This window comes from Colius striatus, chromosome 9 (genome assembly GCF_028858725.1).
Source record: "Colius striatus isolate bColStr4 chromosome 9, bColStr4.1.hap1, whole genome shotgun sequence".
Lineage (NCBI taxonomy): Eukaryota > Metazoa > Chordata > Aves > Coliiformes > Coliidae > Colius > Colius striatus.
The window spans coordinates 34362480-34423427 of record NC_084767.1 but is presented as its reverse complement, the minus strand read 5'-3'; the positions used below and the strand labels follow the sequence as shown (position 1 = coordinate 34423427).

At 39.4% G+C, this 60948-nt stretch overlaps 4 protein-coding genes across 7 annotated transcripts in view; 3 read left to right on the top strand and 1 right to left on the bottom strand.

Annotated features, from left to right (window-relative positions):
- The first annotated feature begins 1937 nt into the window (after positions 1-1937).
- Positions 1938-22409, top strand: MPP4 (MAGUK p55 scaffold protein 4). Its single transcript, XM_010199137.2, has 21 exons — positions 1938-1992; positions 4040-4161; positions 5097-5174; positions 5882-5962; positions 6468-6599; positions 7268-7349; positions 8207-8292; positions 8726-8797; positions 9534-9730; positions 10797-10861; positions 11652-11669; positions 12508-12546; positions 12677-12697; positions 13909-13923; positions 15378-15419; positions 16106-16276; positions 17158-17238; positions 18184-18277; positions 19084-19192; positions 20877-21011; positions 21991-22409. The coding sequence occupies exons 1-21, from the start codon at positions 1959-1961 to the stop codon at positions 22180-22182; spliced, it is 1866 nt and encodes a 621-aa protein (XP_010197439.1). The 5' UTR covers positions 1938-1958; the 3' UTR covers positions 22183-22409.
- Positions 22410-27077: 4668 nt separating this feature from the next.
- Positions 27078-42000, top strand: TMEM237 (transmembrane protein 237; the record flags this gene model as incomplete). The annotated part of the gene is made up of 11 exons (XM_062001962.1): positions 27078-27093; positions 29446-29502; positions 31144-31257; positions 31627-31735; positions 32424-32584; positions 33222-33345; positions 34267-34458; positions 35162-35235; positions 35728-35821; positions 37026-37147; positions 38919-42000. Coding segments are annotated over 11 exons (1131 nt in total), but the record flags the coding sequence as incomplete, so codon positions are not given.
- Positions 42001-49675: 7675 nt separating this feature from the next.
- Positions 49676-59316, bottom strand: STRADB (STE20 related adaptor beta). 3 transcript variants are annotated; one of them, XM_062003150.1, is made up of 13 exons: positions 59080-59316; positions 58110-58209; positions 56899-56955; positions 56491-56571; positions 55977-56076; positions 55267-55388; positions 54690-54768; positions 54045-54168; positions 53298-53469; positions 52782-52886; positions 52329-52558; positions 51764-51806; positions 49676-51298 (listed from the first exon to the last, which is right to left on the bottom strand). In XM_062003150.1, the coding sequence occupies exons 3-13, from the start codon at positions 56908-56910 to the stop codon at positions 51146-51148; spliced, it is 1221 nt and encodes a 406-aa protein (XP_061859134.1). In that variant the 5' UTR covers positions 56911-56955; positions 58110-58209; positions 59080-59316; the 3' UTR covers positions 49676-51145. The 3 variants fall into 3 exon arrangements, with proteins under 3 accessions (XP_061859134.1, XP_061859132.1, XP_061859133.1); XM_062003148.1 differs by having other exon boundaries at positions 54690-54798; positions 59080-59314; XM_062003149.1 differs by lacking the exon at positions 59080-59316 and adding an exon at positions 58738-58842 and having other exon boundaries at positions 54690-54798.
- TRAK2 (trafficking kinesin protein 2) overlaps positions 59004-60948 on the top strand; it is a 29750-nt gene continuing 27805 nt past the window's right edge. For both annotated transcript variants that reach the window (XM_062003147.1, XM_062003146.1), the window contains exon 1: positions 59004-59424. The gene's annotated coding sequence lies outside the window, so the exon portion shown is untranslated. The remainder of the gene's footprint in view (positions 59425-60948) is intronic.

Sequence of the window (60948 nt, the reverse complement as noted above, 5' to 3'; positions counted from 1 at the left end):
AAACTCTTAAAGGAAACAAACTCAAACTACTGGATAAAATGAAATCATTACAGCTCAAAACTTAGTTGCATTGGTAATTGGGGGAGGATGAATCTATATTTTTTATAGTCTTTGAAAGAAGAAATCGTAACTTAAAAATCAGTCTTTGGATTAGGATTTCAATAAAATGCGTCACTGAGTATCCTGTAGAGGTAACTTGAAATGGCTTACCAGTACTTGGCAATAAAATGTTCTAATCATGATCTCATAACTTCTGATTATTTTTTCTCCTTCAGTTTCCTCTTCCTTTTGAAAGCTATTTTATGATTGAACAGGAGAGAGGAAGCATGTTCCGAAAATAAATATCAAGTGCAGTAAAAGTGACAGTAATGCCTTCTGCTTTTGTAAGCAGATCAAGATAATACTTCTCCTGCTTCTACCTTTGATGTTTTCTGTCCACAGAACCATCTAGGAGGAAATGGCTGCCTTTCTGCTTTACTAATCCAGGAGATAAACTACTGTATATTTAATGCAATTTGTGTCACACGGTGATTCACTGTTGGGTGACGTGCTCGGATATTGGATGTTACAAGTTTTTTTTAACGTGTATTCTGAATCACCTCTTGAGTGACCAGTTTAAATATATAACTTTTCAAAGTAGTCTTACAAGGCTGTCAGTCATGACAATATCTTAAAACTTATTTCAAATGTGATTTGCAGTTAGATCAATGAGGATGTGATGAAGATTCTGAATTACTGCACAGTTCCAATGTGTAGATTTCTGATGAATTGAGGTATAATTGCACCATACAGTACTCTCTAAGGAATTTCCACACTTGTTCGCAAAGAAGAGTTCTGAAAATTCTGTGAATCAGTCTTGTACTGCATTATTTCCTGTTAGCAATAGATTTGAGACCTTCTTCCATTTTTACTCTAAGGAAAGATTACGATTACAGGTTAGTGATAGATCGTCACAGAATTTTAAGAGAGGGAAGGAATTTGAAAGAAAATTTTAAGACTTTTTTTATATGCAAAAAATTCAGTAGGACTTGGATACGGATTAATTAGTGTAAGTATTGGCTTCCTGCTTTACTTTAAAATTCTTATTTTGAAACTAAAAAAAAAAAGGAAGTATGTGCTGGTTTTTATAATATAGGAGAGGGATTTTGTGTTGGAAAATAATTTCTTCAACTCGGTCTCTAGATTATAAATTGCCTGACAGAAATGATGATGATACCAGTGAGGTAAGGTGTGTGTAGAGAGGATGTTTATTTGAGTTTGGGTGGTTTTTTTGTGTTTTAATTCACTATGAGGAAATAGAGGAAAATCATTTAATCTTTGTGGAACAAATCATTTAAAGACTTAAATTGTAAAAGTGATAGAAAAAGGGATGCCTTTTTTGCAAAATAATGGGTTTTTTCAATGAAAATTCAGTAGAAACTCCAGAGTAATTCCATTTTAATAGTGTCAATAACAAGAGGAATGAAATGTGATATATTGTTGAATATTATTGTTTTCCCAAATGATATTGATGTAAAACAAGCTTTAAAAGTCTTGGAGGTGGAAAAAAATATAACTTTGCACAGCAATGCACTTAAATAGCCAGTGAAGAGAATAGGTACCAAGAAGCTTGCTATTTTAGATGGCTTAATGAAGCAAGCTAATGACAATTTTATGAAGGAAATAAAATGTCATGTTGCATTTGAGATCCATCTATCTGTATTTTAGATGTTGATGAATAACTGAGTGTACAGATGGGACTTGTGCATTTAATTTATGCTTACAACATGTTGTGCACGTGAAATATGAATGGTTGTCCTCATTCTTATATATTCTGCTTGTTTATCAATCTATATGACCTGACTGTATTCTGACATGAATGTAATCTTCCCTAGTTCAGCATCTAGCTTTGTGAAACCCACTTGATGTGAATGCAGTACTCCAAGAAGTGAGTGGAATCTCCTTGAACAAAGGAAAAGATGGAGGTGCCAACCGTTTGCAGTCAAGAAAACGGTACTCTTCATTTCTGCATCTCTCTCAAAGAGAAAAAAAATTGAGAAAAAATTTTATTCTGTGGTCTTTGCAACTCTTCTATGGACTCTTGAGAGAGATCAACATGTCTAGAAGTATTGCTATTTAATAACAGAAATTATTCTTTATTTTTAGTGTTGGTATGGAATTGATTTAGAGAGCGTCAAAATAGCTGGCATTTGTTTCTGGCTTATAAAGTCAAGGGTCTCAGCAGCTCTATCAAGAATGACTAATAACTAAGAGGTTTGGTTGGGGTTTTTTGCTTAAAGAAATTATTTTCTCTAATTTGGAGATTTCTGCGACATCTGGAGTATTTGAGCCCAGTTTGACGTAGGGATAGCATTCTAGAAAATAAGTAGTACAGGTCCTCTCAAAAAGAGGCAACCAGTAATGAGGAAAAGATCTGCAAAAGCATCTCCACTCAAAATAATGTTCTGAAGTCCCTGTGGCATAGAATCCTTTTAAGAAAACTGTATTTTGGGAGATATTTTCCTCTGTGGCTTCCAGTCAAGGTTCACTGAGTTTATTGTTCTTGTAACATGATTCTTCTGATAATGAGGTATGTTTCCAGTATTTCCCAGTTCTGTTACTCAATAATTCTGCCTGACGATTGAGTCAAAAGTTCCATCTGCAAAATTTAGCAGACAAGTACCTGTATAAATTCATGAGTAAGGAAAATACCTCATTGAACCTGAAGTTGAAGATAGATCTCATTTAAGTGTTGGTAACATCAAGGTCTAGAGCTGATACAGTTAACAATTAACTGTCTATGGCTATAAAAATTGTTCTCAAGACATAAGTAAGTAAAGAAGAGTTTCCATGTTTAACTGCGCTGACTGGGTGATAGCTACTGATGATATTGTCTGCAGCAGAGTATGTGACTATTCTGGGTATGCTGGATGAGCTTTAGTTTTAAGAAATTATTATTTTGACATAACTTCAGAAACTCTGCCATCTTGTTTTTATTTCAACATTGGTCTTGTATTACTGTATTACTCATTTAAACTTGCCAAGTTTAATGTGGTAAACAAATATAAAGGAACATCTCCAACTACAACCATATTGTGTGATTACTTTGGTGCTAAAAAGCAGACAGCTTGCACTTACCGAAATACACAAGAGTTGAGAACTTACTTTCTTTTGACTTGCAGTGGGAGTCAGACATCCAACTCTTACAGTCTCTTTAAGAACTCTTATAGCTTTAAATCAAATTCCTGCATTTGGTATGGTATTGCTGCTGATATAAGCATTGTGTTTCTTGGAAAGAGCTTCACATATCAGAAGTGATCTTTTGTCATTTCTGAGGTAAAATTCAATGCCATGCACTCAAAAAAAATCCAGTTTGTACCTAAGCCTGACATTGTGTAATATCTATTTGTTACCTCCTAGCTTCTGCCTCCTCGAGATTTTAGTAAGACAATGGATTTTTCAGTTTTCCACTGTATTAGAATTCTATTACTAACAGATTAAGTGCTGCTTGTATTAGTAAGATTGTTTCTCCCTCCTTCCTGGGATGTGTTGTAGGAGTCTGTGACAGTGGTATTTATTTGGCAGGAATTTGCATTTTCATGAGGGATATTCTCCAAAATGTTTATGTGTCTCGAATGGAGAAAAAGAAATGATCCCTGGCCCAGAGAATGAGTCATCCAAAAAAAAAAGGCTGTAAATGAATAAAGCAATATTTTTTAATGTTTACCTCTTCTTAGTAGGAGATGCAAACTTGAACTTAGACTGATACATGTGAGATTCCCCGTGTGTTTTTCTCATAGGTTAGTTGAAAATTTCTGGTATTGACCAAACTCTGCTGGTTAATAACATAAAATAAAACAAAACCCTTAGGCAACAGAGTTGACTGCAGGAAATAAGCAAAGCAGCCAGGAAATGAGTACATTTCTTGGAAGTATATATTGAGGGAAGGCCTCAATTTTAAAGGCCTCGGTCAATTTTAAAGGCCTCAATCACAGTTTGGCTTTGCTTGGTCTTCTATTTGTCCTGAAGTATCTTGCGCTTTTCTGTTTCTTGGACTCAGGTGTATCTCATGTTCTGACTCTAGTGCTACAAGAACTGAGTTTGCTTTGTAAAAGAGATGTCAATGGCGTTGGCATGTTATATGACCTGCTCAGATCTCGCTGGCTGCAAGCACTTTTAAAGGTAAAGTAATATTCATCTGTGAAGGCAAAAGTTTCCTGGAGAGCAATCTCTTAGGGGAGAGCTACTTTATCTTGCCATATCAGGACAATAAATGCTGATTTACACTCTGCTGATAATCCTAATGTCAGTCCTGACATCAGCAATCAAGGTGAACAAAACCACTTTTGCTTTAAAGAAAAAAAAAATCTCTTTCATAATATCCTAGACATAAAAGCTCTTCTATTTTACATGTCTGTATTAAAGCTGAAAGGATGGAGACAGGCTGAACACCGCACTGTCTTTTGTATTCTTAAATCTCTGTCTTGCCATGTGTCCTGCTTTTTTGGTGTGAATGCTTCTGAAATCTCATTTTTTGGTTTTGCCCACACTGATCTGATGTATAGTAAAAAGGTTTTATGTTGTTATAGAACAGAATTTGGGCTGTTGTTTCTCTTGAGCAGAATTGGATCAGAGACAAATTCTGCACAAATTCTGCTTTTCCTCTAACAAGGGTTTTTAAAATATTCAGACTTATGAAAGAAGAACTTAAGGTGGATGAGAATGTCTGTAAGAGAATTTTAAATACAACAGTTTATTTTGTTTTAAGTTTAATTTACTTGGTTATAATTATACCTGCAATAGAGGAAGGAAACAAGTTACAAGTCAGAGAATTGACGTTATCAGGCTACTGATCTGTGTAATCAACTTCTCTTGCTGGAAAACTCAAAGCTACTGCATAACTGGCTAGCTGGATAATAATATGGAAAGATGAGGAGTTATAGACTCAATTACAGATGCATTAGACATTAAGGAATGAGCTTGCAAGCTCTTTGGCTTTAGCTGGATGGAGAAATTCCTAGAAACATAATATTATCCATTGTACATTGTGTATGTATCTGGATAATTGTGTGAAGAAGTCATGTCATCATTGCATTGTCTGTCATGGCATGCAACAGATTTATGAATGCCTCCAACACTACCTTGGGAGAAGACCAGTTCCTGTCACACTGCAGGCACGTGCATTGAATCGTGAGGTAAGACTGTGCCTACATGCTGGATAGCATTCTTTACTCATACCAAATTAGTCAACTTCTGTGTAAATAAGAATGCTGATATTTGTTTTGTGTCTCAGATCTGAGTATGCTACATAAACTTGAAAGATTCTCTCCTTGCACATCTGTCAAACTACCAGATAACTCTTCCTGTGTTAACAGAGGAGGGATGAGAAAAGCCTACAGCTGTGGTCACTAGACAATGTGATCCTTGGCCACTGCTATGAACACATACATGATCTGGATTAACCATTGGCCATGTATTTATCTTTCCATGTAACTGCATGGTTTAGTGCTATGGCTACAGTCATGCAGTCTGACATGAGGATTTTTAAAAGGGTTTTTTTTTGATTTTCTAATCAGCTGATGAATTCTTCAATTTCTGAATTAGTGAAAGAGTTAATGACTAAGTGGCAAAAATCACACTAGTGATCAAGTCAGTTGTGGCATAGGAAAAAAGATAATTCAGTGCACATGGCACTGTGCCTCAACTAAATTAAACCTGGGTGAGTGTTGTACAGATGTGGTCATAGTGTCCCATTCTAGAGCAAACTGTATGGATATGCTCCAAGTTATGTGGGGAGGGCTTAATAGTCTCACCATACCATATTTCTCTAAATTCAAATCAGAGTTTTCTAAATTAATTGTCCTGCGTAACCAGTCTGTGCTTTCTCACTTATATTTATCAGGTGATAGAGTTATTGCGTGAAGCCCCTCCATCTGGACAGATCAAAGAGCTAAGACGACTACTGCGTGCACCACACTTAAAGGCAAGTCCTGCATAAGGAGAAAAAATGGTTTGCTTGTGGAACTCTCTGCAGTGGAAATGGCCAGCTGTTCACAAGAACCAGAAGAGACAGAGTTTCCTAATTGTAAACTAACATAGTTGTGAAATCAGATGTGGACTGTGTATCTGAAGTACCAGCAGTGGGCTGCATTTATTTAAAGGCTATGTTTGAGAGACATTTCTTACAGGGTTAAATTCTGAGTAGTTGATGCAGACGTATAAAACCAAATTTTCCTTGTAAATGCAGAACCTGCATTCTTTACCTAGTTTTTCAGAAGAAGCAGAGAGAGGAACTGTTCTTAAAACTTCATGTCACAGTTTGAATTTCCAGGTGAAAAGAACAAAATATTAATGTGTGAAAGTGATATATGTTAGCATAGGAATTTACTCACTGATGTCTGTTTTCTGACTAGTCACTGTTTAAAGCTGTTGTGCTATATGGCCTTTGCTGATGTGCTGCTTGATATGCTTGGTTTTGTTTGTAACAGGCCTTGCTATCTGCTCATGATACTGTGGCCCTGAAAGATTTTGAACCAATTCTCCCACCACTGCCAGACAACATACCTGAAAATGAGGAAGCTATGAGGATTGTCTGCCTAGTGAAAAACAACCAGCCTCTGGTGAGGGAGCTTTCTAATGTCTGTCAAATTACTTAAACTTACATCAGTATTAATATCATGCATCAAATGCGTATTGGTTTATTTTCAGGAGTGTCACAAATGATGTACATTCTTGTCCAGTTTTTAGAGAATAACAAGAGTTGTTGAGGTTGAAAAGGCTTTGGGCAATCATCTGGCCCTGCTCTCTATGGGTACAACCAGAGCAGGTTATTCCAGGGCCTTGTCTGCCCAGGATCTGAACATGTGGCAGATGTTTTTTATCTCATATAATGAAAGTTCAGATTGGATTGAGAACTATTTCCTTGGCCAAAATGCTGAGGAAGGAAGGAAAGACTCTGAAAGGTTCTCCAGAAATCATTTGTGCTTGTAAGCAGAAAGCATGGTATAGCTTCATCTGCTTTAAGAAAAGATGGCTGTAATGTTTTTTATAGATATGATTTCTTACAGTCAGACAATGAGGTTTTTTTTTTGGTATGATGGAAGGTGGAAGGCATTGAAGGACTTGGAGCCAATAATGCTATGTTATGGCTAGATCTGTGTGGTGTTTAAAAGGCTGTACCTTTCACTGCCTTTTTGTCACTGCAAAGATAAGATTTGTGATGTGAAAGGAAACTTACTGGGGTTTTTCAGTGAATAGTGTGGTTTTTTTCTTTGTTTTTATTTGCCAGGGTGCTACAATTAAGCGCCATGAAATAACAGGTGACATAACAGTTGCCCGTGTGATCCATGGTGGGCTTGCAGACCGAAGTGGTATGTGTCATTTGAAATAAAGCAATACCAAAAATTGAATTCAAAATAAGATATTTCAAGTAAGATAATAGCTTAACTTCTACAATTATTCTTTCAATATAGAGCAAGCAGATGTACGCTAGCCTACTGAACACTTTGGTAGCATTACTTGCAAAGCAATCTTCCAAGGAGTTTCCTTGGAAATGTTACTACTTTGTCATCCTAGAATTGAATGTATTCCACATACCTTAGAAAATGCAACTAAAACATGAGAAGTAAAATTGAACTGTAATCTTTATCAAGTAGTTCCTTTTAGTATTTTCTGGCCTTTGTATAGACAAGAAAAGCCAAACTATAGAAAATAGCTGTTTCTGCTCCTAGTTTAACTTTTTAATTAAGCTGAAGGAAAATGTAAAAGTAAACAATACTGTGAAGACTTGGACAAGGAGGAGTTCCAAGACCTCTCACTGCACCTGGAATTTTTAAGGGTCTGATTCCAAGTCTCATGGTCCATTAAAAGACTGGGTTTAGCTAGACTAGGTTCAGAAATTACTTTGGGAAATGGATCTGTATTTAAATATTTCTGCTACTTCGCAGGCAGATCATCAATAAATTGTAAACATGTTGTATGGGGGAGATGTGAGGAAACAAGCAAATTGAAGCATGTGAGCTTCTTGTAGCCCATAGAAGTCTGCAGTCCTGTCCAGGGGCAATACAGCCTAAATCCAAAATGCCTTCCTGTACACTTGGGGTGTGGGAACTTTTAATGCTGACTTTCAAACCTCTGGTGTATCTATGTGTCCCTGCCTCACCTGCCCAAGACAATCCACACTGTGATAGAACTCCTGCTGCTGATTTTATCCTTGTTTTTGGTATAGGGTTGCTGTATGCTGGAGACAAACTGGTGGAAGTAAATGGAGTTCCTGTTGAGGGTCTGGAGCCTGAGCAAGTTATTACTATTCTGGTATTGGGTTTTTTTAAATATATTTTTTCCACTTTATACCTTAAGAGGAACTGTATACTGGTTTTTTGAATGATGTTAAAGCTATTTATATTTTTGTATTTAGATAGTTCCCTTCTCTCTTTATGTCACTTCTTTAACCACACCCTGCTGCTGGTGTAAGTTAGATTTCAGTAAAAAGTTTGGTATGAATTAATGTTGAAATTTTATAGATTTATAATGAAACATAGATTTCATGGAATTAAAAATACTTGGCAAGACACTGAAGTTTCATTCTTGAGTTTCCTTTTGAAAAAAAACACAATATGCTCACACTGACTCTGTCTAAATTCTATTTGTAATGGAGTCATTACGGTAACCTTAAAGCCATGCTGTGTTAAGCTCGTATTTGTGTTGAATACCAGTCATATTATAATCTTTTTCTGATCATTTTCAGGCCCTGTCTCAGGGAACAATTATGTTCAAATTAATTCCAGTTTCTGATCGACCTGTCAGCAACCAAACAACAGTAAGAGACATTCTATTTTTCTAGATTGTTACTGCAAAGTTACACCAACAATGTCTAATGCTGTGATACAAAGAAATAGTGTTGCTCGGAGGTTTCTTGCAATCCTTCAAGTGTCACTTACCTTTATGGCTGCCTCTCAGCTAACATAAGGGTAGGGGTTGGAAGGGACTTCTAGAGATCATCCGGTCCAACCCCCCCTCTAAAGCAGGTTCCTCTCAATCAGATCGCACAGGAACACATCCAGGCAGGTTTTGAAAACCTCCAGAGAAGGAGACTCCACACCTTCCCTGGGCAGCCTGTGCCAGGGCTCCCTCACATTAAAGCTTTTGCTCATGTTCAAGTGTACCTTCCTGTGCTCCAGCTTGTGTCTGTTACACCTTGTCCTGTGACTGGGCACTGCTGAAAACAGACTCGCCCCATCCTCCCAACACCTGCCAGCATCAATATGCTGTTGCTGAAGCAGAAAAGATAGTAAGCTGAAATGTAGCTGTGTTAAAGGTAATAAAGACTGTTTCAGAGTGATCTACAGGTTGAAGGTAAATTCTTCTCAAAATTTACAAGATGATTTTTTTTTCCTCCTGCAAGGAGCAGATAGGGTTTAAACTTGGTCTGGTTTTCAAATCTTGGCCTCATCATGAATAGACTTAAATAGTAGCAGTAATCTGGCCCTGTGATTATAAAGCTCATGTTTTATCTGTTCTAAACATGGCTTCCTCTTGTACATTTTCTTTACCAGCTGTATGTGCGAGCAATGGCAGATTACTGTCCCTTGCAAGATCCTGCCATACCATGCGCTGATGCAGGTTTGCCTTTTAAGAAGGGTGAAATACTCCAGATTGTGGACCAGAATGATGCTTTCTGGTGGCAGGCCAGGAAAGTTTCAGATCTCAGTGCCTGTGCTGGACTTATACCCTCAAATCATCTTCTTAAAAGGTAAAGAAGGTGTAAACTTTCTGATTTCAGGTTAAAAAAATAGCCAGTTAATTTTAATAAGTTCTATAGCAGTGTGATTCAGTGACATCTGAGAAACATATCTTCCTTATGTTCTTTCTGTTCTCCAGCTTCTTAATCTCTTTCCTGTAACAGTACCTATATAAGAACAAGTTTGTGAAAGCATCTCTAGCATCTTAATTTGATGTCTAAGAAGTTTGCAGCAGTTGCCTAATCTCTAGGTAGACCTCCGATGGACTGTAGCAGCTGAAAGATAGGTGGAAATTAATGTCTTCAGTTGTTTTGAACCATCATCTATAATGTAAAATAAGTGGGGGAAAAGAGTGTGATACTAACTGCATAGTATAAGGGCATAGCTGTATCAGGAGAAAGTGGAGGTTTTTTTTAAAGAATGTCATATGAGGTTTGTATGACCCCTTCACTTTTGGTCACAAATCAGTATGCCAGATTAAAAGAAAGGAGAAAAAAAGAAAACAACCTCAAAGGAAAAAAAACCACCCAAAAATCCCTCAAAAACTCAAGGAAGAACAAGAATCCCTTGCCTATTGTTTTCTGCATATGTTGCCCATCATTTTTACAAACCATGCTTTCAGAACCAGAGTACAGGAAAGTGAGACCATGCAATTGCAGATCATAAACTTCAGTTTGTACTCTATGTAAACTTATCTGTGGTCAGTATAATGAAAGTTGCGACTGAGGCTGCAAGCAAGAAGCTCTATGTAGTAACTGAGGCAGTAGTACTCCTACCTGTAGCAGTAGCATATTCTTCTACTTCCAGGAGTCTCGACCACAGTAGGGCTTATCTTCCTGTCCTTATATATAAACCTAAAATACTGCAAACACTTCTGGGCTGCTGATTTGAAAATTGTCTTTAAATAATGCTGATAGCACGTTGGCTTGCTTTCTGGGCTTTGCAGATGGTTTGCACTCTTGGTGTCTTCTGTCAGTTCAGCGCTGATTGACCTCGTGTAAGTAGTGAATCTGACTGGCACATAATGTGTTTGTGGACTGTTTGTTTCTTTAACTATATAAATTTATTTCTATGTAGGAAACAACGAGAATTCTGGTGGTCTCAGCCTCTCCAACCTCACCTCTGTCTCAAATCATCAATGTGTGAGTGAAAAGTTACTTGAATGGTAGAGCACGAAAGAAAGGTCTTATCTCTTTTTACAGGGATACTGAAATAGAAGCTCATACAATTCAGTTTCATTCAACGGCATTGTTTCTGGAGCCATACTATAACCTTAGAAATGTGTTAACTATCCCCAGGAAAACAAATACTTAATGGCAGTGATACCTGGAGTGCTGACAGTGGTGGTTGGATGTTGTACTTAGGGTCTGAATGTGAGCAAAGCTGTGAATTCAGCTTCTGAAGCCTGTAAGATCTAGGAGCTCTCTAGGAGAGCTGGTTCTCTCTAGGAGAATTGGGTGTGAAGAAGTCTTGAGGTGACATTTGTACTGGCCTGGCTTTCCAGGGACACAGGTAACAGTTCTGCACTAGAAGATGCCCTGTGATATCTCTAGAATGTGTCTATGTCTTCTAAACTATTGAGGGAAAGATAGAACTTATTTTCCTTGAGGCATTAGGATAATATACTCCTGTGCTGCCCAGGAGTGTATTTGTGATGCCAATCCAGAAACATTATCCTCTGCCAACTTTTCAGTAAACATACAATTACTCCCAGACAAAGAACGTTCTTCCTGCTTTCTCTCTCCCCATTTTCTTTTATGATTGTTTATACTAGTATAAAATTATTTTTTTCTCTTGTGATAGCTCCCAGATTAATTGTGTTTCACTACCTAGGATTCTTCTTGCACTAATTGTTGTGTTTGTTAGTTGAGGCTTTTCTTTCACCATCATTTTATTGCATTTTAACCGCTTCAATGGATATGCCATGGGCAGTAAGCACTGTGGAAGAAGGTAGGAGATATAGTACCTTGCAACGTTGTGTTCCTGTACTTGGAATCAATATAGCACATGGTTTTACAAGCTTTTAAAAAAGTTGTCAGAAATAAGGCAGTTTGGTAAATATATGCAAAAGAAACAAAGTTCTTGGCATTCTGTGTGCTTAGCATAATTGAAATCAAGTGTTTTTTTCACTTGAAATAGTAGAAGCTTACCTTAATGCGTAGCTTAAACTTTTACTTTGTCTGGTAGGGAACCAACAGTTTGGGTAGGTTGCTTTGAGGAAGGAAAAATTACATTTTCTCTTTTCCACTCCCTCTTTCTCTGCCATTTGAGGGGGATGTGAAATTGGTATGGTCAGGCCATGGAGAGAGAACTGAAAAAATCTCTCTTTTTTCCCTTTTCCCTGGTAAAAATAAAATTAAAATCAACCAAACAAAACACTGTCCTTGAGAGAGGCACGTTGGAATGATCCACGCTTTTAAAAAACAAAAGAAAGAAGAGAGAGAGTGGAAAATTATATTGTTATAATAATAAATGGGCAATGAACAGTGCGATAGTCACGTTCAACCTTTTATTATTTTAAAAGGAGAATACAAGTTAGATGTGTTTGCCTCTGCCACAAGCCCTTAAGAGCACAAGTTTAAGAGGAGCCTTTTGCTCACTAAAGACAGGGAATGTCAGTAAGTTGGAGTTAACGGTTAAAATCTTTAAAGATATCTAAGCTTCAAGTATTTTCTTTCTGATGTCTGAGTTCAGTCTTGTAAGATGTGTAAGACTTCTTGCTCTCCAGTGTTTTTCTGAGTTTAGTTTTTGTTTGTTTTTGGTTTTTTCCCTTTATGTTTATCTGTAGAGGATGACATGCAGATCGATGAGAAGTGTGTCGAAACAGGTAATTGAATTCACTTGAGATTATTCTATTTCCTTCAAGGTAGTAGCTGGTTAAAGCCTAGTTTTGTTTCCTGGATAAATTAAATTGTGAAATTATTTTGGTATCTTTGCTACCTGGATTACTAACCAAGATGAAGAAACATTTGAGTCTGGTAAGTTCCTCGGTCCTGACTTCAAATCCCTTGCTATTGTTCTGCTTCATGAAGGATGTAGAGAGACAATCAAGTGCCTTAGAAACAAGCACGTGTCAATACCCAAAATGCTATTTTAGCTTTAGAAGCCATTCTGGCTTGAAAACCCATTATGGAAAATCCTGTTCCCTTAAGTCTTCCTCTCACTCTCTGATTCCTTACTAGTAAGGAATCCTTACCTTGTCCTGTTACCTCACAAGTGGGAGTGTTTCTTCTGGGGCATGAGTACTGGATCTGTTTATCAAATCCTTGTCTGCCATATCCGTGCAAGCTGTGACAGCAGGAGCTCATTGATGTCACCAGATAATTGGATTTCTTAGAGTAACAGAGACTCGAATCCTCAGTGTCTATGGGAGTTGATGTGGTAAAGAGGAGCTTTGTTCTGGATTCCTGATGGTGTGCATCACTGGCACACCAATAAAGATGTCTTTATAAAATGAAGAAATTATATATAAGACATACAACCAGTCAGTGCTTTTTTAAAGCAAGCTGCCTTGGGGGTTGGATTTTTTAGGGAACAGCATATTCAGAGTTCTGCAAAACTTAAGTCGTCTAAAATAAGTCTTCTAAAATACATAATGCTCCCACTAAAATAAATCTACTAAATACCTCAAACAAGAAGTTTCACAGTAGTAATCTTGTAGAGAAAATGTCATTCCACTTTACACTTGCTCTACTCCACAAGGCTCTTACTCTCCTATCGCAGGTGGCTCATTCTTTTCCACATCTCAATCAATGCCAAAGACAGAACAGAACCAGCAGGTCAACAGGGTAGTCTTTTGTTTGCAAGCTAAAATGTTTGAGAACGGCACTTGGGCATTACTTTTGCCAGTACTATCCACTACTCAGTGCTGGGTCAGCTCTCTGATGTATCCAGTCAGAGAAGGTGCAAACATTTGGTATCCTATGTTTTACTTAAAACAGTAGTCAAACGTCCACATGATGTATTTTGCAAATACAACGGTGAGATAGATGCCGTAGCTGAGTTTCTCATTCTTTGGGAACTGAGAATTCATGCTCAAACAGATATATTTTAGATTTAAGGCCTGCAACACCTATTTCCTAAATGCATTGGATGATGCTGGCTGGATTTTTTTTTTTTTTTTTAATCTTAGTATAGACTGTCTTCTCAAAACTAATTGTACTATGTCTGTCTCTACCTGAATGTGCAGAGGAGCTTAAAGAAGGTAACACTAACTTTTTTCTCCCTGTCTCCTGTAAGCAGTAATCTATTAGGATTTATCCGTGTTTATTGCATTACCAGGAACTACAACTCCTCATACAATATCTTGTAGCTGAATTGTTTGATCCCTGTAGGGTTCCACACTGCACTCAATAACAAAGAACGGAGGGTAGATAAAGCAGAAATGCTAAAAAAATATTTGAATGACAGCTCAAAAAGCCTGAAAGTAGAAATAATACAGGCATATGACAGCTGAGGTGTACTCTGAACTCTGCTCTCAATGAGCAGTTTTGTGCCAAGTAGATTTTTCTACAGTCATAAACAAAGATGTACATGTTAGTACATGTAGAAGTGTAGGAATAAAACTGTATTTTAAAGGAACAAATGGCAAAATGTATATAGATGTGAAAGAAGAGTAAGATGCATTTAATTTTGTTTTGATAGCTCCACATTTATGAGAACTGTCAAAGAACCTAGAGCTAAAAGACAATACATTTCATGCTTTGCAAATGAAAATACTGTTCTTGCCTTGTAACAATTACTGCCTTTAAAGATAGACCTATGTCTTCTGTATCTTATTCTTGCTTTAACAAGGCCTAAATAAAGAAAATATAGATCTGGATAACTATGTACATGATTAGAGGAAAATTAGAAGTTCTTTTAGAAAAGGAATCTAAATGTTGCTACTCCATTTTTTCCCTTTAATTGCATATTTTCAAATCACTGTTATAAAATAGTTTCTAAAGGATTAGTTTCTATAGTGTTGATCTATTGGGAAATTGATATTTGAGTCTTACAGGAGAGATTAATTTTAAAACCTGAATGGTTAAGCCTCCATAGCACGAGAAAGAGGGGGGGGGGGGAAAAAAAGAACCAGAGGAAACAGATTAGTCTGGGATGCTGGAGCACAGATATCACTGATCCAAAGATGATTAGAAAGAAATAATAAAATTTAGTCTTCCTTCTGCCTGAAAGATGTGAGCAAAAGCCTTTTATTTTCCAAGCTTGCCATTAGCCAGAAGCTGAGTTGTAATTTTTTAATTTCTGATTTTGAGCTATGGACTTGTTTATTGTGATGTGATAACTAAGGCTTTCTTGTATGCTAGGTTTCACCTGAAAAGCTTAAATTGTATGGAGGCTTTTTCACTATAAGTATTCCAAAATGTTTTCTGGCATCTAGTTATCTTGGGAATGAAACACATAAAATGTGAAGTTTCAAATCTAATTAAGAAAATACTAAGACTTTTTAAGTTGAATTTTTCTTTTAAAGAAATATTGGTCCTTTGAATTAGTCATGGGAAATATTTTAATATTTCCTATTATGGAGTATTGTGCTTTTTTTAGTTAGATTAAGCATTATTTTTCATTTGTGATTAGCAATAATTGTTAGCCATCTAGCTCTTAAACTTTTGCTGTTCTTTTTTTTAACTTCATGAGTATTTGTTCTTCATATTCTAGAAGATGAAGAATTTGGTGAATTTGGTCAACGGGTCTTTATTGGTATGCAGTGACTAAAGATAAGTAAGATGTTTGGGGCTTAATCTGGATGAACTGCTTGTCTGAAGTTAAATGCTTTGTTCTTTATTTCATCAGAAGTCTTAGTGAATTAAATTTACTTGTTCTGTTTTACAAACCTCAAGAAGTTACTTTCCTCTAAATGTTTGTTGTCTCCATTTAAATCTCTTCCTGTTATGTTTCTTCTGAGACCTGGCCACAACTACTTTAACTTGACTGACTGTCAAGATTTCCCTTACTTCTCTGACATACTGTAGGAAATTATTAATTTTTCTGAGCACGATGACGTCTGTCATCTGTGGAGCAAATTTTCCAGATTTGCTTCAGGACAATGAACCAGCTACACTTTCAACAAACAGTTGACCTGTTTCTCAGTGATGCTTTATGTGGCCAGAAACTTCTCCTTTGGCTTGTTTTGGAGATCTTTTGGGGATCTTTAATTCTGGGCTAATTTTCAGGTGACTTTCAGTGAGACTTGACCTCCTCGTTTGCTGTCTTGTAATGCTCAGAGGTTCTACTAAGCCGACAGACCAAGTACACCACTGAAATTCACTAGCTTTCACCCTGCAAAAAGCTAAAAAACCAGTATGTTGTGTGACTTAGAAAGAGGTACTGTAAAGAATTAGCTGCCTGTATGTGTTTTCTAGTACTGATATCTTTGCCTGTTCCAGCTGGTTTCCGCAGGAGCATGCGTCTGTGTCGCAGGAAATCCTGGGCCAACCAACAGTCATGCTACATGCGCTGCCCCAGCAGCTGCTACAGCGCTCTTGCAGCTCCCTATGAAGAGGTGGTTAGGTACCAGAGGCACCCAGCAGACAGGAACAGACTCATTATACTAGTGGGTAAGAGTTTAATTAGCTTCTCATGCACGTTTTGCAACCTGTACAAGAGATGAGGAAAGAACCAGTTGTGACCTGATCCACTGATTGCAGCAGTTGCAGACTGTGCAGGGAGCTCTCCAAGCAGCATTTCTAGAATGATTATCAATTGGTTTTGAAGTTTAATGTATGTATCATGTTCTTTGCTTGAGATAGTAAATGTTGTTTATTATTGTTATTACTATTATTATTAAAGTCTTTAGAAGAAGCCACGTGGTTATGAATGTTGTTTGGGAATAGATTTGATTAGTGAAATGGTTCAGTTTTTTATTCAATTGAGACAAGTCCAGAAAGCAAGGAGAAAATATTTGTAACTACCTAGAAAACATCGTTACATGGAGACATTTCTGTGGCCAGTGTTAAATGCATGGACATGCCAATGAGAAGAAGAATGTTTAAAGTTAAACTAGAAAAATCTTAATCATGGGCAGTTAAAAAGGCACCTTTACTAATGCTTGTTATGGAAAGTATTGCATTCAACGTTCTACAGGCCCACAAGTAGTAGTCTTTAATGACAGCATCTGAAAGGAAGCTGTTATTCTGCAGTGTCCAATGATTCTATGGTGAAGGAAACTGGGCAAAGGCAAACCCATTGTCCTTTTGAAGTATTTGATGATGATTTTTTTCTTTTAAAATTATATCACCGAGTTGCCTCCAGGTACATCTATAAGGCTGGAAAGTGATTTGTAGCCTGGATCAATCAAGATGCTTCAGTCATTTCTGGTACACTTTTGGGGGAACTTATTTCCATTTCATTTGTTTGTGTGCAATGTGTTAGAATATGGGGAGTGTGCATTTGAAAAGGGCCACTGTCAGTAACATTAGTTGCTTTTCCAACTTATCAGGTCCTGCAGGAGTTGGTGTCAATGAGCTAAGGCGAAGGCTTATTGCAAGTAACCCAAGAGAGTTTCAAAGTGCCATACCTCGTATGTAATGTTCTTCCTTTTTCCCCTGGTATCTCCTTCAAATGTGATTACAAAGTGTTAAATACCTCCATCTTGCCTTTGTGCAGTTCCTGTATGGCCAGGTTTTCAGCTCTACTGGAAGCCAGAATCATTTGCTTTTATTAAAATAGTATCTTTCTCTCTATTTTGGTAAATCAGCCAAAGGTAGCTGCAGCTCTTGAAACCACTGTAGCTTTACATAGCAGTAGATTATCTGTGTGATTTTGTTTAATCTTGATGTTTGCTTTTCCTAGATTTAAAAATAAGAATGTTCCTTAGGGATATTGTAAGCTCATAGTGTTTAAGTGATCAGATATGAGAATGGAGGCAACAAAAGTTGGTGCTTAATAGGCTTTGCAGCTTTCCTTATTAGCCTTCTAGTCTAAGATGAGAATTACACAGCTTAATTTCTGACATAATAACTGAAATGATTCCTACTTGTGCTTATTTGGTTCTTGTGATTTGGAAAACCAAACAGGAAACTTTGAAATCTGAGGCTGGCTGAGAACTGAGGAATTCTTTTGTGCTTGAGATCCCAGATCTGAAGAAAGTGCAAATATGGGAAGGCTTGTTGTAGGATGTTTCCAAATGAACTTAACTCTTCTGAGATAAAATTGATTAAAAATAGTTGTGCATCCTGTTCCAAAGCAGTTCCTGACTGGTTTGAGTCATAGATATTTGGATTAAACCATTCTTCTTACATTCCAAGAAATACACATTTGCTTTGCTAATTTTCAGTGTATTACCACAGGGCAACCAGTAGAGTAGACAAGGCTTTTGCTCTGAATTATTCATGTAGAAACAATTAATTTTATTACTTAGGAAAATGCTGAGTTATAGTCCTTCATGGAAGTTGTCTCATTTTCATTTATAAAATTACACGAATTTGCTTGCACCTATTTTTTGGGTGTGTATGTGTCCTTTCAGACACGACTCGTGTTCAGAAGAGCTATGAAATGAATGGCCGTGAATATCACTACGTGTCAAAGGAAACTTTTGAAAACATGGTGTACAGCCACAGGTAAGTAGGAGAGACAAATTCCACTCTGCTTACTTAAAATGTAACATCATGCAAGAAAAGACAGTCTTGTAGTTAGGTCCCAAGCCTGGGCACCTCCACTCATACTTACTGTTCCATTTGGTGGAAATTTAGGCCCAATTATTTGAGCCCATTGTTTCAAAAACTGTGTGTGTGCAGTTGTAAATAAACTCTTCTACAATTTATCTCAGAATCCTTCTAAAAGCAAGTGGACCTCCAGACCTGAGCTTACTTGATGTGCTTGTAAGTTAGAGTTCAATTCTCCTGGAAACAGGATGGCTTCCTAAAATTGAGCATTGAGTCAGACCTGTTCATGTACAACTCCATTGCAGAATCTCTGCAGTGATGACATCTCCACGTCAGCAGCCCAACTGTAAAGGCTAAAAAGTATTTGTTCCTTTCTAGGCATCAATATTCCTTCTCAGACAGACCAGAAGCTACACTCCATGAGCTGTACCAAGTGCTTTCAGCTCTTCTGATTTAGCCAGTTATTTATACAATGTAAATGGCAAGCATTTTATCATTACAATCAGAACCTCTAAACACATAATTTGTGACAACAAGATAAGCAAAAAATGCATGCTTTGGAGATATCAAACTGTAATGGTTCTGATTTTGTGCCCAGTGTAGTGGGGAAAAGCTAACACAGAGGTTGTTCATCAGTGTTCACTGTGTCTTATCATTGTTCAGTCTTGATCATTGGATTACATTTGAAGATTTTGGCTTTAAACAGAACATTTTGAGACTCAACTGCTCTTTCATTTCCTTCTTCCTCGCTGCTGTTGCAGAATGCTGGAATATGGGGAATACAAAGGGTATTTGTATGGCACCAGTATTGATGCAGTGCAAACAGTCCTCGATGAAGGGAAGATCTGTGTAATAGATTTAGAACCACAGGTGAGTTGTAAAGGGGCAGGGAATCTAGAATTTTTCTCTTGTGGAAGGAAAAGTAACTGTCTCTACATTTTTGAGCTATTGGAACAGCATTAGATGTTTTACCCTGTTTTTTCGCTTCAGCTCATGGTACTTTATTATTCTTTTGAATGTGTCTTGGAAGGGATACTATAGTGACAAGTATATACAGATCAATACAGCTCATTTGTTTCATGTACAGAAACAAGTTGTCATACTTGCTTAAAGCAAGGATTATTCTTTCATGCAGAGACTGTTGCATGGGGTTTCCTCCTCTTCCAAGCCCTGTTAGAGTGCTTTACCCTTTGGTAAAAGCGGCAACAGCTAAAGTAATTGAGCAAAAGTAGGAAACTGTATCAAGCATTGATTTCTCTTCAGAAGAAGCAACAGCTGGTGCACACGACCAACTACATCATCAAGTGCTTGCTGCGTAGACCACTCAGGGACCACAGTTTGGAAATCTTTATTGTATGAGAAAGGGCAGCATGCACATAAGCCCTGGCAGACACTGGCACTTCAAATGTTTGTGTGATTACCAGGTGCTCGGATACTGGGCATTGCAATAACACTTTGAATGCAACCTTTGCATTCTGATATATCTTTATTAATTACTTGTATTACCTCTAACATTTTCAGTAATACTTGCCATGCTAATCTGAATTTGCTTATGAAGATAAGGCTACAAAAGGTCTGAGTTTTTAAATATTAAAGCTTAAAGCTGTGAGCAGCAAAATGTTACTGAATTTCTCTGAACAACTTTCAGATTTAGTACTTAGGAGCTGTTTAGGTTACTGGGTTTCAGCACCTCTTCTAACTCAAATTAGAAACAGATACCATAGGTCAGTAACTGTTAGAGACTTCCCTCCAATTATGTAGAGCAAGTGTAGTTGGAGCCTTAGGTCAGCAGCAGTTTGTGCTGTTCAAAATAGAAGTTACATGACTTGTGGGATACTACTCAAAATCTAAACTGCTGTAAGGGGCAGATTAGGCCATACTTTAGTCTTCATTTCAGATCTAAAACCATCCTTGGGTTCCTTCTGCTACACTTGTCCTAAACAAAAGAGAGAAGATGAGAGAAAATGTAACTTTGATACCTGAGCAGATGTGCCACTATCAGTTTTTTTAGGGTATGAGTTTAAAGGATAACTTTTGGGATAAATCTACTGGCTTGGCCAAACTTACATGCCATGCTTTTTTTTTTTTTTTTTTTGGCCATGGTTTTCTTCTAGTTCTCTCTATACTCTTCTGCAGTAGTTTAAACATGCTTATTAACATCAGGGAATGTTAAACAGCACAAAGATTTCAAACAGCAGGATACTTTCTTCCAATATGAAGCAATAAAAGTGTACTTTTTCCCAAGGTAGCTTCCCAGAAATAAAAAAAAAAAAACCAAAACAGATTAACCTTCATTGATGACTGTAAAGATTTGTTAATGTGATAATGTCCAGTCATGCACTGCAGTTGAAAGCATCTCCTAACAAGATTATCAAGCAGAATTAAGTGACTGCTGTGCTACAGTTGCTTAACAATGGCTGGTCTAGGTAATTGTAAAGTAGATATACGTGAAAAAAGCTTACTAGTAGGTCTGGAGATAACAGCACAGAAACAGCTGGAGCAAAACTGGAATGAATACACTTGCAATTCTTTAACTTCTTTTTACACTTGGCAGGGCATACAAGTAGCCCGGACTCATGAATTAAAGCCCTACATTATATTCATCAAGCCATCCAGCATAAGCTGCATGAGGCAGACTCGTAAGAATGCGCGAATCCTTACAGATTATTATGTGAACATGAAATTCAAGGTGAGATTTGGGAATAGAAGAGATTCAGTTTACTATTCTGGGATTCTGTGTTTAGAACATAATGCATTCTGTTATGTTATACATTAACTCTTTTTATAAAAGACTATTGTGTCTATAGGATCAAATCTAAGTTATTCTTGACTTTTTCTGTTTGGTTTGTTGGGATTTTTTTTTTTTTACCCCTCCAAATTTGCTTTGAAGCAGAAGTGTTCTAATTTTTACTTACGGGATTGAGGCAATTTCCCTCAAAATGTCTTCAGAAAGGCTATTTGGTATATTTTTCTTTCAATTAACTGTCTTATGACAAGATCTGAATCAACACATTTACCATTTGCATCAAAATACCAGGAATTCACTTCATTCAGTAATTTAATAAAACATTTTTTGTAAGTTAAGAATGTTTTATTTCACATACATTTAATGATGGAATCAATATCAGTTCTATACTAAGTTCTGTAGACAAAACACAAGTTCTGCTCATAGGAAATGCATATCTCTTACTTACAATGGGTCTAGTGTATTGCCAGAATTCTTTCCATACAAATCGTAATCAAGTTTAGCATCTTAAAATTTTGGAGACCTCAGTCCATAACTGTATATGGAAATGAATCATGATTGCTATGGCAGAAAGAAACACAAACACTGGGGACATAAACTAAAGTGGGGAATGAGAACAGAAATGTTAGTGGATTTGCCTTCCAGTCCTTAATATTCTCTCCCAACACTCATCAGCTGAATAACCTTATGAGGACAAATGGTGCATGCTGAGACAAGCCCTTTCCTTGGAAAGGATATGGCAGCCAGCTGTTAGAGACTGGAACTGAAGCAGGTGAAGCACTGTAGCACACTAAATGAAATAAAGCAGGCTGGTACTCTCCAGTGCCCTCGTTTGCACAGCTCAAGGTGTCCTGCAGCTGCCCAGCAGGTATGCTTCTCTCCACAAAACTAAGGCTTTACAGACCTCCTCTGTCTATCACAGGAAGAAGATTTACAGGAGATGGAAGATTCAGCTAAGAAAATGGAAGCTCAATTTGGTCAGTTCTTTGATCGAGTGATTGTGAATGACAATTTACAAGAAGCCTCGGCGCAGCTGCTGTCTGCAGTCCATCATGCACAGGACGAGCCCCAGTGGGTCCCTGCAACATGGATATGCTCAGACACTCAGCCGTAATTCTGAGCAGCAGGCAGCTTCAGAAAGATTACAGATTATGTTTTACTTTGAGATTAATCCTAATGTCAGGATTGCAAGAATTTATCTTTGTATGTGAGGGATTTGGAAGAGGATTAGGAAAGAAGCTGCTACAGGAGATATAATCATACTATGTTCTGTGTAGCTCATCAGCTTTTTATGTTACAGTTGTGTGGACTTTTTTTGTATAAAAAAGGAGATATTGTGAGTGCTCAATTACATAATAAATAAAAATCTATTTTATTGCATGTTATCTGCATAATTTAGTCATAGATATAGATACAGAAAAGTCCTTTCCTTTTTGTTATAGTCCATTACCTGTACATTCTGAAAGCCTTACCTACAAATGATACACAGTTAATGTCTTTGAGCAAAGCCTGTTCTTTATGAAGGCAGTTGTTTGCTGCTTATCCTTTTTACCTTTTTTGGTAGGACCAATAAAAAATGACCCTAGAAACCACTGTTATCTTCACACTACAGCTGTATTACTACTTCTGTTCCCTCAACTCACATGACTGAAAACTGACAGAATGTGGATTTCCCAAAGGGGGAAATAAAGTCAGAAACCCCTTTTTCCTGTTGCTCTATGCCTGCTCTACCCTAGCCTTGTGAAAAGTGCTGTTTGTGGCAAACATATTGGTCTGTCTTCACCTCTCCTACCAACTGTCTTGCCCTCGGAGGAACACAAGATGATTACTCTGTTGGCCTTCCTCATCTTGGAAGAAAATCATCACCTGAAAACAGAAGATACTGTCACTAGAGTTGTGTACCTTTGTGCTGGAACAAAATTTTATCCCGTTTAGTTTCTGCCTTCTCTTTTCTCCTTTCTATTTACTGTGTGTATCTTTATGCCGCAAATTGTGTCTGTAGCTACACGTTACTGGAGCCTAGAAATCTCGGTTTTCCCTGACGTGCGTTTCCTTTTCTCGCTCCCCGGCCCAAGCCTTCCGAGCCGCCGGGACGAGCTCGCTCTGCTGCTCCAGGCGCCGGAGAGAACGCGCAGCCGCCGGTCAGACCCCAGTCCCAGCCGGCCTGCCCCAGCCCCCGCCGGCCACACGGGGCGGCAGCGAGCGCCGGCTCCTCCCCGCGGTGCCCGGGCGACCAGCGGCGGCTGCGGCAATGGCGGCGCGGCGGGCGGGCCCCGGCGCGGTGAGGGCGCGGCGAGGCCGGGACGGGCGGGGGCGGCTCTGGAGGGCGTCAGGGCGCGGGGAGCTGCAGCCCCGGCCGCCCGGTTGCTGGCGCTGGCGGCGAGATCTCGGTCCGCTGTCGCTGCAGCGGTGTCCTGTGGCCAGCAGCGGCAGTAATCGCTGCCAGGGCGGCGGAGCTGCAGCTCGACGTGGGCGCGGACACCCCGGAGCTGAGGGCCGGCCAGAGGGTCGCACGCTTCTGCTCATCCTTTGCGGGGTGCTCAAGTTGATAGATAGATAGATACATACATAGATACAAAGACAGAGGGATGAAAAGCTTTAAATCTGTAAAGACTGGTTTTCAAACTCTCGAGTTCTGTGTCACTGCCCCCTCGGTACCACCTCGGAGGTCTAGGGGTGCACCTTCGCTCACTGCACTTAGGAGTAAGTACATCTGCTAGGTGGTCTTCCACACAGCCCTGCTTACCAGTGATGCATTTTCTGCTCCACATCCTTGGATGGACGGACCCTCAGGGGTTCAAGTAGTTCCTGCACAGGCAGGATAAAGGGGATTTTGTGAGCTTTTAGGGGTTTTTTTGATTTTAGATTTTTAAAGTATCAGCCACTCTTAACATTTAACAAGTATTGCCATAGGAATGTGGGAAATAATAAAAGCAATGAACTCTGACCTTTATCGTTTTTTCTCCCTTATGGTGCACCTGTATGGACCAGTTTGCTGGAGGCCACTTAGGAGTGTACTCCTCTCTTCCTATGCAGGTGGCACTTGCTGTCAGTCTTCAGCATGGCCCAACTCCAAGCAAGAGATTTGAGGCCTAATCCTCCAAGCCTTCCTTGCACAGGATGTCTCATTTGATTCAGTAAAACAAACCAAAGTAAAACTTGCTCTCTGGAGCCTGTACCAACGTATGGAGTTAAGGGTTTTTCAGCCCAAGTAATGTTGGCTACCATGGAACAAACTGCTATTCTTTCAGGTGGGAGTAGTGCAGGGCCCTGACCTGGGGGCAGGACAGCTCATGTCCAGCTAATCCTGGCTGCCAGAACCTTATTTTTAGTTCAGCATTAGCTGAGGTTCAGCGCGAGCAGCGTGAGGGAGCATAGACAAGTTCACAGTGCCTCTTTCAGGGAACAGCTTTACATGATATGGGAAAGAAACAAGTGGTAAGTTTGTGGATCCTTGAATCATACCAGTCTTACAGCCTTTTTTATTGCTGAGAGCAACTGGATTTTTGGAGCGTGGGCAACAGCTTTTCGTGTGTACTCTTTCAAAATAATTACAGCATATAAACTCTGAAAGTTAGCTGTCTTCCTTTTTCTAGATGGACAGAAAGGGCAAGAGACAATTTTAGGTGTTTTTAGGTGTTTGACCTGCTGGTAAGTATTTTCAAAATGATATAAAAATTAATGGTTTATCATATTTAAAGGTCTTTTCATATATAAGCTTATTTTGTTTTATTGCTTTTACTGTTGTTCAGAATTTACAACTTCATTAACAGAAAATACTCAGCTTGCACTGTACACTGTCTAAGCATATGCGATGCACATATTTTTGCAGTATTTTGACATTTAAATGGAACAACTGATAAGCTTTCCAGTGAAAGCAGTACCTTACATGAAAAGTGAAAATTATTGAAGTTGAAATGCAAGCAGTGCCTCACACACAGCTGTTAGGTACGTGTCCTGAATGCAGTGAGGTGCATATCACTTTGATGTTACACTCCCATCAGGAACTTCTAGCTATTTAAGAGGCATATGAAGCAAAAATGTACGTGGTGTGTTCTGACCATATCTGGAAATAGCTTTTTTCTGAGACGTAATTTCACACTGACAGAAGTTGACTTTTGTTTCTCGCTTCTCTTTCAGTGCCCGCCTCGTGCCCTCCCTCCAGTGCCCAGGTAAAATCAGTTAATTCTGTGGAACTGATCATGGTTCTGTACTGCAGTATTTTTAAAAGTAATGAAATTAAGATAAATAAGTTTAATAAACATCTGAGTAGTCATAACGTCTTTAAAATTAATTCTTTTTCTTGCTAATTTTTTGTCCCAGAACCCTTTACAAAGAGTACAGAGCATTTTAAAGTCTTCCGTAGGCTGAGAAATTTTGCTATATTACCTCAGTTTTAACAGTCTGAAAGGTAAACCCTTTTAAAAGTTCCAGACAAATAGCTACTTTATTTTTATTAACATCTATTTTAGTTCCGTTGATGTACTTTTCAATTTCTTCTTCCTTCCCTCTTTGTTTTGTCTCATGTGCTTTAGTTTATTTGAATCACAAATCCTTCAGAAGAGAAATTTCTGAAATTAGACTGGATATTCTTGGATGTGGATTCAAGTGTCTTCTAGTTTGACACAGTACAGGGAGAAATTTAGGGCTTTTTCTTCAGTGTGGAAGGAAAGACAATTTTATATTTTTTATGACATGTTACTTAAGAATTTCTTCAAAGTACCTGGAAGTTCATGACATATAGTGTCCTTTTAGTAACGTGTACACTCAAATGTTTCATAACTTGTGTTGGTTTGTTACATATCAGGCAGTAAGACAAGTTTTAATTAGCCAGGTGATTAAAGCTTTTAATCTAATCCACAGCTAGCCAATCAAGAAACTCTACGTAGCCATGAACAAAGTGTTGAGGCCTGACAGTTGCTTCGTACCCCTAACTGTATGGTACATAGCTGCCCACAAAGAGTACTAGGAGCGGGGATAAGGAAATGAACCACATCAACAGCTGTGTGAATTTCCCTGTTGTGAAATGTAATTGATTAAAATTAACTTTCTTCTTATCTTTTTTCCTTTACACTGCTCATGGACACCTTTTCTCCTTAAATATGAAGTGGAAACCAGGGTAAGTTACTCTGACATTAAAGAGAATTATAAACACTGGTAGTTCCTTTTGGTGTCCCTTCATCCTCTCTTTAAAAGATAGAGCCTTATACTTCTCCTGAATGCAGGCTGGTTATTTAAACTGCATGGATACCTGTGCTGCTATTGCTAGACCTGTTGTTCTCTTTCCTGCCTCTGTACTGAGTCAAGGTAACTAAAATATTGTCACTGTGCTCTAAACAATAAGTTTATTCTTCAAAGTATTTCAATTTTTCACTTAACACATGCACGTGTATATTTAGCCTCTGTGACACTTAAAACAGATCTTACCCTGTTTTCCTGCTGTCTTCTGTACTAGTCCTGCCTGTGTGAATTGTTATCTTGCCTGTGAAAGATGAAGGATGTCTTAACTTGAAAAAAGGAATCCCTTTCTTAACTAGAACAGAATCTTAACGGAATCTTAAGAGTTGGAAGGGACCTTGAAAGATCATCTAGTCCAACCCCCCTGCCAGAGAATGGTTGTTAAAAAATTGAAATGGATGTTTTCCATCCTGTGAACCTATACAAGCTCTTCAGGAGGGATAAACAGGGAAGGAGAGGCAGTGGGGTGGCCCTGTATGTTAGGGGCTGTTAGGAATGCTCAGAACTTAAGTATAGCGATGGTGGGGTTGAGAGTGTTTGGATTAGGTTAAGAGACAAGGGTAATAAAGTTGATACTGCTGTGGGAGGCTGCTGTAGGCGTCCCAACCAGAGTAGTGAGGTAGATTAAACATTCTATAAGCACTTGGAAGAAACCTCATGGTCACTTGCCATTGTTCTTGTTGGGGACTTCAACTTCCCAGGTACCTGCTGGAAATACAACACAGCAGAGAGGGAACAAACCAGGAGGTTCCTGGAATGTGTGGAGGATAACTTCCTCACACAGCTGGTAAGTGAACTGACCAGGGAGGGTGCCCTGCTGGAGCTCTTGTTTGTGAACAGAGAAAGTCTTGTGGAGGATGTGGTAGTTGGAGGCTGTCTGGGGAACAGTGACTGTGAAATTATCGAATCCTCTATTCATAGAGATGTTAGGAGACGGGGCAGCAAAACTGACACTATGGACTTTCAAAGGGCAGACTTTGACTTGTTTAGGAGGTTACTTGATAGAATCCCATGGGAGTCAATTTTAAGGGTGTAGGAGTCCAGGAAGACTGGACACTTTTTAAGAAGGAAATCTTAAAGGATCAGGAACAGACCATCCCCACATGCCATAAGATGAGCAGGAGGCAAAGAAGACTGGCCTGGCTGAATAGAGAGATTTGGCTTAAAATTAGGGGGGAAAAAAGCAAGTTTATGGCCTCTGGAAGAAGGAGCAGACCATTCACAATGAGTACAGGAACGTTGTTAGGTTATGTAGGGAGATAATTACAAGGTCAAAAGCCCAGCTAGAAGTCAAACTGACTTTAGAGGCAAAGGGTAATAAGAAAAGTTTCTATAAATACATTAACAATAAAGACAGACCAGGGAGAACCTCCATCCCCTATTAGATCCAGAAAGAAATTTGGTAATAAAAGACAAGGATAAGGCTGAGATGCTTAATGCGTTCTTTACCTCAGTCTTCAGTAATAGGAGCATTTGCACTGGGGAAAGTCAGCATCCCAAACCAAGAGACAGGGGCGAGAAGCAAAATGTGCCCCCTGCAATTCAAGAGGAGAAGGTCAGTGACCTGCTGCTCCACACTGATGTACACAAATCTATGGGACCAGATGGGGTATATCCTAGAGTGCTGAGTAAACTGGCAGAGGTGCTTGCCAAGCCACTGTCCATCATTTATCAGCATTCCTGGCTGACTGGGGAGGTCCCATCCGATTGGAATTCAGCCAAACTAACACCCATATATAAGAAGGGACAGAAAGATGATCAGGAAACTACAGGTCTGTCAGTTTGACTTCAGTGCCCAGGAGCACTGAAGCAGATGGAGCAGATCATCTATTATCCAGCACATGCAGGACAACCAGGTGATCAGTCCCAGTCAGCATGTGCTTATGAGGGGCGAGTCTTGTTTAACAAACCTGATCTCCTTCTTGTTGGATGAAGGAAAGGCTGTGGATGTTTTCTACCTTGACTTTAGTAAGGCATTTGACACTATTCCCCACAGCATTCTCGTAGGGAAATTGGCTGTTCTTGGCTTGGATGGGCATACACTTTCCTGGGTGGAAAGCTGGTTAGATGGCCAGATCCAACAAGTTGTGATCAATGGAGTTAAATCCAGTTGGCGACTGGTCATGAGTGGTGTCCCCTAGGGCTCAGTACTGGGGCCACTCCTGTTTAGCATCTTTATTAATCATCTGGATAAGGGGACAGAGTGCACCCTTAGTAAGTTTGCAGATGACACCAAGCTGGGTGGAAGTGCTGATCTGCTTGAGGGTAGGGAAGCTTTACAGAGAGATGTAGATAGGCCAGATGGCTGAGGCAAGGCCAGTGCCATGAGTTTCAATAAGGCCAAGTGCTGGGTCTTGCACCTGGGCCACAGCAACCCCCAACAGCGCTACAGGCTGTGTAGTGGCTGAGGAGTGGCTGGAAAGCTGCCAGGCAGAGAGGGACCTGGGAGTGTGGATTGACAGCAGCTGGACATGAGCTAGCAGTGTGGCCAGGTGGCTAAGAAGGCCAATGACATTCTGGCCTGTATCAGGAACAGTGTTGTCAGTAGGAGGAGGTAGGTGATCGTTCCCCTGTACTCCGCTTTGGTGAGGCCACACCTCAAATACTGTGTCCAGTTTTGGACCTTCTCTACAAGAAGGACATTGAGGTGCTGGAGAGGATCAAGAGGCAGGCTACCAAGTAGTAGAGGATTTGGAGCACGTATCAGATGAGGAACGGCTGAGGGATCTGGGGCTGTTTAGCCTGGAGAAAAGAAGGCTCAGGGGAGACCTTATCACTCTCTACAACTACCTGAAAGGAAACTGTAGCAAGGTGGGGGTCAGTCTGTTCTCCTTGGTAACAAGCAACAGAACAAGAGGAAATGGCCTCAAGTTGTGCCAAGGGAGATTCAGGCTGGATATGAATATGAGGAATTTCTTTACTGAAAGGGTTGTCAGGCACTGGAAAGGGCTGCCCAGGGAGGTGGTGGAATCACCATCCCTGGAGGTGTTTAAGAGACAGTTGGATCTTGCACTTAGGGAAATGGTCTAGTGGTTGATAGGGCTGGGACAAAGGCTGGACTCAATGATCTTAAAGGTCTCTTCCAGATGAAATTATTTTGTGATTCTGTGATTCTCTACTTCTGGTTTATGTTCTGCAGATGAAATTCCACTTGGTCGTCCGAAAAAAAGGAAACCCAAAGGAAACACTCCTCTAGGTAAGGACTTGGAAGACTGAAAACTATGTCTGTAATCCTGGGTGACCTGTGCTGTAACTCCTGGCAAGCATATGGCTTTCAGTCTTGCACCCTATTTTTGAGTAGTGTTCTCAGCTAATTCATTATAGTTTATTTTATATCCAACAACTACAGTCTTTTCTCTCAAGGTGGTGTCATTTTAGAAGAAGTTTGTAGCACTAACAGAATTAAATCGTTCCACTCACCACTCTTTCTCCCTAGATCCATTGCTGGTACTGCTAATATGTAATGTCTTGATATTGAACTGGAAAAAATCCTTTATTCCTGCTATTTTTTTCCTTTCTAAAAGTTTTCCCTTTCTAACATTTTTTAGTACCTCATTAAGTAGTCATTTCCAACTGTAAGGCGCTTGTTATGTTGAATATGTTAAGTGCTTGAATTTTTGAACAAACCAAGATAAAACTCATTTAACAAAATAATTAAATTTCAGTCTTTGACAAAATAAAGTCACAAGTTAATAATTCTATTATCATCAAAGAGTTAAGAGCCTAAAAGATGACTGGCACCAGGGATTTGTATTTTTTACAAGAAGCAAATCTGCAGAACAAGGATATTATTTTAAGCAAGAGTAATTAAATCTATTTTGATAAAGCAGAATGTGTTGATTAGTGAGTTTCTATAAACCAGTTGACTTGGATCCATTTGATGATGAGTAAACTTTTATTTACTTAAAAGAATGTACAGTCAAGGCCTCACCTTTGAATGCAACAAGTAGAACTGTTGCTAGCAGGATTTCCCAAGGATCAATTTTTGTTTAGTGTTGTTTTCAGTGAGCTGCAAGATGGTGCAAAGTATGCCTTGCCTTTGGCCATTACTTTGCTGGTCATTTTTGCACTTTAGCACAACAAAATATGGGAAAATCTGTGCTCAAAGTGAAAGCAAAGGTAGATTGACTTGTTATCATAAAAACTGCAGTACTTGAAAGAGCTATAAAAAGGTAGATGTTATGTAAAATGGAGAAGTTACTTGTCTTTCCACTTGTAGTCATGTGAATTGATGCTACTGGTGCTAGAATATTTGATGAATTCATGTTAGCCTCATGTTGTTCGTCCAAAGCGTAGTAATTCCTCTCTCAGACTAGAGTAAACATCTTCCAGTGTTGGCTGGTTTTGCTTCTCCTTATTCTTGTGTTGTACATTTGGTGTTTAAATTTTCTTTGATATGACAATATATTACTGTAGCACACATCTGTGTCAATCAGTTTGTAACAAACTGGTTTGTTTTTTTTCTCTTGTCCTTTGCATTATAATCTTGGCACGTAGAAAGGAAAAATGTAGAGGTATAGCTCTTTCCTGTGGTGGCTTTTTTTTAATCAGTCCTCTGTTGTATGCACAAATGGGAATTGTGCTGCTGCCTAGGTACTAAAATTTCCCCCTGGGCTTGAAACTGTCAGGGTGAAAGGAGGGTTGCCAGTTATCATTCACCTCTGATATACCAAATTTGTTTCCCAGGTCTTAGATGTCCTAGCCAATACATTTTCGTCTTTCTTGTATTTGCCGAGCTTACTGCTGATCTGCACAACATTGCAAAAGGCAGCTTTATCTTGCCTGCTTCTCAGCAGCTCTGAATTAAGGGTGCTGGATTTTTTCATGTGGTTTTCAGATGGGATCGTCCAAGCAGCAGTTCGTCGTCAGTCTGAAAGCAGTGAGCCCCTAACTCCTGAGCTTCGTGATGTCCCTCCTCAGAGGAAACGCAAGAAGAAGAAAGTACCTACTGGTATGTGAAATAATTGTAGACTGGAAAGGGTACAGGATGAAACTTATTAACACAGAAATATGATTTTCCAACTTGTACTTTGTGTGCTTTTGCACTTGCAACAGCTGGAAGTAATCTCTGAGTGAATGGTAGCTTAGAGTTTCAGTTTCTGATTTCAGATTCCAAGGGCACAAACCCTCATGCAAATAATGACGATAGAGTTTTGGAAGTGATAAAACAGATCCTTTCTATCATTCGAAGCTCACAAGAGTCATCACCTTTTTTTTGCTACTATGTTTATGTAATAGCTATTTATGGTTTGGGGTTTTTTTGTATGTCCATTTTTATGAAAGCTGTGAAATTTTCATGTGGTTTGTTTTAAATCCTCAGATTCTGAGACCTCTTTTACCCAGCAAAATGTTGCATCCCTGTTTCAGAATGGAAATGGCATGGATGTCCCTGAAGCTGAAGTGACTCGCAAACAGAGAAAAAGAACAAAGTGAGACAAAAGTAGTTCAGTTCATAATTTGGAATAACTCCACTAGTCTGTGGCCAAGTAGTATTTTACATTGTCACATTACAAAAATGTAAACTCTTGAAGCACATGATACCATGCAGCCTGTGCACTAAGTAGTATGTGTGTAGTTCTTCCTAGGGTTACCATCTCACTTCATTTGCTTTATGCATACCTGCATGCATTACAGTTCTGAATATATGACCCTAATATTTCAGTCACATACATATTTTTTCTTAATGTTATAAGAAACTTAACTGCCTTCTCATCCTTTTTATTTGCCTTTTGCCCATGAACTATGCCTTTCAATCGTTTTGGTCTCCATTCTACCAAAAACGGCCACTTTCTTGGCTTTCTGTTTAGTTTGTTCCATGTTTTTTTTTTTCTAATTGTTAGTATCTTTATATGTAATTTCTTCCTACTTTATTTTGACACAAAAAAGAACTTAAATAGAAAACCCTCAAAATCAAGGATTAGCTTTATAGTTTTAGTTAACTAACTCTATGAGAACTTTAGTCCTTAAAAGTACAAATAAGGGTAATATTATACAGGTCAGTAGTCTGATTCATTCTTATCAGTCAAGTTAGACACATTAAATGTTCACTGGAGCCTTCAGATTTTACATTTTACTTCATATTCTTTCTGTGCCCCACTGTATGTTCTGTTCTGATAGGAAACCTCGGCCAGCTGAAATGCACAGTTCCAATGAGCTGGGAGTGGAGGAAGAAGACATCGTGGAAGATGAGCACCGAAAGAGCCTTGATCAACAGCCTGTGTTTGCTGCTCCCATGGGGATCAGCCAGCCTGTTAGCAAAGTGTTTGTTGAAAAAAATCGTAAGCGCCTCTTGTGATTTCAGTAATTAAGGACATTCTTGCAGTTAAAGGAAGCATTATTGTATTTTAAATCCAACTATTGTAGTCTTGGGAAGAATTTAGCAAAAAGAGAGTTTTCCAGAGTAACAAGTATTTGGAAATAAAGACACGTGATAGTTTTTCAACAGTGAATGCTAGTGTTGCTGTGCTGGCATGTTTGGTTGGATTTTTTAATTCCATGGTGTGGATGACAAAGGCTGTTTGATAGTACCCAGCTGAGCTTATTTGACCCAATACTGTCACAATACCTTGAGAGAAAAGTATCATTCCTATATTGCAAAAAGTCTTTCAAGTGGAAGGTTTCAGGATTTCCTGGGCGGGCTTTTTGGTATTTTCTTTTTTGTAGCAGGGAACACTGAGTAATTACCCAAAGTGCTTTGCACATCCTTAAATGCATAGCCTGCCCCACCAGGATGCAGCACGCTGACAAAGGTGTCCTGGTATGAACACAATCCGACAAAGGGCAGGAAGTGCGGAGAAGGAATGATCTTTTGGTGCTTCTGACACTTACAGCTTTCTAACACCTAACAAGTATTAACACAGAAATGATGATAGAAGGTCCTGGTGCTCTATAAAGTGAATTTCCTCCTCCTTTCAGGACGTTTTCAAGCAGCTGACCGTGCAGAATTGATTAAAACCACTGAAAATATCAGTGTACTTATGGATGTGAAGGCTTCTTGGACTACCAGAGATGTTGCCCTCTCAGTGCACCGAAGTTTCAGGTAAAATATAAATGTTTTGATGTAAATAAGCAGAAATCAGGGGTTTTTTATTTATGTTTCTTTCATCTCCCTGAAACTTAGCACCTTTTATCTGTCATTTGGATATTCCTAATAAATGGTGGTTTGAGATGCAACAGGAACAAAATTTCTCAGTCCTTTAGCTTTTGGTATTTGTTGTCAAGAATTTCTGTTTCTAGTCTAGACATCACATGTGAAATGCAACTTATTAAAAAAAAATAACTAAGAAAGTCATATTACAAAGACTCAGAAGAAATCTAAATAGCAAGAGACTGATCTGGTAACAAAAATATTAAAGACCTACAGAAAAAAGATGTTATAAAATGAGGTTCACTCATGAGCTTCATGACCAAAAAAAAAATACCTGAATTTAGATAATTCTCAAAGAAAAAGCCTGATTGGTGAAAAAGAGAGAGGAGTGAAATTGGACTGGGCCATAGCAAAAAATTAGTATGTTGTGACACTGAGTGGGAAGATAACCATTTTCTTTTCTGGTTCGTTTTATCTGGAGGCCTACACTTCCTTCTCAGGTTTTTCTTAGCAAGGAAGACTGACTCAAGGACAAGTTTAAGAGCATAGTGGGACAATTGCCTTGGGAAGCTGCAGGCCTCAAGTGAAAGTAGCTGATTCCCAAAGCAGTAATAAATTAGTGTTAGGTTCTGGCAAACCATCTCCGTTCTGTTTGTTAAGTGTTTGGGTTCCAGTGCAGTCTGTCGAGAGAGAAAGCAGAAGTCCTGTTGCTTAGAATTTTTAAAACTAGATCAGAAAAAACACTGAGAAAGAACCTGTGAAAGTCTGGGATCCTATCATGGCAGCAGGGTTGAACAGATGTATTCTTTCCTATCTGTAGTTCTTTACAAGTTCAAGAGCTTAAACTTGCCTGATGTTCTTTTCTCTTCCCAGGGTGATTGGACTCTTTACCCATGGCTTCCTTGCTGGATACGCCATATGGAACATCATTGTTATCTACATTTTGGCAGGAAATCAGCTTTCCACGGTTTCTAACCTGCTCGAGCAGTATAAAGTACTAGCATATCCAGCTCAATGTTTATTCTATTTGTTGCTCTCTATCAGTACAGTCTCAGCCTTTGACAGGTAAAATATGTTTGTATTTTAAAGGTGTATGTAATTTATGTACAGTACTTTCCTTTCTCCTTCCTGTAGCACATTTGTTCTGCTGTTGATGATTTAATGCAATATGCTTAAAGAATTATGTTACTCATGGCTGGCTCTACAAATGAACAGTGCATTACAGCTTAAGAGTGGGGATGAAGGGACAGCAGAGTAAAAAAGGCCATAAAAAGAAGATTCATAGATGTTGTAGATGTTTCTTTTAATTACATAGTTTCCATGTCAGCATGATAAGCCAGGGGAGGAGTTGGTGCTATGGAAGAAACTGGTAGTGGTAAAGAGGAGGTCTGAGTTAGTCTTAATTACTCCTGTACTGATGTAAGCTATGTGAACAGTTACATTAGCATAACTCCGTTGGTGGAGTGGACACTGAAATGAATGATAAGGATTAGAGAAGGGACGAATCTCTCCACATCCTCTCTGTTCCAGAAAGGACTGCAGTGAGAACGATACAAACTTCATGGAATATTCTCCTCAGTTTCAGTCTTTCTTGGATTTGGTACAATGAGGACCATTGCTGGGGGAGGACATAGTTGTCTATTAAGGTGCAGTAACAGAGGCAGAAAAAACGTATCTTGGAAAAAGTAAAGGAACGAGGGAACACTGTTAGAAGAACAGTATTATTATCTCACTAGGCTATGTTAATGACTCTTGGTTTTGTTACCAGGATTGATTTGGCAAAAGCATCAGTTGCACTGAGGGGCTTTCTTACCCTAGATCCAGCAGCAGTAGCTTCTTTCTGTAAGTATTTGAAGCATATGGGAAGTTGCCCAGGAAAGACATTAAATGGAAAAATCCTACCTACTGATTTCAATGAAATCTTCCTCCCTGCTTATTTTCTGCTTTAGACTAGGTGACAACTAGGAGTTGAAAATAGCATTCAAAGGCTGTGGATACTTTGATACATGCTTTCTTTTTAAAGTATTTACAATATTAGTATTTGTGGGGCTGTTAGTGAAGTAGCCTGTTTCCTACTTCTGATTACAGAACAGAGACTTGGCAGAAACCAGAATCATGAGACACCACCTTTGGCATAGCTGAGGGATAGCAGAAGTGCAGAAACCAGGTTTTGATTGTCAGGGGAATGCTGAAGAAGAACAAATGGGTTAAAGGAAACTATGATTGGAGGCACTGTAGTGAAAGGAAAGAGTATGTAGTGATATAATTATCATGTCATGATCAGACAGCATTTTAGGGGGTTATATCTGACACTACTGATTCCATTTCTTCCAGTGTACTTTGCTGCTCTTATCCTATCCTTAAGCCAGCAGATGACATGTGACAGAATTAACCTCTACACACCACCTTCAGAAAATGGCAGCATCTGGTAGGAAACTTAACAAATCACTTCTGTAAATGATAATGTAGCTTACTTAGGAACCTTAGTCAAACTGGTAGATTGAAAAGGTTATACAACATATGTAAGAGAGTATTAATGAAAGATTTCATTACTAAAACATGCCTTTATCTGAGCTTGTCCTGAATCTTTGATAATTTCACCAAAAAAATGGAGAACTCAAATGATTCAGTCATGTTGGTCACAAATCCATTATACCGCAAACAACAGCCTGTTGGAATGCTGCTGAAAATGTCACCTGGCAGAAACCTTAAGAATCTATTGTGACAAAGAAGTGGGACCTTACTGAGGTAACCCATTTGTGTTCAATGGCAGAACGTTCTGTAGAGAGTCAGCTCTGTTTTTGAAGGAGATAGTCTGTCCAAGAAATGAAAGTCATGGTATTGTGAAGAAGTGGTGTGTCTGCCACAGGATACAATGGCTTAGGAGACACAACTGTCATTAAATATGAAGTATTGTTTCATTCTAGGAGACCCTATTCAAAACTATTACTTTCTGAAGGAGATATTTAGTGGACTTAGTAGTACAAGCTTTAATATAAAACAGGAGAAGTAAAACGAAAGTATTTACATGAAAATTTGCTGGTTGAGGCAGTTAAATATTTTTGCTTTTCTTCTTTAGGGTTTTTGTAAATGTTTGTTGAGTTGTTTATTAAAAAGCCTACATTCTAGTAACAGAACCAGAACCTGCTACTATTATGACAGTAACATCCTGAAAAGCCTATCGCATCCACCTCACAGCATCTGTGCACCAGTTCTTGCACACGCTTCCAGACAGACTTTACTGATGAGCTGTTTACTTGTCTTGATGCCTTATAAAGAAGAGCTTAAAATAAGGTGTAATAATGATACTGTGTGTTGTCTTTCACCACAGTAAAATTTGACCTTGCACTTTTATTTTCTGTCTCCTGACCAAGAGAAGGAATCTGCTGTTGAAATCTGCAAGTGGACATTCGCTGTGAGATGATGAAGTTTTGCTGCTAAGTCACTCTCTTTGGTAGTCTCTCCCTTTGCAATGGAGAGGCCTTTGCAATGCAAGACCATCAGGGTGGTACAAGTTGCTGTTTTCACATCTAGCTTAGCAAGCTGTTTTTTATCATACTCGGTTGAAATGGTTGTTGTAACATGTATGTACCAGCGAACCCCTGACTGATGGTTTGATGTGCTTTTCCCAGGATGGCAGGTACAGAAGAAGAAATTGTTGAGCCATGGATTGTGGTGAATCTTGTGGTGTCTATTCTAGTTGGGACAAGTTGGATCTTCTTATCTTACCGACCAGACCTAGACCACAGTGAAGGTAGGAAACATTAATAAGCAAAACATTGTTTGTCCAGGCTTTAACAGCTGTGCTCTGCATTTGGTGTGCAAGACTAGTCCCGAGGAAAAACAAACATGTCCTAGCAACTTTCCAAAGCAAGTGCTTCTAACAGTGCTGGTGCCTGTGTTTAGTTTTGTAAGGACAAAATAGTAATTTTTAAAGGAAAGAAAAGCTTTGTTTGTCCTGGCTGAAGCAACACGAATTTTGAACCACGAGAAAGCGTGTGTCTCCATTACAGGGAAAAGGAATTTTTACTGTAACATTCCTTTTACAAATGCTGAATGCATTTAAAGTTCAGTACTATTTTCGGTACAACATTGCAATAGTTTGAGGAACTCCCAAGCTTTGAAAGGTCAGATTTGTGATTGCAGAACAGAACTTCAGATGAGGTCTGTGTGTGTTGGTCCAAGCTGGGAGAGTTGGCAAGTGAGTCATCTCCCTGCATTACAAGAAGCTTGGCTAGAGACTAGGCTTTCTTCCTTTTATTATTCCAACTAGAAGCCAAAAGATGTATCATAACTTAGCTTTCCTATCAAGTGCATACAGCCTGTGACCTGAAGGTATGCTGTACATAAAAATCAGAAGTCTCAGTTTCCAAGTCAATGGGTATCCAAAGAGCATGATGAGTAGAAACAGAGATATATGGTTTGGGAAGCTGAAGAAGATTCAGGATGCTTCTTTAGATTACTTTAGAATTTTATATGTACATATTTCTGTATTTCATCTGGCCCATTACTCTGCTTATTTCTAATAACTCAATGAGTTAAAGAAACCTAAATGGGTGGCAGACTTTAATTTTTTTTACAGAAGAATACATTATCATAGATGTTTAAATTGTATTTAAACCCTGTTTTTAAATAATAAAGACTTAACAAAGCCAGTAGCAGGATTTAACTTGGGTTTTGAAGAGCTTTTTTGATATTTACGTGTGCCTACCAAGATTAGAAAACCTGCTTCAGAAATTTAAAGAGAGACATTCTGTTAGGACTGAGACCAAACTGTAGAGAAAGTTTAGTTCACTAAGGATGAGGTGGCAGAAGCATGTGAATTTCAAATTAGAGTGGATAAACCACATTGTGTAACTTTACCATGTTGACAAGTTGTTTGCAAACGCAGCCCAGACTATATGCTGAATGTCTCCCATTAGCAAGAGAGAAAATACACTGCACCGAGCTTACAATAGAGATATGTAAGGGAACCCAGATAGGAGAAAACTTTACCCTCAGCAGCACAGAGCTCCACAAGGTCTACCTTATCAGCTGATTACCATGCCTAGCTGAATTTTTCCACAGGGAGCTCTTCCCTGCTGACCTTAGGCTGTCTTCTGTCCCCTAGCTGCTGTGGTAACAGCTAGCCATGAGCAGCTGCTCATTCAGTCAGTTGCTGACTTACGCTGTGACAGTATATCCCAGTCTCTAAACAGAAATCTTCCTTCTTGATTCTGACACTCTTAAAACTTTAATAACCCTTCAATGTACTTTTAGAGTTCTGTTTCAGTGTTCAGGTTGAATGCAGGATGATACTGCGTTTGATCAGCTGCTAACATCTTCACTAATTCTCTTAATTCTGTGAGGCAACAATAGTTTCCTAAGGACGGTGGTGGCCCTTGCCATTGCTGAATTGTTGGTACTATGATTAGGAAGAAAAGCAGGGAGCTTGGGTGAATGCCAGAGGACTTTTCAGGAATAATGGAATTGTATTCAGGTGAAACTTTTAAAAGAAAACATAACTCTTTATCTTTCTCTTTTAGAACTGATGTTTCATGCTGAAATTGAGGAATTTCCTCAAGCAGATATCAGACCCAGAGTCCAGCCATAGTGTGGAACAAGCCTCTGCAAATACTGTAGCTGACTGATGGCTCAACATGTTGTGTATTATAGCCATGTATTATAACTTTCATGAAGGAAAAAAATATTTTTATATTTTATATATTTGAATTTGACTTTTTATGTATGCTACAATTTCCAAATGCAATTGAAAACTTTTATACTCTTGCTTTTTATTTTACAAAGTAGATTATCTCTACTGCATAAAGTCAAGGTGATTTTGTAAATATTGCTACATATATAGCCAAACAAACTAGATGGATGCAGAAGATTGGGTATTCACTGCTTTTTCGACTGCTGTACAGTCTTCAACAACCTGTTTTTGTTACTAATGCCGATAGCAGTTGGCTTACCCGATTTGGCTAAATATTCTCCAGAGATGAAAACAAATCTCATAAAGAAAGTAGTCTAAAGAAGATTATAACAAAACAGAGTTAGGAAACATAAAACCCACAAAGTTAGTAAGCATGAAATAATCTTGGTTTAGTTGTCATTAAAAGGATTTGCTAGAATAAGGGATTGGATCAACAGGGATTTTGTTTAATGATTCCTTAAAAAAGGCTGTTTTATTTTTCTTCATCATCGTTTAGTACTGACAAAGATCTTGATGACAAGTTCTTTCAAGTTGATGTAGATATAAAAAACTGAAGTTTTAATGTTGCAACACTTTGATCGGCTAATGAATACCAACATGACACATGTACATCCTATGATTTCTTGACAGTCAGGACACATAACTATTACAAAGCCATTCTCAGGAATAGTTTTCCAATTTCTACTTATCTGGTGTGGCAAGAGCACTAGCATTATTCACTGCTCTTTGTAAAGAAACTTGGGTTTCACAGATATTAAAAATATTCCCACTTCAGCCTATTTTGATGGAGATTGGTTCCCCAAAAGGAGTTTTGTTCTTTGAAACTTTTTCCCTAAAGTACAAGAAAATTTTTGCTAAAGCAAAAGAAAAAGTCTACAGCAATCCAGATTCTATGTAGTGATATAGCAGTAATAGTGGCAGTTGGTTGGTTTTGATGATGATAGCCAACATTCATTTTCTTTTATGATAAAGTGGCACAAGGAAAGCATGGCAGATGTGAATAAATGCAGATATATTTCAGGATGAAACAGTCTCTGTAGTACAGACAAGAGCTAGTTTGAAATCCCATTTTTCAAGAAAGTATCACCCAAACATATTTGTGGATGTTATTTAAAATGTATTGATTTTTCATTGTTTTATTTAATGTGTTTGTGTTTGTAAAGGGTGTGCAGTTGTCAAAGTTCTCTGGAGACTTAATTCACTTTCTGGTAGTGAAGAGTAGCCAGATAAATGAGTTGGAGGAGGAGGATGTTACAAAGCCAGTAACTTTCTATGTTGTTACCCGAGTTGCTTTACACTGACAGGAACGTACATAACTAGGGCTTACCACTTGAGGACTTGAGCTCTGTTATGCCCATCCAGCAAATTTAAGTAATTAAAAAATTCGGTGTCCATGACATTTTTAAATGCTGTGGTAATCTTGGAATGAGGAGCAGGCATGGGGAGTTCTACCAGAATGAAAAAATGTCTGGCAGCTGCTGGTTGCATTCTGGGATGCAGACTCTCACTTCATTGTGTGAAGGTGCTTTTATTTTAACCTTTCTTGTAAATTGTGATGGCTATTGTGTATGTATTTTTTCAAAAGTGTAGAGCTAAATTGTGGTTGGCACTGCATTATACATTAAAATGAAGATATTCTTGTCAGGATTTGGCTGTAGGAGATGGAGGATGAGGCCCTTACTTAGCATTTCTATGTGAGTTGCCACCACACTTCCTCCAGATGTGGTGTGTTTGATTTACAGAACTGTTGAGCTTTTGAAGATGAGATTAATCACAGAATCTTAAGGGTTGGAAGGGACTTTGAAAGATCATCCAGTCCAACCTCCCTGCCAGAGCAGGGCCACCTAGAGTAGGTCACACAGGAACTCGTCCAGGTGGGTTTTGAATGTCTCCAGAGAAGGAGACTCCACAACCCATCTGGGCAGCCTGTTCCAGTGCTCTGTCACCCTCACAGTGAAGAAATTTTCCTTATGTTTCTTTGGAACCTCTTATGTTCCAGCTTGTACCCATTGCTCCTCATCCCATCATTGGACATCACCGAGAATAGCCTGGCTCCATCCCCCCAATGGCTTCTCTTTGCTGTTCGACATTTCTCTCATTTTGGCATTGTAAGTAGTATAATTTTGCCCACAAAGTATGGCACTCAGGCAAAACTGTGTTAAGGCATCACATGAGTACAGGAAAAAACTTGAACATCATTGCTTGATTTCTGACTATTATTACTAGGAACTGATCTTCCAAGTGTCCCTTAGACAAAGGTTCCCCAGCCAAGAGCCAGATTCATTCTCATTGTGAAATACAGTAGTTTGTTTAGATGGTTGAGCAGGAACTAAATTAATGAGCTTAACTGAATCAGTATTTCAAGCCAGGCTTGCCTTTCCAGTGTGTATTTTTGTGAAGGTTGGAGTATATGCATATTTAAGTTAATGAGATTTGAAGTTGCCATTTAAGTCACACTTAATAAACAATTTGATGGCTACTTACCTATTTTACAAAGTACTTTTCATTGCACTAAGCCTCACAATAGAATATGAGTTTAACAGAGCTTTTTGTTTAATTACTTGGAAAGTTTTAGAACAAGTTTACAGAATAGATGTTTCATTACAGAACATGTAATATCTGTAGAAGCCTTAACTGAAATGCCTTCTTGTGTTCCTATATCACTGTTTTTAACACAGTATTTTTGTGTTAATGAAAAAAATTATGAAGATGTTAGTGCCAATTTCTTGTTTTTACATATGTGAAACAATTAAACAACTGCTCTAAACTAGTTAGAAGTGATTGCAACTGCTTTGTCTTGTTCCCAAATGATTAGTCTGTTTAAAATAAATCAGTCTGTCTTATTTTTACCCATGCTAATATGTGTAATATACAATAGTGAACAGATGCTTATGGGAAAACATTTTTTTTATTTTTTTGTGGCAGTGTTGTGACTTTTTCTTTGTCAGATTCCTTCTGCTCTACTGGCCTTTAACACAATTAAAAATGTACTGTAAAATCCAGAAGACTAGCAAGAAAGGTGTATTTCATCAGTTAATGGGGTTTGTTTGGCCTAAAAAGAATAATATTGTTGGGAATCTGATTCCTGTCTTGAACTACTACCTAAAGGGCGATTACGAAGAGTCAGACTCTTCTGCACAGTGAAAGGAACAGTGGAAAGGGTCACAGGTAGCATCAAGAAAATTGCCATTAGCTGCCACAGGAATTTTGATGGTGAGGATTTAGGACTGGTGGGTGGCTCACAGGGGCTGTCTGTGGGAGCTGCTTACCTGGAGCTGCTCTTGGGTAGACAGAGTCCCTTGCAGCCTGAGCAGGGGCTGGACCCAGCAGGCCTCCAGAGTCCCTTCTAGGCTAAATTGTTCTTCCTTTGCTTCTTAAAAGGGAGTTGTTTAACATTTGGTTAAATTCCAGGGTTTGGGTTTTTTTTTCTTTTAAATGTTACTCTCTCAACTCAGCTTTCTCCACTTGAAGCCAAGTGGCATGAATTTGAAAAAAGGCAGGCTTTTTTGTATTGCTGAGGTAAACCTCAAGAGGGTTATGGGTAGGTCATTGCCTCCACGGTCCATTTATTTACTGATCAGACTCAAGCCCTTCATACTGCCACCCCACCTCAGCCCACCAAGCCACTGCCCACCGCCCCCTTGTACTATTCTGGAGGGGCAGCTGGGCTGCCATGCGAGGCTGGGCCTCTGTGCTTGGCTGGGCTGCCACCTCATCCCTCCTGCAGGCTGGGCAGCCCCATAGCAGCGCCACAGCCTCAAGCAGGAGGTGAGCTGGCAGAAGGTGGAACGCTAGCCTTTGAGGTGGGGGTGGCACTGTGGGAGCAAGGCAGCTGGGTGATGGGGCCCAGGGGCAGGGGGCCGCATTAGCTAGCAGCAGCATGCTGGGGCACTGCTGTTCCTTTTGCTAGGTGTCAGTGCATGCTCGTGTGCCTGTGGAAGGGAACGAGGAGGGAAGCCTGCCTGCTGAGTAGATTATTTTCTATCTCCCCCTTATCTGGGGATGAAAAGACTTCATTCTTATGGGAGCAGCAGTGGACTACTCTGCCCGTTCTGCCCAGCTGTGTTTGGCAGTGGCAGCCAATGTGTGCCTATGCAGTAGGGGCAGTCAAAACAGGATATACAAGACAAAATTCTTACACACAAACAAAACTATTTGCTTTAATTCCACATTTTAAATTACTATGGTTTTTTTCAAACATAAAAAAAAAATTTAAGAGACCTCTCTAGCTAAAGCAGTTTCCTGTACTGATCTCAATAGAGCAGGAGAGAGCATTAGGAAGAACGTTTTCACTGAGAGGGTTATTAAGCATTGGAAAGGGCTGCCCAGGGAGATGGAGTCACCATCCCTAGAGATATTCAAAAGATGCATAGACAAGGTGCTGAGGGATATGGTTTAGTTTAGTGATGGGCCTGGCAGTGAGAGGTTAGTGGTTGGGCTCGATCTTAAAGATCTTTTCCAACCATAGTGATTCTATGAAAATAATCTATATTCTCCCATAAGGAAAACTTAAAGCAGAAAGCAGAGCAGGAAAAAGAGCATGCCAGCTGGTGAAATAAATAATTCAACAAGTCTGTAATTGCTCCATCAGCTGTTGAAGAACAACAGCTACATCAAACCGTGAAAGCACTGAAAGAAAATTCATTTACAAATGGCTTTCCAGATTTTACATGGCCAAAAGGAAATCTACCTGTAAGAATATTTTTATTTAACTGACCACATAAAACATATGAGAACTAGAAAGATAATTGATACCATCATGTACAATAAACAAACTTTTAAAATAAACTTGTAGTATCAGCATTGATACTCTTGACCCATATGTCATGTGGAGTAGATTGTGACAAAACAGAGGAAAAGCTATGTCTACTGCCAGCAATCCCTCTCTGTTTCTTGCTTTCTCCTTGCAACATTCTTCTTATATGGATCAGGAAATTCCACCAGTAAAGATGAACTTGTCTGAAAACATGCCTAAGGTTTTTGGACTACAGTGTGTCTCTTGAATTTTGAGTACTCCTTTCAGTTTTTTGTTATATCAACTGCTAATTGCTGCTTAGGTGCTACTGTTAACCAGAGTTTGCAATTTTTTTCGTAATTCAAATATTGCTTCCACATTGCTGGCGCAACTAACCTTTTTCCCTCCTCTTCATTGTAAACAGCATAGATGCCACTTTTGAAGGAATGAGATACCAGTCTTGTTCAGGACAAGTTGTTTGTTTGATGTTCCTCTATTTCATTTTTCCCTATTATTTTCATCCTATATGGCACTGTTTGCTCTCTGTTAAGAACATTAAAATCATTCTTCTTATTACATTACAGAGGTAGGTTCAATTGTGGATAAAAGAGAGGTTAAGGTAAAGTACTTTAGAGCCAGTAAGTTTGGATGTACATCCAGTCTTAAAAAAGGGCAGGAAGGATGACCCAGGGAACTACAGGCCGGTCAGCCTCACCTCTATCCCTGGAAAGGTGATGGAACAACTCATCCTGAATCACTAAACATATGAAGGAAAAGATGGTTATCAGGGGGAGTCATCATGGCTTCACCAAGGGGAAATCTTGTTTGATCAACTTGATAGCCTTCTATGAGTGCATAACCGGCTGGCTAGATGAGGGAAGAGCAGTGGATGTCATCTACCTTGACTTCAGCAAGACTTTTTCTGTCTCCCATAACATCCTCATCAGAAAGCTCAGGCAGTGTGGCTTGGATGAGTGGACAGTGAGGTGGGTCAAGAGCTCACTGAATGACAGAGCCCAGAGGGTGGTGATCAATGGCACAGAATTGAGTTGGAGGCCTGTGGCCAGTGGAGTTCCACAGGGATCAGGTGTGGGGCCAGTCTTGTTCAACATCTTCATCAACGACCTGGATGAGAGGACAGAGCGTACCCTCAGCAAGTTTGCTGATGACAGCAAACTGGGAGGTCTGGCTGATTCCCCAGAAGGCTGTGCTGCCATTCAGCAGGATCTCAACTGACTTGAGAGTTGGGCAAAGAGAAACCTCATGAGGTTCAACAAGGACAAGTGCAGAGTCCTGCATCTGGGAAGGAACAATGCCATACACCAGTACAGGCTGGCGGTCGAACTGCTGAAGAGCAGGTCTGAAGAGGGAGACCTGGGAGTCCTGATTGATAATAAACTGAACATGAGCCAGCAATGTGCCCTCATGGCCAAGAAGGCCAATGGCATCCTGGGATGCATCAAGAAGAGTGTGGCCAGCAGGTCAAGAGAGGTTCTTCTCCCCCTCTACTCTGCTCTGCCCTGGTGAGGCCTCATCTGGAGTTCTGTGTCCAGTTCTGGGCTCCTCAGCTCAAGAGGGACAGAGAACTTCTGGAGAGAGTCCAGTGCAGGGCCACCAAGATGATCAGGGGACTGGAACATCTTTCATATCAGGAAAGGCTGCAGGAACTGGGGCTGTTTAGTCTGGAGAAGAGGAGACTGAGGGGAGATCTTATTAACATTTACAAATACCTAAAGGGTGGGTGTCAGGAGGTTGGGACATCCCTTTTTTCTATTGTAGCTAGTAACAGGATAAGGGGTAATGGGATGAAGCTGGAACACAAAAAGTTCCATTTAAATATGAGAAAAAACTATTTTACTGTTCAGGTGAGGGAGCCCTGGCACAGGCTGCCCAGAGGGGTTGTGGAGTCTCCTTCCTTGGAGGTCTTCAAGACCCACCTGGGCATGTTCCTATATGACCTGATCTAGGTGAACCTGCTTTTGCAGGGAAGTTGGACTAGATGATCTCTAAAGGTCCTTTCCAACCCCTAGCATTCTATGAGTCTATGATTTAGGAGGAGCTCCAGGAGAACATGAGTCAGCCATTGTATTCTGTGAGACCCTTTACTGGTTCTCCACATTTGGAGGTCAGCTAAAGATACCTCCAGATTACAACCTATAAATTCTTACATCACATCACTGGACTCTTCTGTTAGTAAAGTTGCAGGAAATGCTACCATCCATCTTGAAGTTTGAGAATCAAAACATTTAGGCAGAGCAAATGGAAATCGGTCCTATGAAAAGAATGAATTCTGTGACGTTCTCCAAGATTTATTACTTGAAACTCTGTGTTGTGGTTTAGGCCCATCAGGGAATAAAGACCACGATTAGCCCCAAGTACCGAAGAGGCTGAGAATTGCTCAAGGGCAGGGAGAGCTTAATTGCCGCTTAAGGTTCAGGACAAAGCAGACCAGGCCACTCGGTTTGGGGAAGAAAACAGAAAAATAATTTAATGCACCATCAACTAAAACATACCCCCAAAAACCCAAAACATAACCCAAATGAAACAACACAGAGTAATACATCAATGAAGAGTCCAGCCAGCCTTTTTAAGAACACCTTCTTGCCACCCCTCCCCTCTTCCCGGGCTCAGAGCCCTGATCCCGGGGTTTTTACCTTGTCCCCCCCTGAACGGTTCGGGGGGCAGGCAGTGGAGGTCTCAGTCAGTCTGTTCCCGATAGCTTCTGCCGTTTGTCCCTCCTCAGGACGGGTGAACTCCACACCAGTCCTCCCTGCGAGTCCGTGGGGTAACTCACACGCATGGCAGCCCCGCACGGGCTGCTCCGATGCCCACTGACTCCAAAGGCTGCAGCTCGTCTCTGCCTCTCGTGTGGGGCTGCTCTGCGGCACACAGGCTCTCCAGCATGGCCTGGGCCATGGCCCCTCCCCACACAGTCCCTCTCCCGTCCGGGCTCACTCACATGGAGCTGCTGGTAACCCTCGGTCCTGCCATGGATCTCCATAGGCTGCAGGGGCACAGTTGCATTCTCACCACGGCTTGCAGAGGAGTCTCTGGTCTGTTGCTTCTCCTTCCTTCCTCCTTCTCTGGCTGAAGGGTCCGCATGGTCGCCTCCATCTCGTGTCACTCTTACACCTCCTGCCAGCACTTCAAATTCCCGTCCCCTAAATAGTGCTGGCAGAGGCGCCAGATTGGCCCAGCCGGGCCGGAGGTGGGTGTGAACCCAGGAGCCGGGGGAGAGTCCAAAAACTCTTTACTGGGTCTTCCCTGCAACCCGCTCCCCCTGTTACTAAGCCAAAAGCTGCTCCTTGCTAAACCAGAACACTCTAATACCCCAAAATAACACATGAATCCAGAATACCTTTCCAAAGAAAAGTGAGAAGGCAAGAAAAATCTTACTTTGAATCTCACTTGGGAAGATAATGTTCTCAGGTTGAGATGAAAGAAAACCCATAATGTAGTAGTAGTAATTAATATTCTTGCAAAATATTTATTGTAACGTTCGCTTTAGTGTGTTAACAAACAAAAAGTGTGTTTTCACATTTCTGTGGATCTTTGGATTGATAACACGTTTTATATAGCTTTTCTGACTTTGGTCATTTACAAAATGAGGTGTTGCAGACTGTGCAGTCTTAGAATTGTCATTGGTTGGTGTGATAGGCAAGTGGATTAGGCAAAGAGACTAGAGCATTGAAAGAAAAAATTATCTTGATGGAAAATGTGTGATGGAAAAAAAAAAAGAATCTCATTTCAGAAATGTGAAAGTGTAGGAGAGGAAAAAAACTGTAGTATTTTTTAAAATGGAAATATTTTTTCCTAATGTGGTTAATCAGCATTAACTACAGGTCTATAGCTACAGTGAGTGAAAGCAGCCACTCTGAAAGTTCAGAGAACTGCCCTAAGAAATTTCGATGGAATATTCCTTCATTTACTACTTTATTACTAGTGTGTCAATTTGTTTTTCCACAATCTAAACTCTGAAAGCCCTGTTAAGACTGTTAGGCAAGATTTCAGCCTGTATTAAAGGTCTCCTCTATTGCAGGTGGATTTCACAATAGGACAAATATAGATTCCATGAATCTGGATTTGTGGGTAAATCCAGTAGTAATGGCATATTGTGTAATCATACCTAAAAATAAAATCACCACTCAATTGCAGCTGATTTCGTATGGGTTTTTTTGGCATTTTTCAGGAACTTCATGGGATTTTTTTGGATAAGCAGCAAGTCTTTTGAGGTCTGTGTGAGTGGTTGTGTGGTATCTCTGAATTTAAGTAGTTTTTCCTCATTCATAGAGGATAGGAATGATCATCATCAGAACAGGTCATTACAGCTAGCTTAGTTGTTTTAGACGTTTATTAGACAACCTAATATACTTTAGCAAAGCTACTTACTAGTTTTAAAGACAGGGTATGTAAGTCATCTACTTAAGTATCTGCCTCACGTCAGAGACATTCAGAACAATGTTTTTTTCTTCAAGGCTAAAAACTGCTTTAATAGCACTTGAGATGGGGAAAAGAGAGGTAAGGTAAAACTCAGTAGTGTTTTTTAAAGAAATATTTATTTTTGTTTCTTAATAGCATTAAGTGAAAGAAATTCTCTCTTCAATGGCTACTTATTGGGACTGTTTAAAAGTGAGTAGTTCATATAGCAGATCAACTTGATTCTGAGTAAATCATGTTTTTTCATGGGTTCATTCATTCAGCCACTCACAAACTGCTGCAGTAACAGACCACAACAGTGAGAAACTCAACAGCATTGAGCATATATTCAGGATAATCTTAACAAAAGTTTTCTCTTGTTACGGGTATTTCATTATTTTACATAGTTTTAAATACTAGCACAAAGAAAGGTGGCAGCAAAAAATGTTAAATGCCAACACAAAGAGATGACAGAAAAAACCCATCTTGTTTTCACAACTATTGCAAAAGTAACCACACTGATTTTCTGTTTCAGTGGCCATGAGATCTTTGCAAATATAGATGTTTTAAGTCCATTTGAAAATATTATTTTGCATTATTCTTTAATATTACAGTTACTGAACACAACTGCAGCAAACCTTGAGGCAAACACAGTCCAGGGACAAGCTTCAAGTATTTGTGGCTATTTTTAGAATTAACAACTTATCTCCTTTTGTTTGAAACTACCATAGTTGTTGAAAAGCACTAGTTCTAATGGTGCTTAACCTGTGAGCTTTTTGTCTTACATACCAGTTTTGTTTTCTTTTTAACATTTAAGTTAGTACAGAAGCTGGACTAGTATTCACAAATAAGTGGTTTGGTTTTTATTTTCCACAGAAAGACACAGCAGCAAAGTAACTGCACTGGAACACATGTCTGTTTAAATCAATTTACACTGTTATTAGAATCCAAGTTCATTTTTATAGAGAGGGTTCTGGGCACTGTTGTTTCAAGAGGAGCTTGCTAATACTAGCAGTTAAGCTGCCTAAGAATTTCTGCCAGTTTGGGTTTCAAATATTTAAACCCAAATTTAATACATATTTAATATTTTAATCAAGTATGTACAACTTAATCTGTATTCTCACTTAGTTTTTACGTATTTAGTCAAAAGTTACACATGGATGCTATATAATGTATTTAATTTGAAGACAGTAAAAATTTGCAGTGGTTGAGAATTAAGAGTGTGGGGTTTACATGAAACCATTACCTTCTCTAAGAGCACATGTTACTCAATTTTAGTGACCATAGTAATTTTCTAGTTTAGACAACTACTTTATTACCTCATGACAGACATAAATATGAAACTTCTTTCCTGCAGTAAAAAGAAGCTGTTAGTGGGACTGGACTGGTGCAAGTAGAAATATGAAAATTACAGAAATAAGTGGAGACAAATAGGATAAGTTTATCAAAAGTTTTTAATGTTAAATTTCACGTATTAGGTTTTGAAACACATAGCTCTTTTCACAGCATGAATAGAATCAACTTTTTTTGTTAATATTTTAATGTGGCCATTTAGAATTTTATGTGTATGTCAGGCTTGCGCTTTAGCCATTTGGTCTTGAAGGCTTTGTGGGAGAGCCACTGACACAACAATAGTATTCCCAAGGTCAGTTGCAGATGGCTGAGCTATGGAAGACTTGTAGACTTAATGTGGAATGTTGTTTACATGGAAAATTTACAGTATATCCACTTGATATATAAATTTTTACTACAGTCAGAACTTACATCAGTAAAGTTCTAGTGGCTTTGGAACACAACTTTTGCTAAAACATGAGAACACAGAGCTTTTTTAAAAAAAGAAGTGGGTGTGTCCAACTTGAGTTGCCTGGTACTGGAGATGAGAAATTACTGAATTGTATGGAGAAGAAAGGCAGTAAGGCCCTGTGGGGCTTACTGTGTTTTTGTTACAACTGAATCTATCGATGGGAATTTAACTGTGCTTTGCAGAAGTGGCTTGTTTGCCAGCAGCAGTGCCAGTTAGCTTTAGTGCACAGCACCTGTTCTTTTAAGAGAACAGTATAAGGTTCTGGCAAGTTCTGGTGGTGAACAGGAATACAATATAAACAAAAATATGTACAGTAACTTTAGATTATTTAATATGATTCTTCAAAATTAACCCATACCTGTTATAACTTGAGGCTTACTTTGCATAGTAAGAGGTCCTCTGATTAATTGCTAAAATGACATAAAAATAAACAGAGATGCAAAAGCATAAATTTGTACCTAGAATGTAGACAAATACAAGAGCATGAGTCACATTTTCAAGTAGTTTAACTTCTTTGGGAAACACACAGTATTAAAACTGCATGAAAAACTATGCACAACAATCTTTTGTCAAGTATGACAGCATGTGGAGGGGGGAAAAAGGCCTTTTCGATGTCTAAAAAGAGAAACATATATTACACAAGCAAGTAATTTGTGCAGTTTCAAATTTAGACTTGGAAGTGGAGGATTTCTCCTTATTAAAATAATTTGAGTGATAATGAAAAGACAAATGGATTGTTTAATTAAAGTCACAGACAAAACCCAAGCCTGACTGCAGAAAGGCACATGGACTGCAGCAATATGAGCTGAAAATACAGTACAGAGTAAGATTACAGCAGCAATTCTCTCGTTAAGAAATATTTTGAAAGCAGAGATAAGCATTCAGCCATTCTCTATAAACAATTTTCGTTCTGGTCAGAAATTGAGGCACACTGCACTTCATGATGCCAACAAAGGAAGTGGTTAATGAAATATGGACACTTCAACGGCATTTTCAAGTATACCTTGTCAAATTGTATTTAACCATACAAACTAAAGCAGCAAATACACATCACATTTTCCTTCTTTGAAGCACAGGAGAGGTATGCATGTTTGGTATTGATTTAGAAGTCCCAGTCTGTATCATCTCGATTTGCAGTAACATGTCCAAGTTCAGTCCCAACTGCTGTTGAGGGCAGTGTCAAGAACTCCGATCTGTTATTTTGCATTGGAGGTGGTAACAGAGACAGTAGTGAATTCTGTGTTTGTTCTTTTATCTAGAAAGAAGAAAAGTTAAAATAGGGCTGCACACAGAAGTCTACATAACCTTGCTTCTGACTTCATTACAAGAATGTGAAATCAGAGTCATGTTTTTGCATGTCAAAATATTGAAAATAACAGGATAAGAGGGTTATAGCTTTCCTCACTCTAGAGTAAATTGAATTAGTCTTTCAAGACTAATTATATTAGCTGTGCAATTATTCTGCTTTAATTAAATTAAGAATATCACTCATTCTTATTAGTTAGGCTGACTTTTATGAACTTGGCTTACCTTAAGTAAAGAGGAAATGGATTACTCTTATGTTTCCTATACTCTATTAATAACATTTTGTTAAAAAAAAAGTCTCAAGCACATATGCTGTTACAAAATTGTTTTATTCTTAATTATTTTGTAATCCAGTTCTAATATTTTGTGGCTTATTTAGGTTATAGCTGTGTTAAACAAAATGTAGTAAACTCACCTGTTTGAAGAATGTATGTGAAAGCAAACTGCGTGCTGATGGCCTGGATCATAAAATGAACAATATAATTATGTTTTGGAAAGTAAAATACTGCTTTTGGAAAATGAGCCAGAATGATAGGACAAATAGGAAGCATGAGAAAAGCAGCACAGAATTCCTACATTCAATGCCTTAATTTGTAGTCAAGTCACTACTGAAGAAATCTATTTTTAAAGGGTTTTTCAATTTTCTGATTTAATGCCTCATTCAGAAGAGATACAGTATGGAAAACATATACTTCAGATTTCTGGTTTTTTCTTAGACAAAATGTATGTTTAAAAGTTTTACCTGTTACAAATTACATTAATATTACAAGAAATTCAGGGGTCAAACCAATTTAAAAGCATGTTTCCCTTATTAAACAAGATAATTTCTCAATTACAAAACGGAAGTGTAGCATTTTGCATTGTACTTCTGGTCTGAAATTGTGATGTTAGTAGTATTCAACTAATTACTGTATTCTAAATTTCAGACTATAATTGGTCTTAGATTCAAGTGACAGAATTAGTTTTCACCAGAAGGTTACCTTTTCTCAGGATCCTGTTGCAAGCAGAGTTCTACCAAGTTGTGGAAAGCAGGTGAAAAAGTTTTGGAAAAGGGAACTTGTAGTCTTTCACTGGTCATTGTGCGTGTCATACTCTCACCAATTCCAGAATCAACACCTGATTGGGAATTCTTCATCTTGGATTCCCCACGGGGAAAGGTATTTGTATCCCAAGGACAATATGTGCGACCTTTCAGCTTTTGCAGCAGCATCTAGTAAAAACAAACAGCAGTGTAGGAGTTTAGCAGCTATCTGGACCTATTCAGGCTCAGATGTAAACACCCAGGAATGGAAGGATTACTTGATCTAGAACGAAGCATCCATATTTGAAACAAGAAGCAGCAGCCACCATTTCAGCAGTAATAGCATTGGTTTCTCCAAACAAAACAAAAAAGGCACAGTGTTCTCTAGTAGAAATAGAGTTTAGCACTGTACCTGAGTGCGAGGCATATCTTGAAATGGAACATATCCATTGGCTAGTTCACATGCTGTAATTCCCACACTGTAAATGTCAGACTTCATGTTATACCCAGACAAATCCTGTGAGAGAAATAAAACTACGGGCTCACTAATGCCATTGAGCAGCGCTGACAAAAATATAAGCATCTGTTTCAAGACAAGATTCTAATACCTTGTAATCTACATGGCACTGAGGCATTCAACTGTGAAACCTCAGCCTTTGTTCAGAAATTTGATGAGTTTACTAAAGACAAGTATTAGGATGTGCAGTAGTTTCCAGGAAGGTCAGGTAATGAGACTTAGTACAGCACTACCTTACCAACAGCTTTAAAACTGGTTCTCTTTAGGAAAATTAGAAATTCAGTACATCTATGTCTTTTTAAAAGTTGCAGTTCAACAACTTACATTGCACTTCTACAAGCAGAGTGAAGTTAGAAGTTGAGTACTCCTAGTAATTTTGAATAAGAAAAAGGAAGTATAATTTATACCAACCTGTCTCAGTAGTTCAGGACTCAGCCAAGGAAGAACAGATGTACTGAACTGGGGGAAATCATATACCACCTTTGACTTTCGTCCATTGTTAACTAAACTGTAGAGGTTGTTTAAGCCAGAGAGAGAAACCAGTCCATCCCCTGAAATCAGAATGTGGCTAGCTTTAATATTCCTGTAACATAAAGTGATAAATTTTAGTTATAAGAATTACTTAAAGTACTACTAGAGTAGAAAAGCTTTCCTAGTTTATTAAATTCTATTGAGATGCTAATGTGCAGTTCTATTTAGCAGATCATTTCCATGGAAGGTCTTCATTCATTATGAGCTGTCTTTTTAATAGAGGACATGATCAGCAAGAAAAAAACTGACAGAAATTGGGGAAGGGCCCTCATTCTCTCCAAGGGGTGTAAAGTAAGTATGCCCTTTCTAAAACCCTGATTCCCTTCTGCTTCAAAGAGACAAAGTCAGGCAGATATATAATCCTTGTAACAACTGGCTTTAAATCATGTATACCATTTAAATCATGAATACCATTCTTGCTAGGCTTCCACAAACTTGGTTCTGCTGCATTATTAAAAAAAAAAAAAAAGAGAAAAAAAGAAATTGCTTTTGCACAGCCTGACATAAGAAGTTATACAGAAAAAGCAAGGAGATGACACATAAGCTGAAAATGAGTTTTGAATTAAAACTAAATTCTTAATAAACCAGATGGTGTAATCTGATTCTTGCCTATTGACAATTTCTTACCTGTGAATGTAGCCATTCTGGTGCATGTAATTTAATCCTCTGATTGCACCAAACAGAATGTTCCCAATCAAAGCTTCGCTCATTCCTTCAGGAAAGTAAGTCTTCAGCAGGTGTCTAGCTGAACCTGGAAGTGAAAAAAAAAAAACTAGCTAAGCCTAATAAGTCTTGTTAAATTACTTGTCTATGCTTGTTTCATTGCATACATTCATTAAGAGCTACATTCTCATCTTTGTATTGACTATGCTACATCAAGAACAATTACTTGGATGCAACTGATGCATCTGCCGGGCAAAGATCCCGCTTGGGTCATACTTCAGTTAACTGAAAGTCTGTGCTAAACTTCTATTCAATCTAGGCAAGTTTTCTGTTGGTAAAATTCAAAGCTGTAACAAGTCAAATACATTTCCCAATTACCATTCCTCACACAGGTAGGTGTTAGGACTAAGTGCAATTTAATGTAGTTTGAATACCAGTCTTCACTGGAGAGAAAGATTACAGAAGACTTCTCAAAAAAAACCCAAAACCCCCAAAAAAAGGGTTTTCTAAAAGACAGGAAATGCTTAAAGAAAAACCTCTCACAGCCCATATGGTCCAAATTGTATCAGTCGTTTTTTCTATTCCAAAATTGCAGTTAACTGTTCTTACCATAGGCCATGAACGGGGAGATGACCCAAAGCCAACTACCAGCTGTAAACACTGTCCAAAGCGTCATTATGTTGGGATGCTGGAAAAAGTGGGATAAAACCACTTCATTCTATGGAATTAAATGAAAGTGAGTATGTTAACCACAAGATAGTCTTACTAAGGGCATTAACTATGTCAGTAATCAGTAGAAAGAACCGTTTCTCGGGTGCATTTATATGAACTTGCTGGTGACGTGCATAGCCTGCAATAGAAATAAAAATGGCTAACTGCATTTGTCTGAAGTAAATCTAGTTTGCTTATAGACCAAAGTTTTGGTGTTAAATACTAAGTACAGAACATGTTTCAGAGAAAAAGTTGTACTAATGTAGAAGTATTCCTAAAACACTTATCATCTGTTTTCTTTAGAATGCAGCTCTCAAATTTACACTTGCCTTCTGTTTATATTCTTCTCCTTTAGTGGAAAAAAACTCCACTGAAATGACCCCATACAAACACAAAGGTTACCTCTGTTTAGTAACCTCATACATATCCATCACTATTTTCATATCAAACTTGTGTAGAAATGCCATTGCTTTACCTGAAGGGCTTTCAGATGCTCTTCAGAGCAATTTTCTAGGTCTGTGATCCTTACAGCAACTTGCATGCCTGTAGGCGTATGCCGTGCAAGGTAGACTGATGTTAAGTTGTTGAACCTCCTTCCTGAAACCAGAAGTGGCTACCTTAACATTGGAAAATATAATAATCCACCAAAAAATTTCCTTTATATTTAAAGATAATGTTACAGTTATGAAACTGCAATTGACAGCAACATGACATTTTCTTTAAGAAGGTCAAGAACTTAAGTGGTTGCAGCAAAATATATCCAGACAATTAATTTAAGCATGGCCACTAGAAGTGCTTAAACATTTGTCAGTATCCATTATACATCTAAACAAACAACACTTTTAGCATGCATATTCATATAAGCATATGCATGCACAGTGAGACTCAAGACAGTCATCCTTAGAACAGTCATCTTGGGTAGCCAAGTGACAAAATATGATATATGCTGTATATATTGTCCACATAATGCAGATTTGGAAAACTGACATGCACAAACATCAAGAGAAAAAAAAATCAGGTACAGTACTGAAACATGAATAATATTCTGCACTTTTCTCAACTAAGGCAACACAAGAACAGTTCTAGTCAGCTGACAATACATTTTCCAAACTTAATATTTACTGCAGTTAGAAAAAACTTATTGAGAGCATGAATCTGCAGGAAGAATAAATATTTCAGTGTTACCTATTTCCAGCTGGAGTTCATAGTGAGAAACATTAGAAGTGCAAAATACCATTTCATTCCTTCCTGAAGATGGGGGAACCCAGGCTAGATCAGAATCAGCCTAAGAGTGAGGAAAAACAGTTCTTGAAAATGACTATATAATTTTTTAAACATTTACACGTTTAAAATTAATGCAGAAGTATCATAAATTACAATTATAATATCAGGTACTCAAGTCAGAACATTCAAGCTGGTTCTTTTACCATTACACTGAGACTTAGTTTTATGGGCTACTGGGCGGGGGGAGGGTGTGCGTCTGCGTGCGTGCGTCTGCGTGCGTGCGTTTCTTTTGTTCTTAATCTAGTATAAAATTCACACTTAGTTACCTATAGTCTTCTTCCAAAGTGGAAGCCTCAAAGCACTTGGGATATTTTTACCACTAACATTTTACAAAGTATCCCATAATAAGACTATTTTTAATATGTACCAGCTCCATATTTAGCATTAACTGTCAATGTTTCTATTTTTTATTTACCATCCATTCATGGATACTGCTCTGAGAAAACTCTTCTGGCCTGATGGATTCAACTGGTGTACGTAGAATACAAGAACAGTCCTTAAGAACAAAAATGAGAAACAATGTTAGTAGAGTTGCTCCAATGTATTAGATGTTGCAATGAGAAAACATCCAAAGTCGCCCCTACAAGCAGGAGGTCTGAAATCGTTCTGGTACAAGTCACTCAACAAGAAGTTAAGAAACAGCAGAGAGTGCATACGTCAGACCTAGGGAGAGGAGATACTGAACAGTTTCCTTCATGAAAGTTGATACTACAAAGTTTAAACTTCTCAGCACTGTGGAAAGCCCCTCAAGCAAGACATTTCACCACAAATTTTTCACATTAAGATATGACTTGATAACAAATATGTTTAAACACAAACTTACCAAACAAGACATGGAACCACTTTAGATCAGGGGAAAAGTCATATACACCCATTTATCCTAGAAAAATTAAAGTAGTAGTGTAAGATCATACATAAACCTGTGATAAATAGAAATATCTTCAATCACAACTGACAGTTAACTCTCAGTTAACACACACAAAACCCCAAAACTACAGCCCAGGGAAAGCCTGCTTCAAATGAGCCCTTACATAGCATATGGATTTCAAACTCCATTACTGACATTATGCAAGATATGTTCCAACTCAAGTTTTTCTTTTTTTTATTCATGAGTTTAGAGATATTATTACCACTTCTGAAGAAACAATTTAATTGCAAGTTAACTGCACTAGTGTAGAAAGCAAAAAGGAATGGATTCATGAATCTCTGACAATTTTTAAAACAATAAATAATTGTATGTTGTTTTAAAGGAGCACAGCTGTGCTACTCATATCTCTGCTCAGAAGTGTGCAGCTGAACTAGCTTCCAAAAAAAAAAAGCCAGAAGCAATTGCACTTTACATTTCAGAAGTAAGAGGAAATACAGTTGTAAGGGATTTGAGGAAAAGAAAACAAACAAACAAACAAAAAAAAAAAAAAGAAGAAGAAAAAAACCCCAAACTCAGACAATTTTCACTTCACTTCGGCTACAGAATCAGCATTCATCACATCAGAGTAGCTACTCTGAAAGACTTCCAGCAGATTTATTTAATGTCTCATACTTCAAAAGCTTTGGCAGTGAGGAGAAAGGGAGGACTATGTCTAATAAACATATCAAAGCTTCTGAAGCCTAGAGTGGGACTAGCTAATTTACTTCAGCTACAAGCAAGTCAGGACGAATCTATCAGGTGGCTGACAAAGTCACAGAAGGGAGTTCCAGGTTAATACATAATTATTGCTTGTAAGTTAACCTAAAAAGTTGAAGTACTCAATCAGATATTGATCACTTTGTTTACCAAGGAGCTAATCTTGATTACATTCCACATTTAAGTTACATATTGCTGTTTAAACAAGGTAACACTCTTGAAAAGCTAACAAGCTCCCAGCACCCCATCCACTGCCAAATATCCAAGCCACTCCCGCGCCAGTTTAACACTTTTACCCTGAAAATCTGCTTGAAGAAATCCTGTAATTCTTTACTAAAGATGAAAAACAGAAATAAAGGGAGATCCTTAGTAAGTACTGGGCACCTTCAGAGGATCGAGGCTTGACTTACCCAACTTCACTGAAGAAGTCTGTGGCAGAGTAGGAAAAAGAAAAAAAGCAGGTGCTTCAAGACACAGGCCAGCAATGTAATGGCTATAGGCTCCCCCTACCTGCAAAGAAGATACCTCATTCCATTATACAAGATAATTTATCCTGTTATTTGGAATATGAAACCACAAAAGCTAAGATGAAGAATAAAGCCTTAATAAGTATCCTAGGTTAAAGTCAAATCATTGTAGAACTTGTTCTATGGGTAGAGCCTGCCAACAGAATCATCCATGACCCACATTTGTTCAGATAACATTACAGATGTCAGACTTTTGGATTTTCTTACATAGTTCGATATTATGTCTATTTTCCGTACTGTTAAGGATCACGTTCCCACATAAACATTTTCCCCGTTCCCACGTTTTCCTTTCTGTACTACAGATTTGGGGTTTTTTTGTTGGGTTTTTTTTTTGTACGGCGGATAGCGACAGTATGGACGAACTGAACCGTCACATTCATCCCGGCTTGGCCAAAGCTTCAGATGCAGCGGGCAATGCAGAGGACAAAGAAAACCAGACAAACGTGTCTGTGAGCCAGGAGAGTGCAGCGGCTCTGGAGCCCGAAGCCCAGGTACCGACAACGAGCGTTACCGCGGTTCTGCGGGCGCTGGGCTGCGGCTCCCCCTGCAGTGTCTGGAGCGACTGATGCAGCTCTGGACCCCGCAGCGTGTGCAAAAGTGGCTCCGCGGGCTCTCTCGGAGAGCCGCGGGGTCGCTGGGGTGAGCCTGCACCGCGCCTCCTCCCGCGCCAGTTTAACGGCGCGCCCGCCGGGGCAGTATGCGCCCCTGCCAGCGCGGCGGCCCCGCGCCGCCCCCGTGCGCCGCCTCCCGCTCCCGGCCCGCCCGCCTTCCCCTGCAGCGGCCTGAGGGCGCGGCCGGCCCGGAGCCCCGGCGCGGCCGAGAAGCTGTGCAGGGAGGCAAAGCCCGCTCCTACCCGCCGGCGCCGCCTGAGGTTGGGGCCAGAGGCCGGCGCGGCCGCCAAACCGCGCCGCCAGCCCGAAACCTCGCCCCGCTCCCAGCCCCTGCGGAGCTGCGGGGGGTGGCGGGGCCGCCCGCGCCCCACGGCCCGGCGCATTGTGGGGCTTGTCGTTTGCGCCAGTGGGCGGACGGGCAGCCCCTCCGCGACGCGCGGCGAGCCGGGGGCTGTAGTTCTGGGGCGGGAGCCGGGCGGAAGCCATCAGCGTTGCTCCTCAGTCGCCGCTTTATTACATACGGGCAGTCGCCCGTCGGCCTCGGGCGGCGGCGGGAAGGAGGAGCGTCGGAGTGAAGCGCGGGGCGGGTAAGAGGTGCTCGGTGCCGGGTCGGGGGCAATTTCACGAGCGACCTCCTCGCTCTCTGCCCTTTTGTGCTAACGCCTTCATGGCCACATCCTGTCTCCCCTCGAGGCTGTTCCCCAAGGCACCCCTAGGCTGGCCCGGGTTCCCAGCCGTGCCTAGCGCAGGCTGCCGAGGCGCAGCGGGCCGCGGGGACGGGCGTGAGGACGCGTCCCGGGCCAAGCGGCCGGGGCGGCTGTGCTATCTTTACTGGTCAACTCTCTGGGGAGGGGAGGCGAAAAAGGGAGCCTTGTCCTTCCTTGGGCTGCAGCTGACAGAACTCTTTTCATGGCGGCGGCATAGACAGAACCTATGTTAAGCTTAGTCCGTTCCGTATCTGCGCTTAGATTGCAGTCACATGCCAGGCTCTGAAGGCTGTAACCGCAGCCGTGATGTCTGGCGTGACCTTCAGTGCGTGCCCCAGAGCTGCTTTGTGCCTTAGAGAATCGTAGGTGCTTTCCTTGGAGGTTTAGATCACTGCTCATAGAAGGGAAAGCGTCTTGGCAGTTGTGCTCCTGCTTACATATAGATTTGAAGGCAAGGACATTTTGATTTCTATCAACTTTTAAATCTCATTGTTAGTGATTCTGATCAGCTGATTAAACTGTAGCAAGAGCGTCAGTAAATGTCTTTTATTCTGTCAACGATCCTAGTGAAAAATGCTACGTGGGCTTGCATCCTTGTGTCTTTGGAGTTTTTTTAAATGCATCTTCAGCTGTGGGCTGTTGCATACGTGCTTGGTTTTTGTTTATGTTTCAGGATTGTTGTCGAGTGGTTAGGAGAGTGTGATGCAAATACATAACATTACAAGGAAACCTAGTAAATTTCAGGTTTGTTTTCAGAGACTTGTTATCCTTCAGAAGATGTGCTTCTGAGTAAAACAGGTGTCTTTTTTATCAGGCTTCTAACACCGAGTCTAAATTGAAACAAAGTAATTTCCAATACCTGTCAGCTCTCTGGTGTTGGTGTCATCTAGTACAACTGTATCAATTTGTCAAATTTCTGTCAGGAGTATCTGAAAATGTGGCTTAGAGTGCTGGAAAATCACAGACTTTTCTGATGATGGCTTGCCTCTAATAGTGGACTTGCTGGGGTGAATATTGTTCAGTGGGAATACTGCCTTTCAGGAAGGGTAAACATGATTCATTGATTAGTTTTCCAAGAAGATGCAAAAATGGCATTTTCACGGCGATGACTGCAAAAGAAATGATATTTTTTGTCTATTTAGATTGCTTGCGATACTTTGGTGACAGACTCATATAGATCAGTCTGGTTTATTTTGATAAAAATAGAGTTGTAACTGTTAAAGTGATGACTGCTGGCTCTAACAACATTTGTAATGAAATATTAGCGCAGTACTTGCTTTGAGCATATATCACATTTTTCCACTCTCTAACCAACAAATACTTAATTCATGACAGTTCTTTTTTTCTCTGAAAAAGGAAATTGATTCCCCCGTGATCATAACATTGCTATATTTGTACATTATT

Coding starts and splice junctions, on each gene's coding strand:
- STRADB (XM_062003148.1), bottom strand. Junction 53,470..54,044: donor CAGAATGGCTACATTCACAG/GTAAGAAATTGT, acceptor TTTATGTTACAG/GAATATTAAAGCTAGCCACA. Junction 52,559..52,781: donor AAGATATGCCTCGCACTCAG/GTACAGTGCTAA, acceptor TGTTTTTACTAG/ATGCTGCTGCAAAAGCTGAA.
- MPP4 (XM_010199137.2), top strand. CDS start 1,959: ATGGAGGTGCCAACCGTTTGCAGTCAAGAAAACG. Junction 4,162..5,096: donor GGCTGCAAGCACTTTTAAAG/GTAAAGTAATAT, acceptor GGCATGCAACAG/ATTTATGAATGCCTCCAACA. Junction 17,239..18,183: donor GTTTCAAAGTGCCATACCTC/GTATGTAATGTT, acceptor GTGTCCTTTCAG/ACACGACTCGTGTTCAGAAG.